The sequence below is a fragment of the Rhipicephalus microplus genome, chromosome 3 (genome assembly GCF_043290135.1).
Source record: "Rhipicephalus microplus isolate Deutch F79 chromosome 3, USDA_Rmic, whole genome shotgun sequence".
NCBI classification, from domain to species: domain Eukaryota; kingdom Metazoa; phylum Arthropoda; class Arachnida; order Ixodida; family Ixodidae; genus Rhipicephalus; species Rhipicephalus microplus.
In genome coordinates, this window is record NC_134702.1 from 168,677,665 (window position 1) to 168,749,753 (window position 72,089).

A 72,089-nucleotide genomic window follows, 5' to 3' on the forward strand; every position below is an offset into this window, starting at 1 on the left:
GCCCCGACGTTGCAATTGAGAGCACTAGGGCATGCAGAATATTCGGCCACTGTGTAGTTCAATCGGCTGACGTTCTTCACGTGATGCCATTTCTTTCTAAGCAGCGATTCCTGCAATGGCCGCATCTTAGCCTAAAGTTCGCCACAAACTTTCTCCTCTGGCATAAGGCAGCCGTCGAATTTTTCACTCGGGTGTGCCAGTTTCAATATTGTGGCTAATCAATAATGAACATATGAAATTACGTGCAATTGCATAAGACCAATGATTAATTCCAGCGTGCTTACTTGAGGTTAAAAAACACTGCACGTGCATCAATTGTGTGTCATATAAATCATGCCGTACATGACAGGCACAATTTTAATCTCACTGCCATTCATAGTCGCTATGCAGTCATGCCATATACCGTAACAATTCTGATATATGAATTTAACGAAACAGCCACCAATGTACTGTGACCATAGTATGTATAATGTCATGTATAATGCCATACATGACACTCAAGTGATGACTTTTATGCTAGAACTTGTCATGTATGTTCAGCCATAAGCCGATGTCATACCATGGCAATATGAAGCGAGCGATAGATAGATAGATAACCTCTATATCGCTGAAGTTTGCATACAAATGCTTCACGATAGCGAACACGACCTGTTAATAGACTAGCTCATAGCGCCAGCTCGCAATGTAAACCGCTCAATAATTTTTACTGGTAGATAATTTGCATAATGATATTTACTACACGTACCTTATGTAGCCCAATTCTCAAAACTAGTTTTTGCACGCGAGTTCTAATGTCAAGAAGTTACCCAGCTTTGATGAAATTGCGAACACAAGCGATATTCAATTGCGGAATGAATGCATTCCGATGTGTAATTTCACCGCCGTGAAACAGCCTCGCACCAAAGTGATCGTAGAGGCAGCCGCAACTAATCGTGTAAAACTTGTTGTTTATTGTTGCAACGTTTTTCTGGAAAACTGGAGGTATCGTGCAACGCCAAGGGGAAAACATTGAAGAATGCAGGCATCGGACCACGAAGCACATAATGTAGCGCCTTCTATGACGTTCAACGGTACGTCTAGCTGAAAAGCTCCTTCAACATGCCATAGATGGCGCCACCATTCTGCGCATAGGAAAATCATCGCAAATTGTTGAGGCTACACTCTAACAGCACAGTTTAAACTACGAAGTACATCTTGCTTTTTTCATGAGTGGTTAATCGCATGAACACACACACAGCACCAAGCAAACCCTGTCCAAGCGAGGACAGGTACCATATCCTAGTCTAACGGTGCTCACTCGAACACGCTGTGCACATTAGGAAACAAGATGCACTATGAACTACACATTTCAGTGTTTTCGTATAAGACAGATCTTGCACGGCACTTACGTCGCCACCCAACGAAGAAGCTGACGCCGTGGACGAGCGGCAGGCGGTGTCTACAAGTTGGGAGAACTGTTCGGCGCTTAATGCATTGACAGCCTGTATGTCTGCAAGCACTGCGCTGCTGGGCTTGCCACCCAAAAGCTTTTCGTCTTCGGCTTTCATGGCTAAACACGGCACACAATTTTGTGATCTTGACACTCGTTTTAACACAGCCGGCTGACGCACACTCCCCCACTTAATTATATTCACCCACTTAGAAGAAGAAGACCTGTCCTTTACCGCTCTGCGGGCCACCGCGCTGGCCGACCGAGCACCAGGTGGCGCGTCATTCACAATAAGCACATGAACTTCAGTAGGCAAGACATTTTAGACGAATTCGAAAGTGAGCTTGCTAGCGCGTAACGCATCGTCTTTGCAAACAGCATACATTTATCTACGGACAGTCCTCTCAATGCTCGTTTTCACATTCCATATTTAAACAGGACGCTTTCACTTCAGAAAAGCTTGCCATTCGAGATTTGCAACTGAGGCATTTCGGCATCAACCTCTGATTATTACGAATTAAAAAAAATTCTGTAGTTTTGTACGCATGTCATAGTACCCGACATCCCCTATACGCTTTGAAGTAAATATAATGACTTTTCGGTAGCTGTTTTTTTTTTCACAAAGTTTGTTGCCATACTTTCACCACCCAATAGAATATACTTTTCTGTAGGTAGCATTGCCACTGGTCGAGTAGTATCATACGAACCAAGTTTTTCTTCTAGTGTAATGATACCAAAAGGTGTCGTGTATGTACATGAAAGAAGTTTAAGACTAGGGAAAGGGTATGTGCTTTGAAGTAAAAACGTATGAATAGCATAAGCCCGGAAACTCATAAAAAAGAAATTAGCTTACAGTGTTTACACCTTAAGATACAACACAAATCAAGAGTACGTGCAGAGTGTTGCACAGCAGTGTAATTAGTTGCAGTACGAAGGCAATGAAAATTGTCCTGGGTTGGGGGAATACGCGCGGCTGCTCAAGGAGGAAAAAACATAAAAATGCGCACAGAAGTTCGAATATATATATATATATATATATATATATATATATATATATATATATATATATATATATATATATATATATATATATATATATATATATATATATATATATATATATATATATATATATATATATAGCTGGACTCACAAAGGAAAAAAAAGCGCACTGCGATCATCTAAACCAAGACATCAACGGTAATGAAAAACACGAAAAGGGAAGCACCACTTTGGGTGTCCAATGACACCACATGCATAAGCCAAAACTTCACTTTACGGTTTGAAATACAGCTTTTGTGCTCGTTAAAGAAAACTTAGCAGCCCTTATGAAACATTTCATAACAAATCAAACTTCTTAGCACGTGTGGCTATTCAAGTTTGTAAGTTACTTGCACCATGTGAGGGACACATCGCAGAAACAACTGAGGATGAACTAATCGCATCAGGCTATATATATATCGTCACCTGATAACCACACCTGTCTCTTTCTATGGGCTCACAAGTCCTTTGTGGGCTGACAAAGCATGAGTGGTGTTTCCTCCTTTGTCCCAATTCATGACGCGGCACGCTCGTGAGCACGACAAATACGCGTAACCAGTGACACTATGGTTTCGCTCTGACATGAAGAAATAAAGCATTCTCCCAGCATGAAACTCGGACTCGGAGATTTCAGAAGACCCTGCTTTGCTTTTTTTTGTACTACGAAGCAGCATCAATACTAAAATTCTAACGTTCTTCGGTTTGGCTTGTAAGTGCCTTCCTAGGATCATCGATGGCATGACGCAGACGCGTAAGGTATAAATGCGTGTAGAATGAAGCCATTACATCTGGCGACTGCAACTTCTTCCTTTTTTGCTTGGTCTCGTTTTGGTGTCCTTATCTCGAGGTGCTTATCCACGACTCCTGAAAGTTTGAACGAAAGAAAATTCCCCCCTTGTTCTTCATAATCTCTGTCTTCCACTTCAAGGGCGGCATATCCAATTGATCGCATCTTCGGTTTCGCTTAACTAGCGCTTATGCAAAACCAGGCCAGCGGTATTATTTACACTCCTCAGATGATTGTCAGGCACACAAAAGTGTTCCTAAAAAGCAACTTTGTCCATACCTATCCCATGATCTCGCTTGAACGCTGTTCACGGAGTTGAAGTGCAGTAATGACCCTACTGTGTCTCATACAACTGCTTGACTGGAACGTAGAAATGTTACCGCCTTCGGCACTTTCACGTCAGCCTCGTCTTGTGCAGCATTGAGGCGCGACACCAGTAATGACAGTGGCGGCTCCCTTTATCACACCAGAGCTGTGAGGCTCCCAGTAGAAGTCAGGGTGCTATTCTAAAACGTGGTGACTGATGTTACGCATCCGGGCGTGCTTTTTGCGGATAACAAGAAAAGCTTATTTTTCCACGTCAGCAATAGCCTTTTTTTTAAATTATTTCGTACTGGGTCCTCTGCTGCAACATGCGGCTGCGGTGTTGTACTCGGAAACCATGCAGGGACCCCGTGCAGCAGTAAGCATTGGTGTCTTTAACGGCAAAGAGCGGTTTAAGTCAACTACAACAGTTGGCGAAAACCTAAAGAAATACAATAGGCGATATTGAAATGTAGGAGTAACCCGGATATTATCTGCCACAAAATATGGTTGAATCCTTCTAAGCATAACTTCTACTACGAAGGAAGAAGGCGACAGTTAGACTGACTGCCGACTGCGAATCGACGGCAGGGAGCCGAGGGCCCTGAGATTGTAGAACGAGGGAACACTAGGGAATGGGAAAGGCAACTGCGACTGTTATTAGAAGCCCCCGAAGCGATGGAAGGGTTAAGCCAACGATAACTTGCGCATGGCGTGTTTGTGGCTACCTGTGGTTGTACTCAAACCTCCTTCTCTGAGAATTAACTTAGAAACAACCTATCATCACCTATATAAATCGAAGCAACTAAATAGAAGTGACCTTGAAGTAACCTACATCATCTAGCTAAGGTAGAGAAACAATGTGGAAGCAACCAGATTAGTCTTCAGAATCGTCCAGTTTCACAGTTTCAAGGCTTGCGCACCTTACAGCAAGCTTCGGCAATTTTATTACTTTTCTTTTCTGTGTTAGGACGTCTCTATCACTCGCTTTACCCTCAGCATCGCGCTTGACGCGCAAGAAAACGAAACATTTAACTATGGTAATATTGATGCCTCTCAGCTAGCGTGGTCGTTTCAAAGAAGGCATTTACATGTATCAAATGTGTGTCATTCACGAAGGAACATTGAAATGATGATGCGAGAAACGTATTGATACAGATCTCCAGGATGACTTCAATCTGGACAGCCACTGGGAAATGCGGTTTTTGTACCACGCTTATGCTTCAGCGCAAGTAGACCGCCTGGGTCGTCGTAGAAGAAGATGACTGGCTGATACGCCTATATATATAAATCCGTATAACACGTAAGTGAAAGGTGTCTTTACAGTAGTAGTGAAGCATTTATTGTGCATTGTTTCAGGAACAGCAACACATTGCGAAGACACGTTAAGAATGGCGAGCCGCTCGGAAGTTGCACCGCAAACATCAATCAGAATGCATGTACGAAATTAGACATACACAGGACGAGCGCAGACTAACAACTGCCACAGCGTGACTCTTGAAGCACGCTGTTCAAACAGAAAGAAAGACGCGTGGAACGAGTGCCCAAGTATACGCAAGACAAGCGCGAACAACCCTCACAATTATTCCTAGGCCATGTGTCAGCAGCGCGCTTCCTTTGTAAACACGACCGTGGCAGCGTGTGAAGTGACCTTCGCCCCCTTCCGAAGACCACGCTCTGTGGAGGCGGTGCTTCGTGGAGGGGACGAACTCAAGAGCGCGCCCAACGCTAAAGTAACTTTATATGCTTCCTACGAGAGCTGAATAGCGCATAGGTCTGCCATATTGCCTGGCTAGCAACCACAGTTACGCGGCAAAGCCCTGTTCTGTTTTTGCAGGTGACTTGCTTAAGCCGATCGACGAAGCGTGTCGCCGATCGCCAGTTGACGTGCTGGGCTTGTCAACGATTGGCGAAGAAAGAAGAAACACGGGCTTTCGGGACAGTGCTACACAAATTTAAAATCAATTTTTTTTCAGTGTGTCCGGCAACGCAAAGCGCCAAGGCGTAGCGTAGTACCGAATAACATGCGTCCCGCTGCCGCATGCATGAGTGGCATAAGCTATGAAAGATAAGGAACAACTCACAATTGATGATTGATTTGTGGGGTTTAACGTCCCAAAAACCACGATATGATTATGAGAGATGCCGTAGTGGAGGGCTCCGGGAATTTCAACCATATTGATATGTGGGGTTTAACGTCCCAAAACCACCATATGATTATGAGAGACGCCGTAGTGGAGGGCTCCAGAAATTTCGACCACCTGGGGTTCTTTAACGTGCGCCCAAATCTGAGCACACGGGCCTACAACATTTCCGCCTCCATCGGAAATGCAGCCGCCGCAGCCGGGATTCGAACCCGCGACCTGCAGGTCAGCAGCTGAGTACCTTAGCCACTAGACCATCGCGGCGAGGGAATTTCGACCGCCTGGGTTTCTTTAACGTGCACCCAAATCTGAGCACACGGGCCTACAACATATCCACCTCCATCGGAAATGTAGCCGAGATTCGATCCCGTAACCTACTGGGCAACAGCCGAGTACTTTAGCCACTAGACTACCGCGGCGGGGCAAGGAACAACTCACAAACACAAAATAAATGTCCTCCGAGATTCAAAGTGTGCCAAACTAAGCGTACAGCAAAGAATATTTCAGTATATATATATTTTTCGAAAATGGTGCCGAATTCACGCAAATACTTTGCTGTCGAAGCTTAAGGACATTCAAACCACCAGTTCGTAGCTAACGGGCTACAGAGCGCAGGACACTGCAGTCACTTGATAGATTCCAGGTGGACGGCAACTGCTTTCAGCGGTGTGGCCTCTGCACCGGCTTTTCAGCAGTGTGTAGTTGTTAGCGGCGTTTGAAAACAAATGCGCTTTTTTTCTACCTGACTATACCCTACACTGAATACCTGGATATTTTTAGGAAAGTACAGCCATTCTTTTAACCGAGCCGCTGCGCCGCGAATACTCCTATCTCGCCTCTCGGGCCACGACGAGCACCGCGCGTTTGATCAGCGTGACATAGCATTATTGATAGGAAAGTGGCACGAGCCGGGTTAAAAGGGCCGGCGCCCATACGGTGGCTGTTCGGAAGATGATATAGATTAGGTCTGGACACTTGGAAGAGAGGGTTGGACACTTTGGAGAGGATATGGAGGATAGTTTCGCTGCTTTCTCTACATTAAGGGGTTTTACCGAACGCGAGCCCGTCACGCTATCTCGTGATTGATAACAAAAACGCACTGAGGTTTCGAAGCTATCAGGACTGCCAAATAGTGTATGGTGTATATTAATGACTTGCCTTTAGCATTCCAGACAACGTACTCTCCGTGACATCATTTGGGCACTGTGGCAGTAAAAGCATTTTTGGAGAGAAAGAGATTTTTTTTTCGCCATGGAGAACACTTTGTTTAATTTGCAAGTTATCGGAAACTATTGATCATGTATTTTGCATTGTTGGGAGGCGGTTTATTATTGGGACGTGCTGCAGCAAGTCATAAAGAAAGAGTTCCCGCTAGACCCATACGGAATTCTGTTCCTAAATGTTGTCAATGAAGATGAGGTACCTTTTGACGCCATTATGCTGCTAGGCCTCCACTCTCTGTGAATATCAAGAACGGAAGGCTACCATTTTGACAAGGATGCGTGGCATGCAAAAGCGTATTTTTGCAAAAAGTTAATTGGTTTGTAGATATTCACCAAGCTCAACCATAACCACCAGACTGGCTGTCAAGGGTAAAGCCGCTTGCGACTTCACCCTAATTTTAACACGACAATACCAGCACAGCTCTGGTTGACTTACCAGTACAAAATGTGTACATTGTACTTTGTGGATCTTATTGTGTCGGTGGCGTTGATTTGATTCATAAAGTTGTTGATTCATAAAGCCAGGTAATGAAGAGAAAAAAACTCTTCGTAACATAGTGGTTAGAGTCACGCGCTGAGAATCGTGAGGTTCTCGGTTCGATTGCGTGCGACGAATGCTTGTCTTCTGGTGATTTCTTTGCAATCTTTTAGTATAGTTTTCAACGTCACTTCTGGGACTAAAGTACGTTAGCGGAGTCGTGGTGTATCCCGGTATAAAACACTTTCGTGTTAAAAGAATGCTTGATAGCATCCACGTCTGGGTAGCTCCTGAACATGCTTTCTAAAGGGCGCCTAAAGAACTCCCAATGATACGAATATCGGCGGGTGCGCTATTCTTTCCCGATTTTTTCTGTCTTTGCGGCAACATTCGCGACGCCAGCCGTTTGCTCACGTGTCGTCAGAATGTAATAAGCTCTCGATTGGTCGATGTACAAAAGATACCTCTTGTGAATTACCTCCTACCCTGCTTTGTCAATGCCACTCAGCTGATTTGTGGCCTGCTCACTGTTTTTTGCTTTGACCGTTGAGTTTTGCTGCACTGACGCGCGTTCTTTTACCATTGACACTGCTGAACTGAAAGCAATATTATACAACATATACTGTGTGGCATAACCATAATTACTAGAATAATAAACGACAATATCCTGGAAGTTCACCGAATGCGCATTTTGTGACGTAGCCAAATGTTCTGGAGGCTTTTTTAGTTCATCCACTTTAATGCAGCATATCCACGGAGTGAATGATGGAGAGTGGGGCGAAGCATTCGTTCGTCCATTCGTTCTTGCTTCCATCCGTCCATGCGTCCGTCTGTGTGACCGTCCATGCGTCCATCCGCCCGTCCATGCGTGCGTCTGTTCGTGGGTCTGTTCGTGCGTCCGCTCTGGGTTCTTTCATGCATCCACCCCTGTGTCCGTTCATGCGTCCATCCATGCATCTGTCTGTTTGTCCGTTCGTCCATCTATTGAACCCTCCAAGTACCACCATCTCAGATCTTTTCATCATATATTCCCCAGATAGAAGCACCGCCATCCAGCGGAGATTTTAAGGACTAAACGAGAGGTGGCACACGCACACTTTCTTACGGCTTGCGCTTCGGGTCTGTTTCCCACCTTTAACCACCTCGAGTTCATGGTATATGTGTTTAGAAAAAGTTTATTCTACTCTCGGCATCCTTATCCATACGAGCACACACCGAAGACAACGAGCATCGTCAACTGCAGACCTGTATCGCGATATGGTTTTGATTATAAAACCATTGCTTTAGAAAACACCTGGCGTCTTTCGTAAAGCAGCTGGCGTCTATTCGTTTTCTTTAGAAACATCTGGCGTCTTTTCGTTTTGCTTTTAGAAAACATCTGGCGTCTTTCGTTGGTTTTTTTTCATCAATGAACGGTGTTTTGAACATTAATCACGAAGGTAAACAATGGCTGCTACTGGGAATGGCAGACAGCAGAAGTCGGCTCTTAGCTAACACTTACACTTCTACTTCTACTAACGTTTCCTCCTGGAACATGCCAATGGCTGCTGATGGGGAATGAGAGACAGAAGAATTTGACTTTTAGTTAACGCAAATTCTGCGATTTTTTTATTGTTCAACAATGCACAGGAGAAATCTCCCACCGGCAACCCCTTGGAGGGCAAAGCGTAAGAGATGTTACGTACTACGAGGGACGAACGGGTGCCGCTTTAAGGAGCTTCGCCCCTAAAACTTGTAACAAGCTCGGGAGCCTTCAAGCGGCTACATGCGACAGCAACGCTATGTGAAGCTGACGTGGTGGAGGCACCGCAAAAAATAAGGGTAAGGAAAGAATGTTGGACTCTTGCTCTGTACAGAACCACACAATTAATCAAGGCGACACGTGCTCTACAGCCACTTTAAGGAGCTTCGCCCCTAATACTTGTAACAAGCTCGGGAGCCTTCAAGCGGCTACATGCGACAGCAACGCTATGTGAAGCTGACGTGGTGGAGGTACTGCGAAAAATAAGGGTAAGGAAAGAATGTTGGACTCTTGTTCCGTACAGAACCACACAACTAATCAAGGCGACACGTGTTCTACAGCCACGTCAAAATTTAATTCTTTCTTATGTTGAAAGTGCTGACTGTTGGTACCGCTGTTCTCAAGACTGTATTATATGATGTACTTATTCACAAGTTAACTTTTAGTGAATACCTCCTTGTTCCAAAAGTGAGTGCCTTGCGTGAAAGTTCTATTTGTATAGTGACTTTGAGGGGAAACCACGTGAATGCGCTTTTGGATGAGTTTGAATTAAGATGGTGTAATTAAGAGATAGAAAATATTGGCGTGAGAAGGAATGTCACCACTCTGCTGCCTTTGTTTTAGCAGAGAGCCTAGGTACATGGTAAATGCCATTCAAGGCTACGTCCTTGGCAGCTCATGCAGTATTCTGGGCACCCTTCCCTTGGGCGGCGCCCGAGACGCTGGACAGAAGTAGCGAGCCGCCATCAATAGGCATCGTGATGCCCGTGACAAATGCCGCATCGTCGGACGCCAGGAAGGCGATGCAGCGAGCTACTTCTTCTGGCGTGCCCAGTCGGCCAAGCGCATGCAGCGAACTGGCGGTTTTCTCCCGGTTCTGCAAGGGGTCAAAATTCGGAGGAGAAAGAGTCGCGAAATCCGGAAAGATTAGCGCAGCTCGCACTAAGTAGAGCGAGGCTTCGTCACAGTACAGCTTGCTAAGTTTGATGCTTGGGAGAGTTGGTACACACATACAGTAAAAAAAAAACAGCGTGAGAATGACAAAGAAGAAGCATGAGAAATAGGGTAGTGCACCCTTAATTTAGTATTTGCTATGAGAGTCCAGGTACTGCGCTTCTATAGCTTCACCTGGTTTGGTTCTGCTTTTACCCCCAGACATGTGTATATCCCAACCCTTGGTACACGGCACTGTTCTTGCCCTGTATTCTTTATCTTTTTTTCGACTGTGTCAGTCTGTATCTTTCTTAAAATGCCTATATGTTGCTCTTGCTATCTTCTCGTGTCGTTCTGCCCTTTCTTCCTCTCTTTTTTCTCCTCTTTCCATGTCTTTCTCTCTCTCTCTTTCTCTGCACTCATTTACCCATCTGTCCTCACCCTCACATCTGATCTACTCCCCTTTACTGCCCTTTCTACCCTTACTGTAATATACAAGGCTATGAATTTCTCTTTTCCCGACCTTTCTTTCTTTCTCGGTACTCGTTATCTTGCCTATCAGAGTTACTGCACGTCACACGGTGGACAAATTGGTGCACGTGTTCGGGGAGTGAAGAAGAAGAGCAAGAGAAAAGCGATGAAGTAGACGAAAAAATATCGCACGAAACATCGCGATGATGATAATTTTCTTTCTACGACCAATGAAAGGCCGGGGCGATAGCAGTTCTGCTGTAGTATATCTTCGGGTAATTTTGTTTAACGCATTATTAAACACAATAACGACACACAGTTAACGACATAATATATGCACGCAAAGCGATCGCGTGACTTCAAAGTAGGGGTGTACGAATATTCGAAAATTTCGATTATATACACACCCCTACTTTGAAGCGAATAGCGAATCGAAGAACGCAGCGAATAGCTCGTATTCGAATTGCAAAATATTTTCGACTACATTTTTTGAACTTCAGCAGATCCCAAATACCTTGGGAATCGATTGATTGATTGATATGTGGGGTTTAACGCCCCAAAACCACTATATGATTATGAGAGACACCGTAGTGGAGGACTCCGGAAATTTAGACCACCTGGGGTTCTTTAACGTGCACCCAAATCTGAGCACACCGGACTACAACATTTCCGTCTCCATCGGAAATGCAGCCGCCGCAGCCGGGATTCGAACCCGCGCCCTGCGGGTCAGCAGCCGAGTACCTTAGCTACTAGACCACCGCGGCGGGGCTACCTTGGGAATCGACGTTGTACGAGGCACGCGGAGGGAAGGTGACCGTGGTGTAAATTTTTTGTTGGGCGATACGTCGTGGAATAACGCTAAACATATGTACAAATGTTACATGCACATGCGTAAGTTCGAGAGTTGCAGGTGTTTATATCAGCAGTGGTTTATATGAGCACTTGTGCAACGATGACAACAAGAACATGGGTATTATCAACACCGGAAGAGATAGACTGATATGAAGTGCTAGTTCTTGCGAGCATGGTAGCCGTAGACACTGCTACAATAATCGACTTCAACTCATGGCACCTAAATACAATACACCTTGACCCGCCGTCACGGCTGTATAACAGGAGTACATGTGTAATGTTTATAAAATTGGATAGTGAGCACAGCAACCACAAATGAGGCTTCAGTGAACGTTAGGGTCAATTTGAAAAGTGGTTCCGAGACCTGGCGTGTCTCTGTCGTTGAGTTCTTGATTGCCACAAAAAATGCTTCGGTTCGATTCCAGCCGAGACCCTGACATTTAATCTTTGCATTCGTCGGGTCAACGTTACCGATGTCCGGTATTTCTTAACGCTCGCGCGTTAAAATTATCCATGCATGTTCTCGTCGTTCTTAAGTAGATACTAAGTGTCAATCACCTGCGGCACACACCGGCGTACCAGCGGCACGTAGCCGCCCGCGTGTATGTGCCACTCTGGCGGGAAGTCTGTGACGACGTACGCGACGGAAATGAGACATTTTTCATTTCTTGACCAGCCCACAATATTTGTCGAACCATCTCACCCTCCCATACTAATTTTGGTTCACGTCAAGTTAAACAGCTGATCATGAGAGCATGCACCCAGACGTAAGCGGCTAGATAGATAGACATGGAGATTGACGCCAAACATGCTTGTACGCAAAGAAATGCTTTACATTTAACAAGTAGCAACGGTGGGAAAACCACAGAAGAACAGGGTGGAAGAGTGAAGCATACCCTTTTGCTTTTTTAGTTAGTGGAGCATGCCATGGCGCAAGTATTTCAAGCTTTTAAGGGTATATCGATGATTTACTTATCATGTGATGAAGGAATTTCAGTTTAAACTCCACGCAGTGTCACCAAGCTGAACACGTCGCCAACCCACAATCATTATTTGGAGATTCATGTGTTCTTTTATGATACAATATCGAATTTCCAGGCCTTAGTTTATTGGAAAAGCTGGCGCCAAAAAAGTGCCACCTCAGATACCGAAGCCACGGCTGTATTATTCATCCTACAGTTTGAAAATACAGCGAATGATCTAGCCGCTATATATACTATAGTAATTAAAACTACTTCAGCTTAAATGCTTTTAGTGTCTTTTATCCGTTAAATATAGCAGCAATGTCACTTAGTGAAAGTTTGTGAATAATTGTTTTAAATAAAACACAGTTGTTGCATTCTAGAACTCTCTTGAAAACGGTTACTTTGCCAATCGAAAACTGTTCAGATAGTATTGTATTCGTACTCGATTTTGTATGATCACCATTTGGTTCATGTACGACTTGGTCCTAAATTTCACTATGTGCACTACCCTGCTTCAAAGTGTTAGCAAGGAGAAGTCACCGGCTGGAAAGTCAATAATCATGTTCACTTCTATTGAATTGGCGTTGAATATTAGGTGTGTGTTGTGAATCGCATAATCCAAAGCGTCAGTCATTTTGTCACTTGCATGTAATTTGCAGCGAAATTCAGGATCAGTGAATGGGGAAGTTGCAGCTGAGAACACTTGTTGTATAATAATAATAATAATAATAATAATAATAATAATAATAATAATAATAATAATAATAATAATAATAATAATAATAATAATAATAATAATAATAATAATAATAATAATAATAATAATAATAATAATAATAATAATAATAATAATAATAATAATAATAATAATAATATAATAATAATAATAATAATGATAATAATAATAATAACAATAATAATAATATAATGGTGCGTACAGTCATGAATGCCTCCTCGCTAACGCCAGGCGGTCGGCCCAGAAACGTTCTGATCACACCTGGGCTGCAGAAAAAAAAACGTAGGGAATTCACTTGTGTCAGTGTTGCCGATATCACAAGTACCGTAGATATTTCGCTATATGCTAGGAATGTGCGACTTCTCTAAATCGGGTAGCACACTCCCGGCTCACTGGGCACACGCCTGATGCTCGCCACCTATGCATCGGTGTAATGTATTGTCCCGTAGTTACAACTGTGAAGACAGCAGCAATAAAACCGGCAAAGGATGACTTCTTAAAATACGCAAACCTGTGCGGAGAGAAACGGTGTTTCAGTTTCAGTTTATTGAGCGTGATTGGGTGGGGAGTTACATATAGGGAGAGATATACAGAAAGAGGTCTCTTAGTGTAAACACTGCAATGGTACCTCTTGCTATAAAATACACAAAAATAAAATAAAAACAGCAGCAGGATCGCGTAAAAGAAGCGTTATTATGCGTACAAAATAATAAAAGAGGCATTATGGTATGCAATAACATAAAGAATATTTGGCATTGAACTACACAGAAAAGGGAATCAAAAAGTGAAGCTAAAACAGTGCAAACGAAGCAGTCGCTAGGAATAAACACTAACAAATATTTAAGAAGAAAAATAAATTAATAGAAATGAATGAAAGCATGAAAATTTATGACAAAAAAAGGCAACGACAGTAACTACCCATAAGCCGGAATGTTAAAGAAGGATTCAGATAAAGGCGAACTGAATGTTTAGAGGCATTTAATGAGGGAGAGGTTTTAGTCTCTAAAGGCAGAGTGTTCCCTACCTTGATGGCGGGGAAGCTCACTGTTTTTAGTCCGTAATTAGTGCGCGGCTTGGGCAATCAGATACTGTTTTGAAAGGAGAAACGTGTATTACTTGAGGAAGTGGCAGTTTTATTGCCTACAATACATAAAAGATCCGGATTATGTATCGGGTGGTAGGCAATTACACCTAAGTTAAAGGCGATCATATTTGCAATAGGAAGAATATTTAGTGAAGAAAATAATGGAGCTTAATGGGCGTAATAATTTCTCTGCGTTATTATGCGGAGAGCTTGTTCTTGAATATGCGCTAAGGCTTACAAAAGTTTTATACGTGTGTCCCCAAGATTCAATACAGTAGTTAAAATAACTATGAAGGAAAGCAAAATAGAGAGCAGATAGTGTAGGAAGTGCCACAAAAACTGGCGAACCCTGAGCAGAACACGAATACCATAGGCGATGTTTCTTTTAATTAACTCAATATGGTGGTTGAAGTTCAAAAAACAATCAAGTTCTACACCGAGAAATGTGCATTTTTCAGAAGGAAATATTTCATGGTTATTAACATACATCGGGAGGGCGTTATCTCGCTTTTTTGACCTAGAACTGAAAATAACAAATTTTGTCCTATAAGAATTAATAACCAGCTTGTTGTTAATTTGATTGATATTAGGTGTTTAACGTCCCAAAACCACCATATGATTATGAGAGACGCCGTAGTGGAGGGCTCCGGAAATTTCGAACACCTGGGGGAGCTTGTTGTTAAGGCACCAATTAACGATGCTCTAAAGATCGCTGTTTAGCTGGGAGGTTAGGGCAGGAATGGAGTCGTGAGCACTAAATATGGTGTTGTCGTCTGCGTAAAGGAAGGGTCTGTGTGAGGGGATAAACAGCCTGTCAGGTCATTTATGTAAACGAGAAACAGAAAAGGACCTAATATTGATCCTTGGGGACCCCTATATTGGTAGTTTTGGAGCCTGAGTACGCCTGAAATGAATACAACTTGTGTACGATCCACTAAGTAACTAAAAATTAAATCTCGTGGTGGACCAGTTACACCTTCGCCACCTTCGTCGTACTGTGCTCACAGTACGACGAAGGTGGCGAGCACAATCGTCCATCGCCGAGAATGTGAACATTCATAATAATGTCGGGAGTTGTAGGTCCCGAACTCCGGCCCACTTGGTGCCAGCCCAGTATTCTACCACTGCATGTATTCTACCCCACAGCATAGAGAGATGTATGTTCGTATTGTGGGGCCACACCAACTTTCTTTCACATCAAATGAGAGTGTACACATCGCAATGAAAAACACCACAACATGAACAACACAGAGGAACAATTGGAGGCACTTCTGTCGAGCTCGTCTATTGGTGATCAGCGTTGGCTGGTCCAACGGGTAGAGATGATGGCTAGAGCCAGCGCAGCCCTAGAATAGGGGCCCGACCAATTGGAGTGCTCCGCGTTATGCGCGGATGAAGTTTCTCTCTCTCTCTCTCTGTAAGTCCCAAAATCATCACATGATTATGAGAGACGCCGTAATGGAGGGCTCCGAAATTTTCGACCATCTGGTGTTTTTTCAACTTTCACTGACATCGCACAGGACACGGGCCGCGTATTTGGAATTGCTGGCCCCGCGTCGCACGAAAGAGGGAAAATAAAGAGTGCGAGGAGGACGCCAGCGCGAGCACCAGGACTGCTCGCGCGCTATTGGTTCCTTTTTGTAGGGGACGTGCATGCCTATAGGTAACGTGCCGGTGACGCACGCACGCGCCCGCGATGGAATGTGCGGAGTTTTTCCGGCTGTTTTATCGTAGGGAAGCATCCACAACCTGCCGCCACACTCTTTCTCTACCTTTTCCTTCTGCGGCAGCTTGGGCTAGTTGGTATGACATGACGATAGTTATAGCGCGAGAACAAAACGACGACATAGAGACAAGAAGGAGACGTCTCCTTCTTGTGCCTGTGTCGTCATTTTGTTCTCGCGCTATAACTATCGTCTTCCCTTCTGCCTTTCTGCATCCCTCTTTCTCTCTCTCTGTAAGAGCTGAGCCAAACCATGCTACCCGCAAGGGTTGTAGAAGAGTGACTTTTTTGTTTTGTTTTATTCAATCAACCACTACATCATACGTGCCACTGCTGGCGTGGTCGACGCTCATGTGCGAATTAAAGTTCAAAATTACCATCTAATGTTCAATCACATGCATCGCACTTTTGTCACACAACATACCAGTTCCAACTGCCCTTGCATAAACGCGATTCCGACTGTTATGGCAGACGCCCAGACGCTCACATCTGAATTAGACGCCAACACATCAAACGTGAAGCGTGTTCCAGTCAACGACGCAGTTCCGAATGATATGGAAGCTTCGCGCACATTCACGTGCGAAATAGACGCCAGTTCGGCTGGCCTATCTGACGTGAAGTGCCTCCTCGTCGACTTCTGCATGAAGGGATGCGCACGATTGCCTCGCCAGCTACAGCAAGGCAGCTGATACGACGATCCAGGTCGTATTAATGGCATTGCTGCTGTCTGTGCTGAAGGCGTCGCGGAGGCACTTCCCGTTGACAGTCGGAACCTCTTCGCTCATTGAAAGCATCACCATGCTATCGTCATCTTATAGAAATTCACTCGCTGGCGCCCTCGCCGAACGGTGGCGATCCATCCAAGACACTGAAGGGGCGAGAGTGCTTCGGCACGATGGAACAGCCGTAAACACTTCTCTGTGTTTCCGTGACTCCACGACGATGGCAGTGACTGCCAGCGTGTCTTCGGGAGATCAGCGGCTGAGCGAAAATTCGCCCCATGTCTTTGCTTCAAATGACCCTGAAGCGGGCTATCTTGGGGGAGTTAACAATGCCCTCTCCGAGGCTTCCGCGGCGTCTGAATAGGCAGCTTGAGCACCCAACTGAAGTCTTTTCTTCGCTAACTTATTGTGTAACCCAGACCCCATCCCTCGTTACCCTGGATTATGGCGGAGGCTGCGCCGCTTAGCTGGAGAGGGTCTATGGCAGAGCGGGGAGCATGGCTGAAAGTGAGGTTGCAGAGAAGTTGATTCTTAAAAGAAAAACAAAGAGAAAAGTGAGCCCCGTAACTGTCTGCTTCAGTGAGCGACACCTCAACAGTAGCTCACAAGGGACGGGCGTGAGGAGGGATCAAAAGTGCAGGAGTAAAAGTGTACAAAAGAGAAAGAGACGTGACGTGGCAAGCCAGAGAAAGCGACAACAAACCGAGGGGATAGGAGAGATACGAAAGATGGAAACACGGTAACAGGAGTCCGAGCACGGGGCACCACTTGCGAGAGCTCTTGTCGGCGTCAGTAGATGGCGTAGAGCAAGTCCAGTCGGTCAGAGCTACACTGTCGTCGAAGGTCGTCGGCGTCAGGAGGTGACGTAGGGCGAGCCCAGTCGGCCGGAGCTACGCTGGCGCCGGAATCGCGAGGGCACAACCGGTCGGCACGGAATCCAGCAAGCGAGTCCAATGAGGTTGCAGGTGCGCAAGTTTAGTAGGTGTCGCTGTGTTACTAGCGCGCGCGTCACCAGCACGTCACCTCCAGAGGCGAACCAATAGCGCGCGAGCCATCCTGAGGCCGGCACTGGCGTCCTCCTTGCACTCTTTCTTTTCCCTCTTTCGTGCGATGCGGGGCCAGCAATTCCAAATACGCACACGGGCCTCTGCCAGTTCGCCTCCATCTAAATTCGACCGCCGTGGCCGCGATCGAACCCGCTACCATTGGGTCAGCAGCGAGATAGTGAACTTTGGTGAAACGCATCATCTGATATAAATGCAAGGCATCGGAAGTTGCAGGGATATGATAAGTGTTAGCGTAAGCTCCAGAGTCCACTCAACTTGACAAGTAATGCACGCACTCTGAGCCAATCGAAGCCGATATGCAGAATATGAGTGCTTTCTGGAAGAAAGCATTTCGCTATATAGCACCCAGGATGGCGTCCATACTAGAGTTTTTTTCTACCCAGACTATCTGCCTGCCAAAATATTTGTATGACCTTAAACTCGATGTGAAATTGCGAAAAAACCATGCGTGGTTGAGATGACCCAACATCGTTGAAGTCACTGTACAGTAGAACTCAGGAGACACCGAAGCGATGTCAAGCGTTGCAATTCTAGGGAAAAAATGCCATAGTTTAGCACTGTAGGAACCTTCTCTGCGTTTGAACTCTTTTATGTCTCCAACCTCTAACTTGCGTCCCTTCTCCACGCCCCTCAGCGATACTATGCTCTATACTCCCTACTCTTTCTCTCCTCCTCACCCTAAATATTCAATCCCCTCACTATATTACACTAAACGATGTTGTACATGCTATACTTTACATCTCCTACGCTTCTTTCTATCTTCACTATCACGTGACTGTGCACCCTCAACTTTTCCTACCCCCTGCTATATTAGGTGTGCATGTGTACAATGCGCCTCAAACTTTTCTCTCCTACATTACGTTCTTCTCACTTGACATCCTTCACAAATGTTTTTTCCTTCTTTTACACTTGTTTTGTACCAAAGTTACACAGAGTTCGTTTGCCCTACATATATTCACTGTAGGCAGTTTTTAGCCCGTCCAACTACGTTCGACCAAATTTTCGAATGTGTTTCAGAAGTAAAAAAAAAAAGATGGCCCCGTATCTGCATGTTAATCTACAAATGTCGTCGAAAGACGATAGTCTTGCGTCTGGAGAGATTGAACAAAAAGTTTATTTGATGTTCTGCACAAGAACATCGGTGAATGGTATTCTGGAGGCGCTGCGCTAGAGTGCCTCGAGTGTGCAGCGGAGGCGAACGAGTGCACCAAGTAATGTCACACGTGAGACATGAGCGCTATCCGGCAGTTATCTTGGTAAACAAAATGGGCGGCTCTGAGACGGGCGTGCGCGCCTGTCTCAAAGGTGATAAGGGTTAGAACGTAAGGTGACGGGTAAGCGCCACCGTGTCGTCTCAGCAAAGCGTTGGAGACACTTCCCTTTTCGTGCAAGCGTTGCATGGTCAGCGCCACATGATAAACGCTACGGTCCTTAGAATAACTTATGTATGCCTTTTCTAGTAAAAGATGCACATACAGAATATATACGTGTTATGGTGTCTCAGATATGCGCGACAATTGCTTTTTAACTGACAATTGCACAAGTATAAACGCTGAATCTTGAGCAACATTGGTGGGCACTGCGGATGGGGTTGGCCGTTTGGTATCTCCGCTGGTGCCGTTTAATGTGCCCGGTACCATTAAGGATGGACAAGCCGACAAATGTACAGACAGGTAGACAAACAGACAGACACACAGACAGACAGACAGATCAAAATTTTTGCGTTGAAGGTCCCCAAGAAAGACTATCGTCTTTAAAAGTTTGATGCAAAGAATCTTTTGAGCGAGCTTGATGCAATGCCACCCACACTCCATTGCGTATGCACTTACTCTCTATCCCACTCTCATCTTTTACGCAGGTGTTCGGTCGCCTTCTCTCCTCCGCCCACGCTGCCGCTTGCCAACCAGCTCTTTTCTCTCCTTCCCTCACTTCCAGTAAGCGCGTGTGCTCGGCTGGCTTCCGTCACTCTCACTCAGTGATACCAATCCTGGGAATTTATCCCTAGAACTAGGATTTTTTTACTTTTTTTTGCAAGAATTGGACGCGTTTTTGATGAATCTAGGGATTTTCGCAAGGCTCTAGAAATGTGATAATACGTGGCCTGATTAATGGCATTGCCATTTAATGGGTAATAACGCCCTTTCAACTAGAAAGGTAGCAAGGTATGATACTTTTGTCAATTTCGTGTTTTTTTTCCTATTTAGGGCTGTTTTGGTGTGAAGGGGATAGTAGTTGTGTAATGCGAGGTTATTATATGGTGAATACTCGGGCAAATTAAACTATGTAGTAGAAAGGGTTAAGCACGCACTTACCATGAACTCCCTGAGTGATTGCTGCACCGTGAAACAAAGATACATTTTGTCTTCGAGTGCACATAAACACGAGTCAAGTTTACGCTCACTGCGTGCTCTCGCCGAGCTATGTCTTCATGTGAAATAACCAGGAAGATTACAGAGGAACAAAATGAAAGCAGGACTGAATATTTCATAAGGTGGTACGCAATAAATATTGGTGGAATGGTGTGATGAAAAAATACAAAAAGACTCTTCGGATGTTGCAGTCTATGCATTGTGCCCTGTACATGAGAGCGAAAAAGTGACGAATAGATTTGGCCAAACGGGGAGCTGAGAGAAAGTGCAGAAAAACGGCTCAGCTATCAGCGAGTAATAAAGCACCCACGTATTTTCATGAACGGAAACTTATGCAACAGTGAATGCAAATGTGGAAGATTAGGAACAGACCACTAGCTCACTAGCTTCACGTAAAAGCCAGACGCTACAGACTTGCAGTTCAACCGAATGATCGCACCTATCTCTTCCATGCGCGATTCAAAGTGAGCTTGTCATGCAAATCTGTCTCTGCGGTAACTGGCGCCATTTGCAAGCACGTTAGAACGTTTAGGGACGAGACCTTAAAAGATGTTTAATGGTGCTTTTTACTTGAAACATGATTCGGAAGAGTTTGACCACAGAGCGCAGTATCTTAACACTCATTTATGAGTCAGACTGAATAATGACATTATAATATAATATTTCGCTTTTCCTAGCAATTAGGGGGTTTCAATTGGTCAATGCTGGGATGATGCGTTGTCTTTGAGATGACATCACGGTTCTCGCTTCGCTCCCGCTTAGATAAGTCGTTCAGATGAGCAGTCCAACTTCTACCAAGGTGGAAATCGCCACGGAGAAGTATCAGCGCAGGGCTGGCGATGCCGAATGCAAACGCTTGCACAGGCAAGGTGATCCCGAAATTTGGGCTATAGGGAAGCGCAAGCCAAGCGCCGGCGTCTAGCTGCAAACCCGAAGGTCCGGAATGGCCACGTCGAAGCCAAGCACTGGCGTCGAGCTACCGCCTCCGCTAGAGAGAGCCAAGGCGAGTCTGCGGCGAGGGTAGCGAGGCTTTCGAGACAACTTCACCAAGCGGGAACCGACGGAGCACCCGCACGAACAGAGCGAGACTTCCTCGACAACGTACAAACACAACGTAATGATAACACAACACTAAATAGAAAGCACACACAAACGGGAAAGGCGAGCGAACGTAAGCGAAAATTTGGTGTGCATCCCCAAAGCTGCTTCGCATCCCCTCGTAGTACCGTTCAGGGGGGGGGGGGGGGGGACATGGTGTAATGTTTTGGCATCGCGTACCTAGCACTAGACAATAATTTGCCACTACCCTCTCACCAAAAGAAGATGAGAGCAGTGAATACGAAAAGCCTGGGCACTTACAAAGAAATTTTAAAAATGCTAACCTAAACACGATAAAAGCAGCGAATACGACAAGCCTGCGTATTTATGGAAAAATTTTAAAAATTATGCTAGTCACTCATTCACTGACAGTGTGTGGGATAGCTGCTGTCGTTATGTACTGAAATAGAATTCTGTGTTCTTTGGTGTTCATCGTAAATGCAAAAAAATACCATTCATAAGAGAAAGCAACGCACTCGCCTTGTGATTGAGCTGTATGTTCAATAGGGAGCACCACGGACGATGTTCAAATATTTCTGTAGACTTGTTTATGGTGATTGGTCTTACATGACTGACAACCATAATTTTTGATGACTGACTTGGCATAGACAAGCTTATGCACTCTAAAATTATTTATTCTATTTTTTCAAATTGCCTGTCAACTTCGCACAGAAAATCAGTGAAGGCCTTATTGAAGTTTTTGCGTGGTAGTGGCCTATTGTATAGAATATAGCACCCTAGCTCACATTTTTTTATTTTCTCTTTCGTGCATATATTTCGCTCTTCACTTTCTTTCCCGTCTTTATTCCTCATTTTCCCTTCCCCCAGTGCAGAGTAGCAAACCGGATGCTCCAATTGCTGGTTGCCCACCTGCCTTTCCCTCATTTTATTTTCTCTATCTTGTGCCGAAGCTTTGGACCACGTACCCTTGGCGTTTCGAATGAAGTGACGAACAGAAGAATGTTCTTACCTTACTGCGTTCACACGTACACCATACGGAGCATTCTCTGTAACCGTGGGAAAGGAAAAAAAGAAATATTCTACTCAGCAGCAGTAGTAGTAGTAGTAACAGTAGTATCAGCCATACGTAACACTGATAATAATTTGCTGAGGTGACTGATGAAGTGTGGTCCCTCCACCGGTTTGTATACGGAGCTCCTAGACAATGGTGATTATCGGAAGATTGCAACAGCGAATTCTTTCCGTCATAATGCTTCAAGAACCGAATCTATGTTAAGTAAGGTTTATCCCGTTTTCCCGCAAAACATAGCTGTGTACTCTCTTGTTCGTAAAACTGTAACCCAAAAACTCGGACCTCATGTCAATGTAGATGCTTCAAATGAAAAAAAAAAACAGTGAGAACGTCTAACAAAGGTCTTCCATTCACTGTGTTCAAATGCTCTATAGCTAACATTTGGCGTAAGGTCAGTGGTGCTCACTGCCTCACTTTAAGATGTCTATAGAGCAAAAGAGAGTCATAGTCGAAATGACATCTGGGGTCCTGAATTATCTTTTTAAGACTTCTGTTGGACACATGATAATAAGGATTGCAGCGCGAGAACGAATGTGCTAGAAGAAACAGACGAAAGTCGAAATACGGAAGGCAAAGAGGACAACACGAGCGCTGTGTTGTCCCAAATCGCCATCCTTCTTCTGTTGCACAATTTGTAGCTGCTTCGGCATTTCGCAGTTATACAAAGCACTCACCTAGGGCAGCACATCGCGACAGATGTTCGAGGGCGGCCTTCGTGACAGCGTAAGGCACAGCACAAGGGATCTGTTGAGAAAAGTAACGGAGATAAATTGTTAGGGTCAATATGGTCGAAGGCTAAAATCGCGGGGAATGCTAAAAAAATGTAGAGTAGTTGTGAGCCTTCAAAGTTATGAACAACACTATGTCTGGATGAATTATTTAGCTACGAAGTTCTTCGCCATGTACATGGTGGTCCTTTATGAAATCGAACTTTCCGAGGCCTAGAGTGGCTCTTAGGGTGTAGCCTAAAGTATTTCATAGGGTGTAGCCTAAAGTATTTCAACGTCTTTTTCTCTGCGCCCGCGGAACGGCGCAGAGAAAAAGACGTTGGTTTGGCTTTAGAACCAACGCTTATTATATGCGAAGCATTGCTTGGCGAACTTCGGCGACTTTGCGCGTATCTATCTATCTATCTATCTATCTATCTATCTATCTATCTATCTATCTATCTATCTATCTATCTATCTATCTATCTATCTATCTATCTATCTATCTATCTATCTATCTATCTATCTATCTATCTATCTATCTATCTATCTATCTATCTATCTATCTATCTATCTATCTATCTATCTATCTATCTATCTATCTATCTATCTATCTATCTATCTATCTATCTATCTATCTATCTATCTATCAATCAATCAATCAATCAATCAGTTTATTATCATGTCATAAAGTATGTTACAGGGAGTAAAATATACAAAAGAGGGTCCCAAAGTACAAGACTGCAACGGGACCCTCGGTGATCATTACAAATAATAAAAGCACAAGCAGCTGTTAGAATCGTAGAAGCAAAAATATATAAAGCACAATGAAAACAAAAAGGCATGGAATCAAAAAACAAATAATACAGCACAAAACAACACAAACAAAATGATAGATCAACTATTTAACAGATACTCTTTTAATGAGTTTTTAAATGAAAACAAAGAAACTTTGCATTTTAGCGAAGTTGGCAAATTATTCCATAAGGTAATGGTACAGAAGAGAGAAGATGATTTACCATAGTTAGTACGAACCTTAGGAAGTAAAAAGTTATTATTAGCCGCGAACCTGGTTGTGTTAGTATTAACTAACATTTTAGGATCAATTAAATTAGTAGAAAGTTGATTTCTTATTTGTTTATGCAAAACCATAATTAGATTAAACCTGAATAGATAGTTAACAGTTAAGATTTTATTGCATTGGAGAAGGGGAGCGGCGCTACTGTCGCGAGAGCAGTTAAAAATAGCGCGAATAGCTCGATTTTGTAGATGTTGTACGGATGAAAGATGACACTGGTAAGTATTCCCCCATGATGCGATGCCATAAGTGATATGAGAATGAATGAATGCGAAGTAAAGTGAAAGGAGTGCTTTATGAGAAAAATATGAGCGAGCTTTGAGTAATGCGCGAATGCCGAATGCTGCCGTTTTTCAAATGTGAGCAATATGGAGAGCGAAGTTAAGGTTAGAGTCGAGGTGAACGCCAAGAAAAGATACACTGTTGCTGATATTGATCAAATGAGAGTCAACTGTGAGCTGTGGTGACGAAGTTAACTTGCGTTGAGCTGATCTAAAAACCATAAACTTAGATTTCTTTGGATTAATGATTAAGAAATTTTCCTGGCACCATTTTGACACACTACAAAGTACAGCATTTAATTTATTAGTGACATTGTCAATACATCTATCAGCAATGGAAATGGTAGTATCATCGGCATATAAAACGCAGTGAGCCATGTGTATAATGTCAGGAAGGTCATTAATGTAAAGTAAAAAAAGTAAAGGACCCAGTAATGACCCTTGAGGAACCCCTTGATTTATTGTTTTAGTAGAAGAAAATGAGCCCGATATGTAAACAGTATGCTTTCGATTAAGGAGGTAACTGTTTAAAAATTTGAGGGATGGACCTGTAATACCGTATGATTCGAGTTTCTTGGATAAAATGAGATGATTGATGGTATCGAATGCCTTTGTGAAGTCTAAAAAACTGACCCTACTACAAATCCTGCGTCTATGGAGTGTTTGATGAAGTCTGATAGGGAAAGAATAGCAAGGTTAGTAGAACTTCCAGCGCGAAAGCCAAATTGACAGGGCTTCAGTATATTAAATTTATTAAGGTACTTGTTTAGCCGAGTTATTAACAGTTTTTCGATGACTTTGCTCAGGGAAGAAAGAATACAGATGGGGCGATAGTTAGAAATAGATTGCTTGTCACCCTTTTTAAAGATCGGAAGCACTTTAGCTGTTTTTAGAGAAGTAGGGAAACTGCCATGCTTGAACGCAAGGTTTATAATTATGGAAAGTGGTTCAGAAATAATGTCTACTGCGAGTTTTAAGTGTCGTGCTGAGATTTTATCTATACCAGGCCCGGTTTCTTTGAGACTTTTGATTGCTGTAGATACATCATCAGGGCTCACGGGGAAAAGAAAAAAAGAATAATTACAACGCCGCAGATTACAGCAAGAACTGCTATGTTTTTCACTAAAAATTTCGAAAAAATAATTACTAAAAGCATCAGCAACACTTTCAGGGTTATCATGTGTAACGCCTTTATATATTACTGTCTGCAAAGGTGAACTATGCATTGATCGATTTAGAAAGTCGTTTAATAGTTGCTAATAGTTGTAATCTATCTATCTATCTATCTATCTATCTATCTATCTATCTATCTATCTATCTATCTATCTATCTATCTATCTATCTATCTATCTATCTATCTATCTATCTATCTATCTATCTATCTATCTATCTATCTATCTATCTATCTATCTATCTATCTATCTATCTAGGACATTTAGCTCTTCTGGCCGTTTGAATAATGGTATCGATACCAAACTTCGTATGATATAACATGACTGTATGAGGAACATAACTGACTAATCGTAACCGGAAATGACGTGTCTGTCATAAATGTCATGGTTTACATGTCGTGGTCTTGCTGCTCTTGCGGTGCTTTCATTCACATGATATATTGCAAAACTGGTATGGTACGACATGACTGCATGGCGAGCACAAGCGACAGACCCTAACATCAAAATCATGACATGCGTGTCATGTAACAACATGACTACATGCCACACTCATGATGTGCGTGCGGCCGTTTCGCTAGCTTTGCATATACCCAATTCGGTATTACGCGACGTGAATGGATGACGAAGGTTTGTGACTTTTGCAAGCATGATAATCATGAGACGCGTGTAATGTAACAACATGAATACATGCCAAGCTCATGATGCGCTTGCGGCTGTTTCACTAGCTTCTCATGAACCAAATTCGGTGATACGCGACGCCAGTTGATGACGAACGTATATGACTGGTGCAAACATGATAATCATGAGATCCGTGTCACGTGAAAACATTACTACATGCTACGCTCATGATGCACTCCCGGCCGTTTCACTAGCTTCACATGTACACAGTACCAAATTCAGTATTACGTGACCCGAACGGACTACATAAGTAAATGAGATGTCCAAACATGATGATCACGACATGCGTGTCATGTGACAACATGGCTACGTGCCACACTCATGACGCGCTCACGGCCATGTCGATGCCTTCACATATGGCAAAATTTCGTATTACGTCACGTGAATGGATGACGAAGGTATGTGAATGGTGCAAACAATATAATCATGAGATGCGTGTCATGTGAGAACATTAATACACGCCACACTGAAGGCATCAATACACTTCGACGTGAGCCGGCGCGAGTGCGCGCCGGCGTTTGTTTTATCGCATCGCACCGGCGATGCCCCGCCAGGCGCAGATATCTCTCTAGTAGAGATCAGTGGACCTGGCCACTGAACTTCATTGTGGATCTGCATACCATATATTCGCAGGTGCGCACCGCGCTGTGTTGCTTTGACGCATGCGCGTTTGAGCGCACACGGCGTCTCTCCGTCACGAAGAGAGGCAGACGCGGTGCTGTCTAAGTAACATCGTCGGTGCGAAATGCGGCCACTGGGCCGTGCCGATGGACGCTGGTTGCGCTGGTCGTGCCTGGCGTCTCACTATAGAGTGCTCGCGTTTTGCAAGCGCGGCCTCACTGCGCCTAGCTTTCACATGCCTCAACGTTGCGTCGGAGTATATTGGGCCTCTCATGTCGCGCTTGCCACCGTTGCGATAGCTCCACATGTACCAAATTTGGTATCACGGAAAGTGAATAGACGACGAAGGTAAATGACACGTCCAAACCTGAAAATCATAATTTGCGTTGCATGTAAAACATGGCTATACGGTACGCTCATAGCACGCTCGCGGCCGTTTCGTAAGCTCCATATATACCAAAGTTGGTATCAGGTGACGGTAACAGATGACGAAGGTAAATGAAATGTCCAAACATGATAATCATGACATGGAAGTCTATGTACGGCATAATTTTTCTCCGCCTCTTAATGTTGTGCTGATTTTAAAGTCACCTATCACCCTTCCTCATTTCTGCTTCGCATATCATCGATTCCCATTGTACGGGGGATCTGCCGATTTTTTCAAAAATCGAAACGGGGTGGAATCCTTCAGGGCCCCAATAAAGTTTTAAAGATGGAGCTCCTTATGGCCTTGCCTGTGCGTCCTCCGTTGACGTAGTGGCACAAACCCACATACCAGTGGCACATACCAACCCTCGCGCACATATGCGCCTGTCCACATGTTACGAAAAACGTATCACTGCGTCATTATCATGCTCTCGGTGTTAAAAAAGCGCCGACAGCAGAAATGCGGTACATACTGTCGTTCAGTCCTTGTATTGTCTATAACGTCCGAGTATCGCCTCTGTGCCGTTAGTCTGCGCTGAGCTTTACATTACCTTTGATGAAATGGGCCGAACAAACCTACGCGCTCTTGGTGGGAATCACGTTTTCTCGCGTGATCACTGCAATGCAGGTACTCTCTCTATCGTCGTCATTCAGAAAACAGAACGTTTTGACTGCTGTATAAAGTTAATTAAGGCATGCAGACTGCATCTTGGCTTGACGCAGCTGTGCTCGAGTTGTCAGCGCTTCATCAAAATAATTTTATCAGCATAAACATCGCAACACAAGCAGCCGCGTCCAGAAAAAAACGCTAAAACTATGCAAAAACAAGCTAAACCAGAAGTTTCTAGTGGCGCTTTCCCGGTGAACACACAATGTTGCCAGAGACCAGCAGGCTCTGGTGAAACCGTCTATACTGGTTCTACCGCCGCGGAGTATGAAAACTGTCAAAGCTAGAGTAGGGAAGCGCCGGCCAAACACCACAGAGGAAGAAAGAAAGCTTTCCCGGGCTATACTCGTGCCCAACACCACCATTGTCGACTTGTGGCTTGCACAATAAACGCTGTAGCGGCCAAAGTAGCGATGCTATTGGCTGCGTCACTTCCGTTTACATGGCAAACATGACGTCACACAGACAGTGTAGCTAATAATTTTGGCAAGCGAGGGGAGCTTTTCGAGGCAATCTTTAAAATTCATTTGCAAACAATCAGCGCATATCTCAAGCGTGCAATTCGGCACAAATAACGGGAATGTGCAAAGTAACGTACCCAGTGATTTTCGCTGAGATCCGTTGACCTCGAAAAAGTCGCCGGAGTTGGCCTTTATTGACAAGCGATTATTCTGCCTACGTGCTACGTGCCCAGCCCATGTCCATTTCTTCTTGATTTGAACTACGATATCTTTAGCCCCAGTTTGTTCCCTAATGCACTCTGCTCTGTTTTTGTCTCTTAAGGTTACACCTATTATTTTCCTTTCCATCGCTCGTTTCGCCGTGGTCAATTTAAGCTGAACTCTCTTTGTAAGCCTCCAGATTTCTGGTCCGAAGGTAAGTACCAATAAGATGCAGCTGCTAAATACCTGCCTCTTGAGGGATAGTGGCACATTACCATGCATGATTTGAGAATGATTTCCGATTGTGATTCACCCCATCTTTATTCTTCTACTTAATTCACTCTCATGACTTGGCTCCGCGTTTACTACCTGTCCTGAGTAGAGATATTCCTCACATCACACACATTGTGTATCACGAATCATTTGTTATTCACGTGAAGCAATTCCTAAAGCTCTAAGCTAATCATTATCAAGACTTGAGTCCTCCTCTGACGCAACTATTATTTATTGACAAGCGTTTAAATTGTGCTTGCTTTTTTTTTGCTATGATTGCTTTTATTTAGCCATTGTTTAACATTCAAATGTTTTTGTTTTTATTACTCTTGTTCATGCATTTATGTTATATTGTTTTGTTTTCTGTATAATATTTGATCCAATCAATGTTACCCCCCTCCCCCTTAGTGATTTCTTCTTGGCCTCTAGGCTATCTGAATATAAAAAAACTTCCAGCGTCTCTTCAATTATCGCAAAGTGCTATTCCTGCCGAGACTATTGCGCATTACTTTACTTCAATGCATAATAATTCCTAATCTACTTTTCTGCTTTTCCTGTCCAGTTCAATAATCATGAGCTGTAATTCGTCACCTGAGCTACTCATCAAGGCAATGTCATCAGCGAATCGCAGGTTACTAAGACCCTCTCCATTAACTCGTATCCCGAGCTCTTCCCAATCTTGGGCTCTGAAAACCTCTCGTAAACGCGCGGTGAATAGCGTTGAAGAGATTGTGTCTCCCTGCCTCCGCGTTTTGACGCGAGACTCGTGAGGAGCGCATGATATAACTCTCAGTAGCTTGCTTGGAGCAAAGTACTTCGTTGAAACTGTACCGCGATGCCTATTTGAATTTCAGAGCAGCCCTTACGTACTTCGAAGAAGAGAACTGTTTAAGGAATGTTGAAATAGCTGAAGGCAAAGAGCAACAGAAGGCAAGGTAAGCATCGGAAAGCAGAGAGGAACGACAATACAAAAAATGAGCTCTCGTATCGTCTCTCTTTGCTTCCATTTCCTCGCCTTGCCTTCCGTTACGCTTTGCCTTCAGCACTTTCGTGCTTGCATTGCAACTCTTTTAAAAATGCACTCAAACCCAGACTTTAACCAACTAGCCCAATAGCCGTTCTTCTTCAATGCATCTAATGAACTCAAGTCTCTACAAAGGTTAGAAATCATGGCCACGAAGTAGCCTGTTGAGATTTCTGCAACGCTTGTAGAAAGCAAGCAGCTCTGATACTTTTCGATAATTCACTCACCGGTGTTACTGCTGCAACGCTGGAAACGTTCACGACGTTACCTGAAATGCAACATAACAATTTAAGTGAAAACACCTATCCTAGACAACTTCTATGTCAGCTCATAATTGCTATCAATGTTTGTTGTGGCTGGCTCACAGCCAGGAGGACGTATTCTCCTCTCATCATTGATGACAAATAGGTTCTTATAGACAGACGTAGTGTATGTTTGTAAACAGTGGTAGGCGTCGTCGACATGCTGATGTGCTTGTAGCGACGTCGCGGTGTGTACACTCAGCCCAGTTCCGAGCTACCTACTGCCTTTATGATCACGTGGCAACTGGCACGTGATCATGCCTAAATCATAGAGCTTTTTCGAACACGGTGCGTCGGGGAGCCTCCTGCTCGATCACGTGGAATGCTCTCCGACGTGCTGTGCTCGAAGGCTGCTTTGGGGCTGCTGTGCCAGTTGTCACGTGATTATAGAGAGAAGAGATGAGCTCTAGAATGGGTGGACCCTACGTGTCGTGACGTCACTACGAGCGCCTCAGTATGTCGATCGATGCACCTTGCCCCTGCAGCTTACACATATGGAATTCGCGGCTCCAACTGATCGCCAGCACCTAGCGGCTGCGCCTGGAAACTGCGCCAATACGGTAAACGTTGAAAAGAGTTGTGTTACTACGTTGCGCGCGTTGAGAAGCGGCTTAGTTCCTTTATCATTGCCGTGCCGTATGTGCGAGCCTGAAAAAAATTCACAGCATCTTTGCATGCGGAATTCATTCATTCCGCATGCGGAATGAATGATGATGAGGTGAAGTGTCCGCCAGTTCATCTGTCTGTCTGTCTGTCTGTCTGTCTGTCTGTCTGTCTGTCTGTCTGTCTGTCTGTCTGTCTGTCTGTCTGTCTGTCTGTCTGTCTGTCTGTCTGTCTGTCTGTCTGTCTGTCTGTCTGTGAACTATACAAAATCGTTAGAGAGAGAATGAAACAATTATTCGCGACCAAGGAAGGAATGTCGGTGAGTGTAATTCCGGGATCCCATTGGCACTGGCCGCTGTCCTCGCTCGTCTCACGAGGGCTTCTTGGGTCTTCGGATTCGATCTGGACATAGCGGCCTCCCATTCCACGATGTTGTGTTGTTCACTGTCTAAAAACCACTAACGCCATCTGGTGATATTATTTCCAAGGACACATACTCACAACGCCATCTATTGAGTAAACTACAGGTGGCAATATCGAGTAAAGTACATGTGACTACTACTACTACTACTACTACCACTACACAGGAGGGAACGACCCAACCCCAAGGTCACCCCTAAAGAAATGATGTGCAATTACCATTGCTGTGGGACGCAATGCGTGGTATCGCGATGGAAAGAAGGCAATGTATCGTTCTATCACTTCCTGAGGATTCAAACAACGCGTAGAGGAGAACGGCGCAGATCAGAAACTTTCTCACTGGAAAGACGATGACCGACACTGTAACAGTTTGTTCGAATCAATTCAATCACGACGACTTGACTCTTCTCGGTGAGTACACCACTATTTAGCATGGGTGCATTCTTGTAAATATTAAGACTTCGCTAACCATGGAACAGAGTTTCGTTTCTATAAGCAAGCACATTAGAAAATTTTGTTTGTTACGTGTTGGAGTGTATATTACAGCGAAAGCTGCTCACTTTTCGGGTCACGCGCAGTTGTTGTCCGCTGTCGCCACTGGTGTCCGTAACCACATCGCGCGAAATTAGATAGAAAATCTTTTACCAATGACATACTGGGGCTTGAACCCGGGTCCACTCCCTGCCAGCAGCCTATATTCTAACACTGAATTGCGCTGGTGCTTATAAATGTTGTCAAACTTGCCTTAGGCAGGCATGACCTAGCATTATTGACACAGTGGGACTTGAACCGGGGTCCGCTAGGTGCCAGCCCAGTATTGTACCACTGAGCTACACCAGTGTTTGTGACATGTCAAACTTGCCTTAGGCATGGTTGATGTCGGGAAAGCAATCGCGTGAATACGACTTAAGAGCGTTTTACAACAGCTAAAGAACAACCAGTCATCGCACAATGTGAATAGGGCAAAGATTGGCCATTCCAATGCTCCAAACCATCACGAAAACTTGTTCTTGTTCCCCTATTAACCATGGCGCATACCCACTTCAGCCATAATTTCTCATCGTCGTCAGTCACTGCATGAACAATTCACACAAAATTCCTTGCAATGTTTAGCGGATACCACGCTTCTCAGAAGAATTATGAAAAATAACATATCGAATGCTGGCCTACTACCCAAAAGTTTATTAAAAATGCAGCCAATAGGGAAGGCTTCACTGACACAAGCCATTTATAACTTTATCGACTATACTAAAGCAATCGACAATTTAAGCTTCTCGAGCGAAATTATGTTGAAGTACACACTATAGGGACAGCATATCGCTATCGCGTTGAACTCTTAAAGGAGAAAAAACTTGAGGGTGCCACCTTTTATTAGGTATGCATTCAAAAATAGCCGGCGGTCTAATATGGAAAACAACATTTTCGTTTTTCTGTTTGAAGCAGACCATAGCGGTTTTCTTCCTTAAAGTAGCGAAAGTTAATGCAACTAAATTTAAAATTGTATAGTTGCTCAAAAACGAAACGTAATGCTTACCTTTAGTCTGACGCAGGTACGGCATCGCGTTCTTCATCATACACAGTGCTCCGCAGAAGTTTACCTCCCATACTCCCTTGAAATCTTCCAGTGAGGCACTTTCAATAGATCCCATCTGGGATTTACCAGCATTGTTTACCTACAAAAAATTAAAATGTCCTCTGATGCATGAGCATACATATATAATGATGGTTGTACTTAACAATTAGGATTGTTTGTGAAACACGACCGGTTAATTTAGTAACGTAATGCCTTGTTTTGATTTTCGTAATAGTCATGTATGCCAAATTCAATAAAACAAAATATGACTGCTTATGTTTCATTTCACACACTCTTACTTGCACGCGCCAATGCAAGGGTGTTTGCCCGAAAGGCTGTGTTCTTTGAGCCCTATTTAACTTCTTTACAAAACAATTTCGATCAAGGAAGTCATCAAGGATCAAGGAAGTAGATCAGGGATCGGCAGCCCGCGCGCCGCGCTGCCGCTGATCTGATGGACCCCGCGCCGTTGACGTGCCACCACCGAAGGGGCACAAACCAGCGCGGCGCCGCAGGCAATTTTAGTATCGGCGCTTAAATCTATAAGTTGTACAGCAAGAGTAAGGGTACTAGTAATTTTAATTTTATGAGATATTGCTATATTGGTAAAACAGCTTCTATATTGCGTGTTTGAGGCACAAACTTCTAAAATAATGTGAGCGTACCTGGCATTGCTTTTCTTCGGAATTGAACTCAAGGTTTGCGCTCGGTGAGCTTCTTACGCTACCTACAGTGTAATGAAATCGTGCACCTACCTCTAAACTTTTTTTTATAGTCTCCTACGTCTTTCCGATGTGATATGTTTGTAATAAAGAGGCTCAGAAATTGTCGAATAAAGCGGTTTGCATACGGCTATAAAACCCCCGACGACCAGTGGAGCTAGTACATATTGGTTAGCGAAGCTGACTGTTTCGTGTTTACGCCTTCTTTTATTACTATTCTATAATAAATGCCTGATAGAATTACCGGATTACTCGTGCGAAAAAGTTTCTTTCCATTGTCCCTGCTCATCTTGCGTGTTTTTACGCACGCACCAACGTTCTCAGGCTGATTCACCGGAGCTAAGGCGTGCCGGTATCGCTTGAAACAAAACTTTTTTTCATTTTTTTCCTACCACCACACTAACACAACGCTTAAAAATGGGTTGGGTCGATTCCGCGCCGCAATAATAAAGTTAAGTAGACTTCAAGTGCCGTGTGTGAAAACGCACCTCGAAAAACTACAGCGCCTAGCAGACGCTCCTCGCTTTCCGCACCCTCCCAAGCGCAGAAAGCCCACGGTTCCGGCGCAGCCGCGGTGCGGTGTGGCAGTTCACCTCAAAAGGCCAACGTGGGCATACAGTTTCCTATAAATGCACTAGAGGAAAGTCTCGCACTAGCGTCTAAGGGAGCCGCAAGGAATAGCACTGCAGCGAGCATGGGAATGATGGGTAGTACGTGTATTTGCCTAATCTTCGTACTTTCAGCTCCGTTTCGCTTCGCGTGGCTTGGAGCTGCTTTGCCACGAAACTAATATCAGCAAATGTTCAGCAGTTGCATTTCACCACCTTAACCTTTTAGGCTCGCCAATTCAAAGCGCACCACAAATTTCAACACGGTTTGTTCTTTTATTCGAAATGAAACCAGAAACAACAAAAAAATGAAGCCACAAGTGTGTTCGAAATCAGCAAGCACGAAGACTAGGAAAATCCATAGACTACCCATCATTCCCATGGTCACTGAACGATCACAGCGCCAGACTTCGCACTAGCGAATTTAAGAAAAATCTGTCTACGCGGGAGCCAGTTTTTTGGACACTTTGATTATCCTAGAATCTTTTACCTTTTAAGATTAAATGTAAGCTCCACCGATTTACGGGAACTTACCCTCTCAGAAAAAAGTACATAGGAGGCTGATCTGTTTAAAAAACGTTTATTTAGACTTTCTACAAAAAAAAAACAAAGGTTTAATAACATTCCAGTAAAAGGGCACATACACTTCGGCACATCCATGTACCACTACAAACATCACTACGTTGAAAAGAAGACATCATTGCTCTAATATACATGACAATGTGTGTTTAGAAAAAAATGTTTAACGATTTCGAGTACTTCGTGGGAGAGCACGAAGCTGTCCCGTTAACAGATATAAAAAGCGATTTATATCGATCATCCAGCAGCGATGCCGCTGGGTGATCGATATAAATAGGCGGTTGGCCGTCGTTGAGTGCCATGTGTTTATAAAAAAAATTCCGCAGATCCCACGTACCTGGATATTGACTTTATGCGAAACATTCGGAGGGCAGGTGACCGTGTTGCAATTTTTTATAAAGTGAAACGTCATGAAGTGGCAATAAATATATTGTTACGCACAAGGAGGACCAGGACGTATACGGCTGAAGGGAGCCGTTTATTGTGGTCGCGAAGAGAAGCGCCGGAGCGGCCAACAGGTTGACCATTGCAATGTCGTCGTCTTCTTTCTTCCTCCCGCTTGGGGCAGCCAGCATGTTCAGCCATCTTTGTTTTCTTCCCAGGCATGCGTAGCATTCCTCCCCTAGCAGACGAAGCCCGCCGGGCGAGGTAACTGATTCACCTTGGTGTGTACAACTTAAATCGAGCGACATGGACTGCTTGGGTTTTGGCGGCTCTTCTACCACTTCTCGTGAGGCGAGCTATTGTGTATGTGACTTTCGAGATTTTGTCGAGAACGACAAACGGTACGTCGTATGTGGCCAAGAACTTTTGGCATAACCAGCGTCTTCGTACCGGAGTCCACAGCCACACTAAGTCGCCTGGATGGTAAGTTACAGGCCGGTGGCGGACGTCACGGCGTACTTTCGATTTTTGCTGTAATGCCAAAGTGTGTAGACGAGCAATACGACGTGCCTCTTCTGCAAGGCAGAGGATTTTGGTGACTGAGAGGTTTTCGTGTGCCGAGAATGGCGAAACTGTGTCGAGTGTGTGCCGTGGCGGTCGTGCGTACATCAAGAAAAAGGGGCTATAGCCTGTTGTCTCGTGCTTAGCGGTGTTCAACGCGTACGTTATAAATGGTAGCACGTCATCCCAGTTCTTGTGGTCAGATGCCACATACATAGAGAGCATGTTTACAATTGTTCGGTTGGTGCGCTCCCTGAGCCCATTTGTTTGCGGATGGTATGGCGACGAGTGACGAAGGCGGGACTCACTCAATCGAAGCAGCTCTTCTACTATATCTGCCGTAAATTGTCGTCTACGATCACTGATGATAACGTGAGGTGGGCCATGTCGGAGGATAACGTGCTGCCGCAGGAACACAGAGACGTCGCTGGCAGTTGCGGTTGGTATGGCCGCCGTCTCGCAGTAGCGCGTGAGGTAATCGACACATACAATTATCTAGCGATTGCCCTTAGCCGACTTTGGAAAAGGGCCCACGAGGTCAATGCCCACCTGTTGGAAAGGTGCGCTTGCAGTTGGCAAGGGCTGTAAAAGACCAGCCGGAGCAGTAGATGGGCGTTTGTGGCATTGACACTGTGTGCAGCTGGCCACATACGCCTCGACTGACTGTCGCATTCCTGGCCAATAAAAGCGTTCCTTAGCACGGTAAAGCGTCCGCGCAGAACCTAAATGTCCGGACGTAGGATCGTCGTGCATAGCACCTAAAATCGCTGTCCGAAGGCTTTCTGGCACTACCAGGAGGAAACGTGCGCCAGTGCTGGAAAATTTCTTTTTATATAGGAGTCCGTTGCGTACACAGAAATTGCATGCCGTAGGAGCTCTGCAAAGTGATGATAGCCTGGTGTCCTTTCGCTGTTCATCTTTGAAAGTACTGAGGTCGGAAAACATTGGCGACACAGAAGCTACGAGGTGATCGAGGTCATCGGCGTCACACTCTGTAGGGCTCAGTGGCATGCGCGAAAGGCAATCTGCGTCGGCGTGTCGTCGACCACTTTTGTACGAGACTATGAAGTTATACTCTTGGAGCCGAAGTGCCCAGCGCACTAGACGGCCGCAAGGATCCCGAAGGTTGACGAGCCAACACAATGAGTGGTGGTCGGTGACGACTGTAAAAGGGCGTCCATATAGGTAAGACCGAAACCGCTAAATCGCAAATACTACCGCGAGGCATTCTTGTTTTGTGATAGTGTAATTCTGCTCGGGCCTACTCAAGGAGCGACTTGCGTATGCAATCACGTGCTCGCGCTTACCTTAGCGTTGAACTAGGATGGCACCAATTCCTATGCTGCTGGCATCTGTGTGCAGTTCGGTTGGAGCTGATAAGTTGAAGTGTTGAAGAACAGGGCGCGACGTCAGGAGGAACTTCAGTGGATGAAAAGAGGAGTCGCACTCCGGAGTCCACTCGAAGGGAGTATTCTTCTGTAGCAAACATGTCAGCGGATACGCGACATCGGCAAATTTAGGTATAAAGCTGCGAAAATAGGAGCAAAGCTCCAAAAAACTGCGGAGCTCCTTCACAGAGCGCGGCACATTGATCGTTTCAACGGCTGCTGTCTGCTGGGGATCTGGACGAATGCTCTCCTGATTGACTAGGTGTCCGAGAACAAGGGTTTGTCCGTCCCCGAAGTGGCATTTATTTGAGTTAAGAACAAGGCCAGCGTTTCTTATGCAAGTCAGTACAGCATCCAGAAGTGAATTGTGTTCGCTGAAGGTGCGGCCAAGGATGACGACGTCGTCGATATAGCACATGCAAATGCTCCACTTCAAGCCACGAAGAACAGTGTCTATACATCGCTAGAACGTCGCCGGCGCGTTGCACAGTCCAAATGGCATCACGTTGAATTCAAAAAGGCCGTCAGGGGTTACAAAGACTGTCTTTTCTTTATCTTCAGGATACATGGGAATTTGCCAGTAGCCCGATTTTAAGTCTACAGAGGAAAAGTAGGAGGCCGAATGCAGACAGTCTATGACATCATCAATACGTGGAAGTTGGTACACCTCTTTTTTTTGTTACAGCATTCAATCAGCGATAATCGACGCAAAATCTCCAGGATCCGTCTTTCTTTTTAACGAGAATTACTGGAGCTGCCCATGGGCTTACCGACTCTTGAATGATACCGTTTTCGATCATTTCGTTAACCTGCTCATTAATAATCCGCCGCTCGGCTGGCGAAACACGGTATGGCTTTTGTCTAATCGGATTGGCCAAACCCGTGTTGATAGTGTGACATGTCCGAGAAGCAAGGATTAGGGGCGCTTTGTCTTTTTGCGCAAAGTCGAATGCAGAGACGTGCTTCGAAAGTACATTGGCCAATGTTCGGCGTTCACTTGTGCTCAGTGACTTATTCACCATTGACAGAAGAGCTGTTTCAAAACTGTGACTACGATGCTCTTCTGGCGCATCTCTAAGCTCGGTCACCAGTAAGGCCTCGTGTTGTCCACTGACGACGGCTAACTTCAGACCATCTGGTAACATCGCGGGTTCTGTAGAGCAATTGACAGTCCATAAACCAGCCCGTCCACGTCTGATCGGCACCACGCAATGTGAGATCAACACATTATTTTTCATACAGTTGGTGTACACTGGTTCTACGTTGGCATCAAAGTTGGCGGAATAGCTGTCGCTGCAACCAACAGGTACACGAACGCTTGATAACGGTGGTATGATAGTGTCACCACAGACACACATAGCCGTCTCACCATCCAGAGGGTTTTCCAAGAGTGCTGGCGGAACGTGATCACTCAAGACTATTGTCCCGGTGCGGCAGTCGACAGTCGCACCACACTCCCTCAAAAAGTCCATACGCAAAATAACATCATGTGTCGCCTGCGGAATAATCACGAACTCCGTTGGGATAATGCGGCCTCCGAGAAACACGTCAGCTTGACACACACCAACAGAATGCAGTGCCTCACCACTCACTCCGCAAAACTTCGAAGCTTGATTCCACCTAAATAAAATCTTCCGCCCCAAGGTATCTTTAAAACACGCACTCTTGACCAAAATGGTTGCCCCCGTATCCACCAAAGCCATCACAGGGACGTAGTCAACAAAAACACGTACTTTGTTTTTGAGCATCAACACAGGAGGTATTTCTGATATTAGGACGTCTCCGGCGACCTCACCTCCATCGGCCGCGCTTGCTAGTTTTCCTGTGGCAAAGGAGACGTGTTGCGACGCCGTGGTGAAGGAGAACGGGGAACACGAGGCGGTGGAGGCGTCAAGCTCCTGTCAGATGTAGGGGAGTGGTTCCGGAAGCAGCGTGTCCAGTAGTCGTCGCGAGGCAGCAGGTGTGTTGTCTTAGGGTCGTCGTACGGTTGATCAGACGATCGTGTGAAGTGTTGTGGTGGGCCATAGTATGTTGCTCGCGGGTCATCGCGAAGTCGTTCGGCAGGTCGTGCAAAGTGTGGTGGGCAGCCATACCGTGGGGCTACACGTCGACGGTTGCAAAATCGCGAAATATGTCCTGGTACACCACAGGAGTAGCAAACTGTGAGAGGTCAAAAATTTCTTTGTTCGCCGATGAATCGAACATCGTCTTCCCTGGCGTAGTGGGTCGGTTCGTTCCGTATATCATAGAAATATACCGGGCGTCGCGAAGAAGGCGGGCGCTGGGGGCGTCGGTCATGGCGAGGAGCTGGCAAGCGTGGTGCTCTTGTTGGCTGTGGAGGTGCGCTGTACTCAACAGCTGCGGCACTAACCATCGATTGCCAAGGGGTCGTAGAAGGCGGCGGCGCAGTCACAGCCTTTCGTGACACATATACCGAATGTTGGTCGTTTACAGAATGGTGAATAACTGCTGAATGCGTCTGTCTCTATAGCGAAAAAGTTCTTCGCGAACAATCTCTCGAATCGTCGAGGACAGGTCTGGGCAGGTGCTCGTGTCGATGCTGGCAACCGTTGTAACATTTGTGAGCCGGCCGAACTTTGGAGAAATCCTGCGCATTTTCAGCTGTTCGAAAGTTCGGCAATGCCGAATCACGTCGGACACCAAGCTCAGGTGCTCTTTTCCGATGAGAAAATTATAGAAATCTTCGGCTATGCCTTTCAGCAAATGCCCTACTTTGTCGTCTTCTGACATCTGATCATTGACCACCTTGCAGAGCTTCAGCACATCCTCTATATACGTGGTACATGTCTCACCTAGAAGCTGCGCGCGTTGACACAATGTCTGCTCTGCCCGCTTCCTTTTGACGCTCGAGTCGCCGAAACACGCTTTCAGCTCTGCAATAAAAACGTCCCACGTCGTCAGTGTGTCCTCGTGGTTTTCGTACCACTTGAGCGCAGTATCCGTAAGGCAAAAAAAAAACGCATTGCTGAGCTGAGCTGAGTGGCGGCATTCCAGCCGTTGGACTTGCTCACTCGCTTGTACTGGACGAGCCACGCGTCGACATCCTCTCCCGATTTTCCTCCAAAGGTTGGTGGGACTCGGTAGTAGGGTACGGAACCCATTGGAGTTGGCCTTTAAGCGTTAAATGGCTGATCTTGGGCCATTAAGATCGGCGCAGGTGGGAGTCCGGCAAGGCGGCGGCTGCGGCGTAGTCCAGGTAGTGAAGCTCCCGTCGTTGGGCTTGTCTTACCCAGCACGCTTCCACCAATCTGTTGCGCACAAGGAGGACCAGGACGTATGCGGCTGAAGGGGGCCGTTTATTTTGGTCACGAAGAGAAGCGCTGGAGCGGCCAACAGGTTGACGATTGCAGTGTCCTCGTCTTCTTTCTTTCTCCCGCTTGGGGCAGCCTGCATGTTCAGCCATCTTCGTTTTCTTCCCAGGCATGAGTAACAATATGTACAAATGTAGCACGCACAGATATGTGTTGAAGGGATGTATATGTTTATGTAACCAGTTGTTCACACATGCGTAACGATGCCAACTGGAACATGCGCATTAGAAACACCAGAAGCTGATATGAAGCGCTGGTGCTCGCGAAGATGCTGGCTGTGGACACGGCTACATAAATCAACTTCAGCGCACGGCAACTAATCACAACTGACGTTAACCCGACGTGTCGGCTGCATCAAAGGAACACATACGTAATGCTTACAAAATCGGGTTGGAAGCACTGCAACCACTATTTGGGTTTCACGAAGATTAGCGTCTATTTGAAAAGGAGTTCCGAGGCGTCGTGGAGCTCTGTGGCAAAATGTTTCAATTCTACGTGGAATGCTCAGGTTTGATTCCTGCTGGAACCCTGACATTTACTTTTTGCATTCGTCACGTAGACGCTAGCAATGTCGGGTATTTCTTAACGCTTACGTTTTAAATACTGAATGTTTGTTGTAGACATTCCTGGGTAGATACTAAATGTCAATCACCTGCGGCACATACCCGCACACCATCGGCACACAACCGCCAATGGGTATGCTCCACTCTCTGGCATGAAGTGTTTGACGACGTACGCGACGAGATTGTGACATTATTCATGTCTTGACCAGCGCGTCATATTCTCAAACCATCTTACCCTCCCATTCTAATTTTAGTTCACGCCAACTTAAGGGGGTGACCACGAGAGCACCTATGCGTATGCGGATAGATAGATAGACAGACAGATAGATAGATAGATAGATAGATAGATAGATAGATAGATAGACAGATAGATAGATAGATACATAAATACGCTCAAAGTCGCCGAAGTTCGCCAAGAAACACTTCGCATTTAATGAGCGTTGTTTCTAAAGCGAAACCAACGTCTTTCTCGCTGCGCAGTTCCATGGATGCTTTTCAAATACTCGAGGCTACTTCCTAAGAGCCACTCTATGCCTGAGAAAGTTCGATTTCAAAAACGACCACCATATAAATGACGAAGAACTTTGTAGCTAAATTATCCATCCAGGCATAGTGTTGTTAACAGCTTTGGTTCACTAAGAAATGCTTCGCATTTAAAAGGGTAAACGATTTAGAGTACTTGGTGCCCTACTATGGGCGAGCCTAAAGCCGTCCCGTGAGCCCCGGTTACCCCGGCTCCAGGTAAGTGTTTAGAAAAGTTTATTCCATCATGGGACGCAACAATCCTAAGGAACGAGCGTCTGTACAACAGGCACAATAACAGACATAAGACAAAACACAACATACATTAAACATTTGAACAAAGGTAGTGTCCAAGTCCGAAGGAGTCCATAGTCTATGGTAATAACAACTACGCACACTACATTAATACATTAACCACAATATGGACAATGTACATAATGATATATGTACAGAATTTACAAGACTTGGTGAAGGTGTTGGAAAATATGTACAACAGTTATCAATATTCACAAAAGTTACATAACATACAGCGTTAGAATGAAGTGCATATATAGCAGAGCTCACACCCATATGGGATATACACAAACACATAATAAACGCATGCTGATTACATGCACTAATCAGACATTGACAGGTGGCCGGGCTATAGGAACCAGGCTAGGTGGAATGCTAATCGAACGCGTCTGTCAACTACGGACAGAAAGCGGCATGACCATTGTCGCAGAGTTCAGAGTAGAGGCGTACCAGAATTGGAAAAAGAGCACGACGACAAAGACCTACCGCAACAGCTTCGCACTCATTACGCCACAAACAAAAAGCTCCCGCAGCTATTAGAAGGCGTGCAAAGCGACTACACGAGCAGCGACCAGATGTTACAAAGCGATTAACACCTACGCCACGAAAACTAGTGTTAACCGACTTCCAAAACATATTTGCAATGACACATTGCTGCAGCATATACTGGTTAGACTCCTGCAACGGGCAGTTAGGACAAGTGGAAGATGGGACCATGCCCCACTTCTCCAGTCTGTGCCGTGTTGGGAGTACTCTCCATCCAAGACGCCACATAAGGTCACGTAGGTGACCAGACAAAAACGATGCCGATATCGCGCTCGGCGAGATATTCCTCGATCGTGCTAGACGGGCTGGAGGAGTCAGCGGAAGCAGAAGAGCCGCCGTTGTATATACAATGCGGCTTTCGAGAATGTCCACATCGGGACAAACCTGCTGCGGGTGTCGATAAAATGCTGCTGCCGTTGAGTAAAATGCAGGTATGTTAAGTGTTTGCGGTGCTGAATTAAGCCGTGCATCTGGTAGTAAATAGCATAACTTGGTGCCTAAGAAATAGCAGGCAAGATCACGTGCGGGGCACTGATCACCATGCAATAACCGAAGTAAGAATCGTAGGGCAAGCAGTCGGCAGTGAACAGAGACAGATGGGAATGCGAATCCACCGCAGTTTGGCCAATAGCTGCTCGGCAAACCAGCTTTCCTCCACCCGACCAGAAAAAAGAGCGAATGAGGGATTGCAACGACCTAGTGATTCGTAACGGGGGCTGTAAGACATGAGATATGTACCATGCACGGCCGCAAAACACCATCTGTGCTAAATATCATCTTTTGAGCATTGGTAAATCATACTCTTGTGCTTCCCGGACGTGTCGTTTTACATCTTCGACTACTGAATTCCACACTGAGGCTGATATGCCGTAGCGAGTCTAATCAAGCCCCAGAATGCAAATGGAGTCACTTTTTTTGGAGACCAAAAAAGGGACTTAGGCAGGCGTCTAGGGAACCGATGAATAAATATCGACATTTTGAAAAATTTAACGCAGCACCTGAAATCGTGCCATACGTACCAAAAAGTCGTAGGCTACGGGATAAACTGTCCTCATTCTTCAAATACAACGTGATGTCATCAGCAAATGCTGTCACCGTCACGGTACCACTACCTGGAAGAGGAAGGCCTCTAACGCGAGGATCAGCGATTAGCGAGTGAAGGAATGGTTCGAGGTTGAGTACAAAAAGTGCAGGAAATAAAGGACACCCCTGGCGAACACCACGGGTAACAGGAAATGGCGCACTCTCTAAACCATCAAAAAGCAACGTGTTGCGTATATTTCGGTATGCGTTTCTGAGAAGCTCAACGAAGCTTTGTGAGAAGCCAAACGCTGCCATTACGCTAAATATAAAGCTATGTTCGAGGCGATCGAATGCCTTTTCCTGGTCAAGTGAAACCAAGAGTCCCCGAGCTGATCTTGCTAACGTGTACGCAACTATATCACGCGTAACAAAGAAGAGACTGTGGATTTCTCTTCCAGGAATAGGGCACGCCTGATGATGACATATTAGGGAGGGCATCAGGTTTCTCAAACGCCGAGTGATAACTGCCGCGAAAGTTTTGTAATCAACGTTGAGGAGCGTTATTGGTCTTTACTCCTCTGGGTGAACTGACGATGGGTCGTGTTTAGGTATTAAAACAATTCGACCATTGCGAAAACTATCAGGGAAATCAAAGTTCTCAAAACAGTGGCAAATAACAGAGGTGAAAAGAGCCCCAATGTCGTCCCAAAACGTTAAATAAAACTCAACAGGCAACCCGTCCGGCCTGGGGGCTGAGCCACGCTTCATGGAAGACAGTGCCTCTTTCACTTCGTCAGCTGATGGTCTTGTGCTAAGTTGTTCAGCTATTTCAGGTAAAATTCGAGGGAGCCTACTTAACAATGTGGCTGTCTCAGTGGTACCGCGATGTGATGGCATTGTCGTACGAGCCATGTTGGCAAAGTGATCTAGGAAAACTGATTGATCACGTGTCGGTGGCAACGCAGTGTGTAAGGATCTGGAAGGCGGAGTTCCTAGTCGAGTCGACGGGTTGAGAAGCGAGCTTTTCGCAAAGCGTAGAACCTCAGGGTGAGCACTTGGATTACGCCTGCAACGCCAAGCAGCTGCCGTCAACAAAGAAGCTGCAATAAGGCGTGGAAAACGACCCCTTAACTCTCGCTGCTATGCGTGCATCAAGGGAGTTGGCTGATCAACTCGAAGAGCAATACGCAGCTTTGCGACAGTGCAGTGTCCGCTAGTTCTTCGGATGTACGGCGTCTAAGGGCCCGCCCTGCTACTGAGCAGTGTAAACGCCACTGTGTCTTGAGCGCGTCCCACACCTCCGGACCGCATCCCAAAAGAGAGGCGCGCAAGAATCTAGATAAACTGGAGCGTGAACGCGCGTCCTGCAGAATGCGGAAGTCAAGACGCCAAGATCTCACTGATGATGAAAAGGGAAAGTGAGCCTCGAGCGTCACTGGTGGGTGGTCTGATATATAAACAGGAGATGATGGTAATGTTACTACATCAGAGTGCGATACGCACGAAGCTAGCGCACTCGGCACATAGAAACGATCCAACCGACCAGACGACGTGCTACGCCACGAAGTCCAGGGATACTGTGGTCCATGCGCTGGTGTGTACGTATCTATTAAAGAGAAATGTTGCACCAGGCGACGCAGCTCTCGCACGTTCCATTCAGAGCGACCCCATCCTGGATCTTGAACGTCAGCTCGCGTGTCTAATACACAATTAAAATCTCCAGTGAGTATGACATGACGACCGTCTAGAAAATACACGCCCAGGTCACGGAAAAATTGTTACACATCGTTGCTTGAGCTGGCCCATAAATACACAAAACACGCAGCTTGAAGGATGATAGGACGCAGTCAAAACCAATACCCATCCAAACCCGTCATAGAAAACATGTTGATTACGTAGAAGAGCGCGGCTAAAAATAATAATTCCAACTCCAGAGAAGCGATATGTCGCGAAAGAAAAACAACAGTGTAAATAAATGCGCGTTTGAATGCACGAACGTGGCCAATGGTGAAAAAATTTGTTTCTTGTAAACACAAAATATCACAATGTCCTGCGCGGGCTATGCTGATAACCTCGGCTTGCTTTACTGGGTTACGGAACCCTTGAACATTTGAAGAAATTATTTTCAGGGTGTCAGCCATATTCAAATGAGGGTTGGTAACTGACCTGGTCGTGTTTTTCGATTTGGTACCCCGGGGATCTGTCCGGGGGAACTGGAGTACGTACACTACACAGCACAATTCGATCCTCTAGAAGAGGGTCGAGGATTCTTCGGTTGGTGGGACTCGGAGCGGCTATCTTGTGTGCCGTCCGAGCTGGTGCTAGACTTGTGAGCATGCTTGACCTCTCGCGGGGCTTGCATTTCCACGTCACATCCATCTAGGCTAGAAGAGAGTCCGATGCTGCTGTCGACTTCGAGGCTGAAGCTGCTGTCTGACGAATCAGATGGTGGTAAGGCTGCAGCGTTAACGTTGTCGCCGCCTCCAATGACCTTGATCACGGATTGCTTGTCAAGACGCGTCAGTAAAGAACTCCCATGGCGTCTTGCTACTTGTTCAAGGAAGTCGCGAGCCTAGCTTCAGGAATGAGTGAATGGGCTTTGCTCATTCGGTTTCAATTCTGCTTCTGGCGAGACACCAGCGCCCGTAGATCTCGCAACATCGGCGTCTACTGAGAACTCAGCTGCTAAGTTTAATGATGAGTCTGGTGCTTCGGTGCTTACCAGCATTTCTTTCTCGGCTTGCTCCAACATCGAACATGGCATGACATGCACGGCATGTTTGCCTGGGACAAACGCGAGGTCAACCGCAGTGGCTGTTCTTATCGCTGTGATTAGCAAACGTGGCACGCTCGGGTTGGCCAAGCTGCACACTTCTTCGTCGTTTAACGTTGCTCTCAGAATCGGATTCTGGCGTTCTTCTAGTACAGCTCCGGGTTCTCGTTCATCCGTTGCCGCTGGTGACACGGACGCACGGTAGGGCAGGAAAGGTCCAAGCAGTAGCATCAGAATATGAACGACGCACAGGGCAGACGGTGGTAGGGTGGTTATCTTTACAACGTCGGCAGGGGCGGTCGCAACCTTCGCTTTCGTGTCCGTGCACACCACAGTGACCACACAATGCTGCTGTGCAGTGTGCTCGATAATGACCACTAGAGCCACACCGACAACAAACACGTTGCACACCGCGGTAGTCGAAGGTGACTCGATGACCAGAAACGCGAAGATAGTTGGGGACGCGATTTGTGGGACTCATTTCCATCCGGACATAGCGTGTCCCTGTGAGAACTCCGCGTCTTGCGCTGATGAAGCCAGCGGTCACAGACAATACCTTGCCGTATGGGGACAAAGCCTGGACGAGTACCTCGTTGGAGATGAAGGCTGGTAAAAACAGGCAGGCGACGTTAGTATGGGGACAAAGCCTGGACGAGTACCTCGTTGGAGATGAAGGCTGGTAAAAACAGGCAGGCGACGTTAGTTACCTGCGGGCCAATGGGGACGACAGGAATACGCTCGCCACCGATGGTCAGGAAGCCAGCGTCGACGATGAGAGTCATGGAAGCCATGCTCTTGACAGTTACTTGGAAGTTCATGCCTCCCATGTGCTGACCGCAGTGTACCTCTGAGAGACCAACTATTGAGGCCGTCGCGTCGATGACGGTCTCCGGACGAGTCCCCGCAGGGACGACAACGTCGAAGGCCTGCGCCTTCGAAGGCGTCCACGACGTCGATGACGCCACGGCTAGATGAGGAGGACATCCCTGACGTGGAACACGCAGGGACGTCAACAGGATCACTTTTTTTTCTTCGTTCTCTTCTCTCTCTTCTCAGAGGAAGCATTCACGGCTAAATGTCTTAGAATTCTACCACAATCACCAGGTAAGCTTCGGATTAAGTGGAGAACGATTTAGAGTACTTGGTACTGTATTATGGGAGAGCCCTGAGCCATCCCGTGGGCCCCACAGAGCACTTCACGTGCACAGGCGAGTAATATGTGTGGCCAGGTAAGTATGGCATACCTGTACACAAGAACTCATAATCGCGTTTATCACAATGACATTTAGATCGGTTGTTTCTTTATACAGAAACATGTTGGTGCCACTGCTTTTGGTAAAATTAAAGTTGTATTCATGCGCAATTTCCGCACTGATGGTGACATCGCTCTCCGTCAAACGTAATGTTTTATGTAGAGATGACAAACTTTTAATTACTACTGCGCGTAGTATTTGTGTTAACAGCGAAGGTGTACCTAAAGTTGCAACGGAAACTACGTTACACGACTCTCTCGCTCAGATGAATGGGACGTGAGCCACAGTTTTTGGGTCGGCGGTTGTATTTATTCTTAGGTTGTAACCGACTATAGATCCCTCTATAGCCACGACTCATCGTAGAGCAGAGCTTGCTGTAATTATTAAGTCAATTATGCAGTCATTTTAACCCCTTTTAAGTATTTAAACCTCCATATGAAAGCCGTGGGCAACAGTGAAAACGCTTTTGCAGTGGCTAGGCACGTGTAAAATAGGTGTTAGTTGGCCACTACATGCTGAAATCAATAGACGTGACCATGGAAGTTTGGTAGGGTTTGTACAGTGAGATGTACAACACCTCGTGCAGTGTCCGCTCAGTGGTGGCAACACGGGTGACAACAAAGGTTGGGACGCTGTTGTAATGTAATATGAGGCACACGGGACGGCTTTTTGCTCTCCCATAGTAGAGTACCAAGTACTCTAAATCGTTAGACACTATTTCTAAACACACGTACAGCAGCATAGTGGGACGTCTTTCTGCTCTCCCATAGTAGAGCACCAAGTACTCAAAATCGTTAAACAGTTTTTTGTAAACACAGTATGCAAAGCGAACGGGACGGCTTTATGCTCTCCCATAGTAGAATACCCCGTACTTTCAATCGTTAACAACTATTACTAAACAGATCTAGTCCTTAGGGGAAGAGGGAAATATCGTCAACATCCAGGGACATTTTTCGCTTCCAAGCAAGCAGGTCGACGAAAAGACCTCCCGCCAACATCCTTTTTTTGTTCCTTCTTGCACTTTATCACTTTTACGCCCCTTCTACACCCATCCCAAAGCACTGTGTCATGCCCAGTAGCGGTTCCGAGGAGGCATAGGGGCGACAGGGCCGTTCTCCGTCTCCAACGCTGTATCAGTGCTCTCCTCTCCCCCGAATCGTTTGGGTTAATTCTCTGCCGTCCGTGTTCGATGTCGATTGCCTGAATCCCGGTTCAAACCAAAGAAAGAAAATTGGCAGATCACACGTACAATAAGAATCGATGATATGCGAAGCACAGATGAGAAATGTTGATATGTCACTTTAAAATCAGCACAGCGTTACGAGGTGGAGGTAAACGATGCCGTACATGACTTCCCTGTCATGATTATCATGTTGGATGTGTAGTTTACCTCCATCATCTGAGCACGTCACGTGATACCATATTTAGTATACGTAGAGCTAGCGAAACAGCAGCGAGCACACTATGAGCATGGCATGTTGCCATGTTGTTACATGGCACGCGTGCCATGATTATCATGCTTGCACATGTCATATACCTTTGTCCTCCATAGACGCCACGTAACACCAAATATGGTATATGTGGAGCTTGCGAAACGGCCATGAGCAAATCAAAAGGGCCCAATATACCCCGACGTAACGTCGCGCATGCTGGGCGCAGCGACGCTACGGTAGCAAAATGCGAGAACCCTCTAATCTGACGCCATGCGCCACTGGCACTACCAGCGTCAGTCGGCGCTTCCTGATGGAGGGACGCCGGGTGCGCTCAAGCGCGCATGCGTCGAAGCAAAGCAGCGCTGTGCGCGCCTGCCAAGATATGGTAGGCAGATCGGCACCTGGCGTGGCATCGCCGGTGTGACACGACCAAACGAACGCCGGCGCGCGTGGGCGCCCGGTTACGTCGAAATGCATTGGCCCCTTGAGTGTGGCATGTAGTCATGTTCTTACAGGACACGCATTTCATGGTTATCATGTTTGCTTCAGTCGCATACCTTCGTCATCCGTTCACGTCCCGTAATACCAAATTTAGTACATGTGAAGCAAGCGAAACGGCTGCGAGCGCATCATGAGTGCAGCATGTTGTCACGTTTTTACATGACACAAATCCCAGGATTACTGTGTTTACATCAGTCACATACCTTCGTCATCCATTCACGTTTCGTAATACCAAGTTTGGTATATGTGAAGCCAGCGGAACGGCCGTGAGCACGTCATAAGTGTGGCATGTAGTCACGTTGTTACACGGCACGCATGTCATGATTTTCACGTTAGGGTCTGATTGATTGATTTGTGGGGTTTAACGTCCCAAAACCACCTTATGATAATGAGAGACGCCGTAGTGGAGGGCTCCGGAAATTTTCACCACCTGGGGTTCTTTAACGTGCACCCAAATCTGAGCACACGGGCCTCGACATTTCCGCCTCCATCGGAAATGCAGCCGCCACAGCCGGGATTTGAACCCGCGACCTGCGGGTCAGCAGCCGAGTACCTTAGCCACTAGACCACCGCGGCGGGGCTTCACGTTAGGGTCTGTCGCTTGTGTTTGCCATGCAGTCGTGTCATATCATACCAGTTTTCAAATATGTCATGTGATCGAAACTACCGCAACAGCAGCAGGACCATGAAATGTAAATCATGACATACATGGCATACATGTAATGATTTTCATGTTCTGACTAGTCCTAGTCATCCTAGTCTCTTATGCTCGTACAGTGGTATCGATACCAATATCGAAACGGTCAGGAGTGCTAAAAGCCGTAAGCGGCTAGATAGATAGATAGATAGATAGATAGATAGATAGATAGATAGATAGATAGATAGATAGATAGATAGATAGATAGATAGATAGATAGATAAATAGATAGATATAGATAGATAGATAGATAGATAGATAGATAGATAGATAGATAGCCCCAAAGTCCCCGAATTTCACTTAAAAAAGCTTCGCGTTTATTACTGTCTATGCTTAGTGGTTTGCCTCGTAGCTGCTTATTCCCTGCACGTTCCTCAATCACCGGAAGAGGTAAAGGCAACACTACAATCTAGAAACCTGGGCGGCTCCTGGGCCAAACGGTTTTACAGTTGTATTTTACTTGTCTTTCAGAAGGAGCTTGGTACTGCCTTAACCGTGGTTGTCCGGCGATGTTTCGAAGATAGTGTCTTTCCATCAAGTTTTCAAGATGGTCGTCTTGTACCCATCTCAAAAGATGATGCTTCCTCTGTTAGTCCTGAAGATTGGAGATCTGTCAAGCTTCCTAACGTTGACTATGAGATGTTTGCGACGGTGATCGTTCAACGTTTCAGGGCTCTGTTGAACAGCCTGCTGTGTCATCACCAGGCTTCATCAGTGCCTGGACGAGAAATACACAGCTTGTCTTTTACCACCAAGAATATCTTAGCCTATACTCTGTCGCGATCTGCGCGTGGTCTCCTTGTGTCTTTGGACAAAGAGAAAGCATTTGACCGACTAGAGCACATGTATATCTTTAAAATGCTCACAGCCTTTGGTTTTCCTGGTTATTTTTGGAATTACTTAGAAGTACCTACTCTTGTATAAAACGCAATCTAGTTCTAGATGGTTGAGAGCTGCCTTTTCAATTGCACGCGGGGTCCGTCAGGGATGTCTATTGTTTCCTGTTCTATTTGCCCTCAACCTTGGGCCATTTTTGTATGCTCTAGAAGTGGATTAGCGTGTCCGGGGTCTTGCACATTCGCGCAACAGTGCCGTAAAAGTCGCAGTTATTACTGACGACATAACCCTGTACCATTCAGATGAAAGTAGTCTTTCACATATCCTGCATTTATTCTTTCAGTATGGTGACATTTCAAGTGCCACCCTACACTTTTTTAAACACCGGCATTTGTTCATCGGCTGTGCAAACTCCAGACTTAGCTGCGCATCTCTTTTTCAGCCGGCTGCGTCTCTTTGGATTTTAGGAATTCTATACAACCACTACGGCATTTGTACCTCTGTTTATCAAACGCCCTCGACGAAGTAAAACAAAAAAATGGCAACATATTGACGGAGTGAATGATGGAGAGTGGGGCGAAGCACCCGTCCGTCCATTCGTTCTTGCTTCCGTCCATATATGCGTGCGTCTGTTCGTGCGTCCGCACGTCCATCTGTGCATTCGTCCTTGCGATCTGTCCATGCATCTGCTTCTGCGTCCGTCCATGCGTCCACCCGTCCGTGCTGCCATCCGTGCGTCCATCCATGCATCTGTCTGTGTCTCCGTTCGTCCACCTATTCAACACTCCAAGTACCACCATCTCGCATCTTTTCATCATATACTCCGAATATAGAGGCACTGCCATCCAGCAGGCACTCCAATGACTGAACGAGAGGAGGCACACGCACACTTTCTTACGGCTTGCGCTTCGTGTCTACTTCCCACCCTTAACCACCTCGAGTTCATGGTATATACTAGTTCACTGTATTCATGGCACTGCGGCCCAACGCTCGCTAAACCTTTCTAAAACCAAGGAGGTTACACACCAGCGAGTATAACGTAGCAACCCTTTCTTGTCAGATAGGGCTCAATGTACATGCCAATGGCTGCTAAGGGGGAATGAGAGGCAGGAGAATTCGTCTTTTACTTAACGCGCAACTGCGATTTTTTTATTGTTCAAGAACGCACAGAAGAAATCTCCCACCGGCACCACCTTGGAGGTCAAAATGTAAGACTGCGCACACACTACTACTACGACTACGAGGGTCGAACGGGTGCCGCTATAAGGAGCTTCGCCCTTAAGTATTGAGAACGCACGGGATTTTGACTTCCACTTTTTGAGCGGAGGCACCTTGCGCAGACTGTGTTGTGCGGTCGCATTAGGTACCTTTCTCGCGCGCAGCAGTCACCTTTACGCGTCGTAAGGTCATTGCAGTGTGCTTTGTGCTCCTTCTTTGGGTACGGTGGCACTGAGTTGGTTTCTCGTGTGGCGTTAGGACAGCAGCGCTCCCAAGGAGGCTTTGCTTTCCCTTTGGTGTCAATACGTTGCCGGCTACTGCCCCTGCGCTTCCGGTTGCGCCTCGTACAAGAAGAGGAATCCCCCACGCGAATTCTGGCATATTATTTTCTATGTACTCATTTGGTATTTAATGCCTAATGTGCACTTTAATCAGGGCCCACAATCAGTAACAATTCCTTCGTTTTATTCAAGAGCTGTCGCGCTTTTTCGTCATATCCAATCGACTTGTCTGTCCTTGGGTAGATGTGTTGGACAATCCGGTTGACACAACAGCCGATTTGTTGCTCCTATTAGTTCCTCAGGCACGCCACAACCGCTCTAGTCGTGTGTCCTGGAGCCCGCTGACGGCATCATTTCTGCCTGGCCAACTCCGGGTCTTCATGCAGCGGCTGGATGGGGGGAGGGGATCTTCCTCCCACCCTTGACCACCTCGAAAGGTGGATAATGGTGCAATCAACAACATGCCCGAACTGCTCCGTACGGGAAACAAATCAGCATGTCTTGAGGCAATGCGTCGTCGCTCGTGTTTTCTGGAGGGCCGTGCACGCTGGATTTCATGGCCTCGGAGGAAATCGCTTTGTTTCTTCAGGGCGTTGTTCTCGACGCCGCTTTGCCTGCCTTTTTATTGTTACTGGTGCCTACTCTCTTTGGCACAATCGCTGTGAGGCGGTTGCAGCAGGTTGTCGCCGTCATGCTCTCTCCCTGATTTTGGAGCAGCTGTACAAAGAAATATATCTGTTTTATCGGAAGAACTCTTCTTTCTCAGTGAGGAGGAATTCCTTCAACAATGGTACTGCCATTTTGTGTTCGTCTGCGAGAGACGGGTAAAGCTTGTTTTCAGGCCTGCCTGGTTTTGGTAGGTGAATGTTTCTTTAGTACTCACACAAATACTTTGTAGATAATATGTAAATACCTAACATATAAATCTTTACGTTTCATTTGTGTGTTCTTCGTTTACCATGTAAAGCACGTATGTAAACATATCTTTTTGTAACAATTTTTGGTTTGTCTGTGTATGTTGTATTCCGTGTACATATGTAAACAAATCTTTTTGTCACAATTTTTGGTGCGTCTGTGGATGCTGTGTTCCATCGCGATGTTCTGTTGAATTGTAATTGATGTTCACTGTTCATGAAAATAAATTTCTCTAAACACAACAGCCTTGGCGAAATGGAACGGACGGCTTTATGCCCTCCCGTAGTAGATAACCTGATACTCTTAATAGTCAGCAACTTTTTCTAAACACAAGTGCGGTGATTCGATCAGAGTACTCAATGTCGGGACGGCTTTATGCTCTCTCATAGAAGAATACAGTGTACTCTAAATCGTTAAACAGTTTTTCTAAACACATTTCAGTCGACATGGGATGGCTTAGTGCTCTCCCGTAGTAGAGTAACTAAGACACTCTAAATCGCCAATCTTTTTCAAACAAATAGGGCAGTAGCCGTTCACATCGTATGAGTGCAATTAAACTCCCGAATTTAGGACGGCTTTCTGCCATTCTGCCAGCTGAGCACATCGTGTGCTAAACCGTCATTTGTATTGAAGTGTAAATGTATTGCCGTGGGAGACGCGGGAAGATATGGTACTTAAAATGTTGCGGCACTACTGTTCGTTATAAGAGCCGAAGCTGACATCCTTATGGGTTTCTTTTTCGCTGAAGACGTCAACTAGAGTCGTCAACTAGACGTCAAGTAAGCCTTATGTGCAGTGTGTTGTGTTTTTTGCTGTGGGTCCTCATACTCCCTTCCTTTGCCAGCCGTAGCATCGGTGACAATGGACAATGGACATAGTATACCGTGCCAATAGGTTGATATTTAAGTTAGTACCGAGAATCACTCTCTATGAAGCCTTGCTATCAGTGTTGGTCTACACACGGAGTATTTTTACAGAGGGTAATTACGCTCGTTGAGGAACTAGCCATCGCGGCAAACCTGGTGCGTTTAGCCTAACCAATATTGTTTTTACATTTGGGGGGAGCTCACACGCTCACTAAATTCACAAGAACACCATGTAACATCTAAGTGACGCCATTCTGAACTCATTAAACTTTACAATGACCTATAATTCATTCATTCTAGACAAAAGAGATGCAAATACTTTACGCCCTGATAAGGATGTTTGCGTTTCCATTTGTTTATCGCTTGTTTGTGTGAGCAAGATTTCACTTGTTTAAAAGTTAGACTACTGATACTTGACAATGTCAAAATAGAACATGCGAAGATGTCTTTTTTTTTGCAGCCACTCCGCTATTATTGCTGCTTAGCGGGACCCCAGAAGAGCCTAGCGCACGTACGCGCATGTACACTATTGGCAAACACTGGCGCAAAGCTCTGCCTACGCTATATTTAAACTGTGTAAAGTTGCGCTGTACATAAAATATTCATTGACTACGAATTATTACAAAACATCGTTTATCGAACTTATTTTGGACATCAGCCTGAGTGCTCACCTTTGCACGTTATAATAAGTTTGGAAAGAAAGCATTGTTTGTGTGGCACTTAGACTTACGAGGATATCGAGTCTTCCAAAGTGCTTCACTGTTTTTTGCACAACTTCTGCGACGTCTGTTGCCACTGACGCATCACCCGGTATGACGAGCACCTGGAAAGGATTAATAAGCCAGTTATTGTTACCACGAAGATTACTTCCTCAACTTCTAAACAATTTTGAATTTCGCCAAGTAAATTTTCGCCAAGTAAATCTGACTATTTAAATGCAGTTCAAAGTAAGCAAAAAAAACCAATTGCAGCTTAAGCCAAACAGGCGTTTCTTACAATCAGCCTAAAACATGATTTTAAGCAAGGGTATGTACTTCTGTGAAATTATAAATTTCACTTCAGTAAGGAGCGAAATTTGCCAAGACGGGAACGATGGCCATCATCGCAACATTCAAGTTTCAAATACGCATGGGTGGCGTGCTTTAGAAATATATCAAGCAGGCCTGAACTACACATAAGCGAAACAGCTCAGATGTCCGAAACATCAGGTTATATTCTTTCTTTTTTTTGCCTGCTGCCTTAAACAGAAAAAAAGAGCACTTGGTGTTGTTAAAGCTGACATTTACGCCAAGTCTGGTTGGTACGTTTTTTAGACCGTCGCACAATTCTCGTGAGTAATCTAGATTTCAAAAGAAATAGGTGGCCCTTGGCTAGCAAGTGCGCGTTCACCATTGCCCGAAGATGCAAGGCCTAAGACTTATGGTTATAGTTCGAATAAAAGATATGCCAGCTCAAGTCAAGCGTTCGTATTATTGCTGAAGCAAGGTGAGGGACCAGACTATAGGTGGCATTCCGTCATTGCATAATTAGTGCAGAAGGAACACGAAAATGAAGAAACTTACGAGAACTGCCGCTGATTTCCAGCAAGATTTTGTTACAAAGAGCATGAAAAAGAATGTTGCATATGACAAATTCTTTTTCGTGTGCACAGGCTTCTACTGCCACTACGTCTGTGGCTTGTTCTCGTTTTGTTTTAAATTTTATGTTGATTGTTGTAGATGGTAGTTGGAAGTCAGGGATATTTTTAGTCAGTGCCATGCTTTTTGTGTTTCTTCCTCCCCATTTATGCACTCTTACTTGTTGAAACGCTGTCTCCATGCAGATTTGTTTCTCGAAAACTGTAGCAATGCCGTCTGCTACAGAGCACTTGAGAATAAATTGAAGCATTAGGACGTATGATTCCAGTTGTGTGCACCTGCAGAGAATTCTGAACGTTTCTCGCCTACCAGCAGGCTCACAAAAAAGAAATGCCGCTGCGATTACGCAGCATTGCAAAATCTGAAGAGTGTCGAATTATAATTTTTTGCATGGTCACATGTTCCAACTTCTCAGGCATCTAATGGTCCGGATAAATATTGCCAAAACACACGCCCCTGGCGGCAGTTCCTCGCACTCCCCAGAAAGAAATATCAACGAATGTGGCATGCTGCAAGCGCCAGGCTGAATTTAGAGAAACAAAATAAAGACAGACATACTGCCATATTTTAGACTCCACTCAATATTTCCAATATCTTTTTTCCGTCATGTAAGGGTAGAAAAAAAGAAATACGCAAGTGGTGTAGTCCATGAAACTGCTAGCACTGTGAAGCTGTTATGGTAGAACCAGAAAAGAAGAGGAGTTTTGAGGCTAGTTTTTTTTGTTAGACACAATAATAAAGAAAACAAAGAGAGTATAATGCCAAGAAAAGTACAGGAGATGCTAATAATATTATGGTATAATTGCGAAGAATGTTACGTGGACGACACGATAGCTTACCTCTGGCAGGAACTGAACCTGGCATTATTTTCGGTTTGTTCTCACATGAAAAACAAAGGGCGAAAGGAACGGAGGACATTCTTGGGTTGCATTCAACTTGAGCTGAAAGCAACGGCGATATTTATTTGGCAGAGTCTTTTGGAGCTTCTCATCAGTCCACAAGGTTGCAGCCCATGTCGGCTGCATACGGGTTGGAGCGGTGTACCAAGAGGCGGAGGAAGCGGAAGTTTTTCGCGAAATGGCAAGCTGTCAAAGAACGCTTATTTCACAGTAACCGCACGTACTTAGGTTCTCATTACAGGAACAGTTCTTGGCACTTGAACTACTCGACCGCAGCGGGGGAGCAGTAGTTGTCATAGCCGTGAACACTATAGATGTGTATTCTGTAAACGCTGCTATAACAGTACGCAATTTTCCTGAGATAAGCATATAGTCGTTTTCATATCTCCGTTGCCTTGTATTATCGATGCCTCCTCCATTTGTGTCTCGCGCACTTTCATAAGTCGGCGTTTATTTACTGATAGTTGGAGGAAGTGATGGTTAAGAATGGCGCAAGAACACGAGACACCCAATGAAGAAAACACAAGGACTTCATGGCTTACACTTGCCTTATCTCGCGGAAGTCCTAGTGCACAGCAGGCCTCGGCCACCTTGTCCAGATTAGTGGTGTTACGCCCAGTTAGCGATAGCCAGCAGCGAAGCGAGGCGAAATGCTTAGCCGTGCTTTCGCCGATTCCACCCGAGGCACCTGTACGTCGGGGGAGAAAAGCACACCATTATATATGTAGCCACACCTTCTAATTAAAGTCGGGTCCGTACGACAGCCAATCGTGATCTCAAACACATACACATAAAGTTACTCGCGTGTCATTCTTGGAATGCTGTGTTGCGTTTTCGTTTAACAGCGGAGCTCTTAACGCTCGGAAAACTCCAGCATGTCATAAATATGCCGGCGCGCACTTTTTAAATGCGAAGCATTTCTTAGCGAACTTCTCTGACTTTAAGCGTATCTATCTATCTATCTATCTATCTATCTATCTATCTATCTATCTATCTATCTATCTATCTATCTATCTATCTATCTATCTATCTATCTATCTATCTATCTATCTATCTATCTATCCACCTAAGACATTTAGCTCTCCTGGACGCTTGGATAATGGTATCGATACCAAACTTGGTATGATATAACAAGACTGTATGACGAACATAACTTACTAGTCGTAACCTAAAATGACATGTACGTCGTAAACGTCGAGATTTATATGTCGTGGCCTTGCTGCTCTTGCGGAGGTTTTATTCACATTATATGTTGCAAAACTGGTACGGTATGACATGACAGCATGGCGAACACAAGCGACAGACCCTAATATAAAGATTATGAAAAGGGTGTCATGTAACAACATGCCTAAATGCCACGCTCATGATGCGCTCGTGGCCATTTCGATAGCGTCACACATACAAAGTTAGGTATTACGGTACGTGAATAAATGAAGAACGTATGTGACTGCTGCAAACGTGATAAACATGAGATGCCTTCTCATGCAACAAAATCACTACATGCCACGCTCTTGACGCGCTGGTGGCCGTTTCGCTAGCTTCACTTATACCGAATTTGGTATTACGGGACGTGAATGGATCACGAAGGTATGATACTGGTGCAAACATGATAACCATGAGATGCGTGTCCCGTAAAAACATGACTACATGCCACACTCAAGGGGCCAATACACTTCGTCGTGATACGGCGCGCGTGCGCGCCGGCGTTCGTTTAGTCCCGTCACTCCGGCGTGGCCACGCCAGGCGCCTGTCCTGCCATATACTCGCAGGCGAGCGCCGCGCTGCATTGCTTTGACGCCTGCGTGTTTCGGCGCGTCCGGCGTCCCTTCGTACCGAAGAGAGGCGGACGCAGTGCTGTCTGGATAAAACGCATCGGCGCGAAATGCAGCATGTCACATTTCGTGCCGGTTGCCATCGGGCCGCAGCAATGGACGCTGGTCGCGCCGGTCGCGCCGGGCGTGAGACTATAGAGGTCTCGCTTTTAGATGCGGAGCATCTAATACTCGAGGCTTGTAGTGCGGCGCCGTCCGCAAGCTTCCTCCTCCTTCTTCCACCATCTGTGCATCCCTTCCTCCTCTACACCGTCCGCAAGCTTCCTCCTCCTTCTTCCACCATCTGTGCATCCCTTCCTCCTCTACACACCGCGCGCGTTTCACTCCTCCACCATGGTCGCGCCGGGCATGAGACTATAGAGGTCTCGCTTTTAGATGCGGAGCATCTAATACTCGAGGCTTGTAGTGCGGCGCCGTCCGCAAGCTTCCTCCTCCTTCTTCCACCATCTGTGCATCCCTTCCTCCTCTACACACCGCGCGCGTTTCACTCCTCCACCATCTGTGCACCCTTCCTCCTCTACACACCGCGTGCGCTTCTCCTCTTCACGAACATTTGCTAGCTGTATAATGTAGCGCGCATGCGCCGTCACGCTTCGAGAACATCGGCAGCTGACGCGCGCGCATGTGCCGTCGCGCTTCGAGAACATCGGCAGCTGACGCGCGCGCATGCGCCGCTGCGCTTCTCCCCCTTCTCGAACATTCGACAGCTGACAGTGCATGCGCCGTCGCGCTGTATATATACTCCAGGTCGGTGCTCGCTCGCTCAGTTGCCGCTCGTCGGTTGGTTTGTACGGCGCGTCGACGTCCGAGGTCGCAATGATCGACGTCCCTTCGACCAGCGCCGGCCAAAGTGTTGGCGGAACCGCAACCAAGTCGTCGTCCGAAGAGAAGGCAGCACGGAGAAGAGCTCGCGAGTCATCAAGGACGATTGGATAGTCGAATACATGGCGTCGCGACACTCGCTGAAACGCGCAACGCACGACGACTGCAAACACCACCAGCCGACCACCATTCGCGGAACCTGCATCGACCACGTCTTTGCAAATTTCGACCTACGACCGCTGCAACCCGATCCACTCACTCTTCACTTTACCGACCAAAAAGCCATCGTGCTCAAAGTTCGTCGCAATAAATAAACACCGCCCTTTCGCATACGTGTCGTACGTGTTCACTCATTTACCACCCCTCCTACAACCACGTTAACCAATTTAGCCAGCGACCCAAGTAAGTCGCAATTTAACACCCCATTTCACAACCACGTTAACCAATTTAGCCATCGACCCAACCAATTATATGCTCCGCATCCTCCTCAGTGTTCCCCCGAGGGAAGCTACGGGCAATTTTTTGCTAACGTATAGCGTCGCTGTGCCCAGCATTGGCGCGCGTCAACGTCACGTTGGGGTATATTGGGCTCTTAATTATGCACTCGCAGCCGCTTCGCTAGCTCCACATTTATACCAGATTTAGTGTAACGTGACGTAAATGGATAACAAAGGTATATGACTGGTGCAAACATGATATTCTTGACGCGCGTGTCATGTAAGAACATGAGAACATATATACACGCTCATAGCATCCTCGTGGTCATTTCGCTAGCCTCACATATACTAAGTTTGGCATCTCATGACATGAATAAAGGACGAAGGTAAACGACACATCTAAACATGATAATTATGACAGGGAAGTCATAATTAGAGGGCCCCTTTAGAGGGCCACTTTAAAATCACTGAGCGTAACCTGTTTGGTTTTAACAAGGCTTAGCGAGGGTTGGGTCAGAGTGCCATAAATATAGTGAACCAGTATATAGCCTTGAACTAGAGGATGTGTAAGGTGGGAAGTAGACACGAAGCGCAAAGTAAGAAAGTGCACGAGTGCCACTTCTCGTTTAGTCCTTGGAATGTCCGCTGGAAAGCGGTACTTCTATATGCTGATTATATCATAAAAAGATGCGAAAAAACGGCACTAGGGGTGTTCACTAGATGGACGGATAGACGGATGGACAGCCAGACGCACGGGCGCACGCACAAATAGACATACGGACGAATGAACGCATGGGTGGACGGACGCAGGGACGGATGAACGCAAAGGTGAACGGACGCACGTACGGATGCACGGACGGACGAACGAATGAACGCATTGACGTTCACACAGACGGACGCACGGACGAACGGAAGCAAAAACGAACTGATGAACAGACGCCTCGCCCCTCTCATCATCATGCACTGCGTGGATATGCTTTGATTTTTTTGGAGAGCATGGGAGTGCCTTAACTTGAGCACCGCAATCTACTGTGCGGCGAGGGGACATGTCGAGTCAGAAGCCTACTGCACTGCAACAGGCGTGGGGGGTCCCTGGAACGCAGAGGACGGTCAGAGGATCAAGTTGTTCATCGTGGCCATCTGATGCATAGTGGTGTGACGAGCACGCCCACCAGTACCGTCGTATCTTCTGGCAGCGACCCTTCGATAGAGGCACCAGCGATTACACTATCCGTGGTTGACCAGTTACGCAGCAGCCTGGACCGGGACTTGAGCGGAAGTGGAACGAGGTGTTCGCAGGCACACACCCGCCCTTGTCTTTTTCGATGACACTGTTTCCCGGTAGCTTTGGAGACGCTGCCGCTGAAGCGAACAGCTGCTGAAGCGATCGACCCCACTGTTCTCTTCGGCACGCCTTCGTCGGAGATTGACTGCTTTGTTGTTCTGGAGAGCACACCGAAATCTGCTAGCGCATTGAGGACTCTTTCCGTGATGACGTATTCGTCCTTCGTGAGGTTGCAGGATCCTTTTCCGCCTCTATCAACGATGTAGACCAGCCAAGACCAATCCACCGAAACACGGCCACCGCCATAAGAACCAACGCAGGCGCCTATATGCGTTAGCAGCGGCAAATCGCCGAGTTTGTTTTTTTTGGCTACAGTACTGACCTCATCAGCGAATAAAAAGTATTAGCGCACATTTCTTAAAGATGCATAAAAATCAAAGTTATGATAGAAGACACTTCGATAGATCACATCCAGTCATAAACATCGGGGCTGCATGTTCTAGTTGAGCTGCACGAAATTGTCGAGCGGTGAGAGTATTAAGGTGCTCTCTCATTTACATTCTTTGAGCATCCACGTGAGGGCACAGTGGTGTGGACGGCAACTTGACGTCTCCCTTGTGGCGCCGCCTCAACCCGTCTACTCATGCAAGAATGGAGACGCATGCATCGCGTTCCATTCTTACCGATACCGTCTCAATGGGCACAGGTTTTCGCCGAACCTGCTTTGGAATTTACAGTGCCCTTCAATTTTCCTCTATGCGCCCACATCAACATGCTAGTGACGTCATGTTGAATTCCAGCAGGGTCGTTTGCACTGAAAATAGTGTTGTGCATTATATCCTGTACAATGCATGAGTGTTCTTAAAATGTTGCATGTCCTTAATTTAACGAGCAATGCCATTTTTTTAGCGCTCGCATGAGAAACCGCCGCTAATCGCCGATGCACTTACCACCTAAGGAACGTAGTGCGCTGCCGGGTGTCGTCGGCACACCTCTCTGCGGGTGAGTGAGCAAATTTTATTTAACCAGCGGATTGAGGCGTGGGCCTAAGCCGTGCCAGGGGCGGTGGAGAGATCCTGTCTCTCAGCCGCCTTCCATGCTCGCTGGATGGCCCATATTCGATCTGTCCAATCTGAGCTTATCAGCGCGGCTCTCCACCGCGCCCCAAGCTGTTCTGGGGAGACTGCATTGGCATCCTGTATCTGTGTGCATTCCCATAACATAGGCTCTAGGGTGGCGCGTCTCATGCTACATAGCTTACACGAGTCATCTGGGTATAGTTCGGGGTAGATGTGATTTAGGTGCTTCGGGTTGGGAAATGTTCTAGTTTGAAGTCGCCTCCAGTCAACCCCCTGAGATCTGTCTAATGTAGAGCTAGGGGGTGGAAATCTGTGCATCGACTTTTGGTGGAATTGGATAATGTCGCAGAACCTAAACATTCTGTCTCCCACCACTCCTCTCCTCCCAGTACTTCATGTGAAGCTCCATCGCGAGTGCGGTAAGTGAGACCTCGCGCTACGCGCTTAGCCTCCTCGTTGAGGTTGGGAATGAGGGACGCACACGGGGTGTGGGCTGGGAACCATATAATATACCTTTCTTCGAATTCCTCGGTTGATATGAGATTTGCCTTGCGGAAGAGTATGTTGGCTGCCTTGGGAGATATTCTTCCTCGTGCATAGTTACGGATTGCCGACTGCGAGTCGCTGATGACATACCTACACTTTGGGGAAATTATGGCCTGTGCAATAGCCACCTCTTCCGCGATTTCTGAATTATCCGAGCGTATGGAGCACGCGTTTGCGCATTTGCGGTCGTTGTTTATTACTGCCGCAACGTAGAATTTGTGACTAGGATACTCCGCTGCGTCTACGGGCAACGCCTCCTTGTTTCTGCCGTAGGCCTTAAGAACTTTTCTGCGATCGGTCTTTAATTTCAGGCCAGTCAACAACAGCCACTTAAGCGCGGTAGCACTGCTCATCGTTGGAGAAGAGAAACCATTGTTCAGCGTTCCTGTGCGTCGCGAAAATGGCAATCCATGGAGCTACGCCTAAGTTTACAGGGTATCACTGAACGTCATGCTCTGGGCACTCAGTAACAAGGTCACTGTGGTCGCATCGAAGACAATTATGCCGAACCAGCAATCTCTGAAAATGACTCCTGGGAAAAAAGCAGGATGACTTCCAGTGCAGGTGGCTGTTTTTGTCTGCGGTATACATTTAGTGTATGCACTTCGTACGGGCACGTACGTCGGGTGGATCGAATGCGACTCTATTTTTTTGTTTCTCTTTTTTCTTACCTGTCCCTTTTTGTTCCTACTACCCCATCCTTGTGCCGACCTGTTGAGATGTCATCGAAATAACAGACAGTTACGAGCGCCACTTTTCTTTTCTTTTCCTTTTCTAACTACATAGCAACATGTTGTAGGTTGGACGCTGTAACTCCCTCAGTTCCCTCTCCTCCCCATTTCCGTACACGCCCTATTCTGGCTACGCCAGTGACAGGCACTATATTCAGATACAACTTTACAAGTTCGCGGTATTTTCTCCTCAAAGGCGGGCGCACACAAGCCTTTGCGAAATGGTGTGCTCTACAGACTAACGTCATGAGCAGAACAACTGGGGACTTCCCCTCCGGAAAACGATGCCAAGTGCTGAGTGGAGCTATCTCCTTAGTCGTGGAGAGAGAGAGAGAACACAACTTTATTGTCGTCAGACTTAAGGAGGTAGGTGACCCGCCAGGCTGAACCTGATGGCCACCTCCTCTGCCCTTTGTACGGCCTGGAGCTGAACGGCCAGGCTGGTGGAGGTCAGAACTGCCTCCCACCCCTCTGGCGAGGGAGCGGCTAGGAGATCGAGAGAGGGGGGATCTTCCCTGCAGGCCCAGAGAATGTGATTAAGTGTGGCTATTGAGCCACAATGCGAGCAATGCGGATCAATCGAGTCGGGGTATATACGTGCATAAATGTATGGGCACGGAAATGAATGTGTTTGCAAGCGGCGCCAGATAACCTCCTGGCGCTTAGTTAGCTTATGGTGCGGGGGTGGTTTTGTCTGCCTCGAAAGACGGTAATATTGTGTGATGTCATGGTAGGATGTCAAGGCTTCACCAGGGTTTTCCAAATCAGAGGCGGGTACCACCGCTCGGCTGACGAATCCTCGAGCATATAGGTGGGCCGCCTCGTTCCCTGGGTTCCCCGCGTGAGCCGGCACCCATACCAGCGCAATGGAGGATAGTGCGTCTTCCTCAGCATCTGTAAGGAGACTGGGCAATAGTAAACGCAGAGTTGTGGGGGCCACAATGCCACGTGCGAAGTTGGATATAGCAGCCTTTGAGTCACTGAGTATAGTGGTGAATCCGGATGCTGCTGCTAGCGCTATCGCCGCTTCCTCAGCTTCTGTCGTATTAAGCACACGGACAGAAGCAGCCGCTTTAATTTGAGGTGAATTGGCGTTGTTGCCGGGGAGAGTGATTACGCTTATTGCATATGCTTTAGTAAACTCTCGGTATTGGGCGGCGTCAACGTACGCAACGGTTGGGTTGGACGCGTACGTTTTTTGCAAGAATTTGGCCCTCGCTTTCCTTCTACCGTCGTGATGGCTGGCCAACATGTTCTTTGGCAGTGGTTTTATGAGGAATTTCTTTCTGATGTTGGGGGGGATGACAGCCGGATCGTTACCCGTAGGAGATACCACATGGTCAATGTTAGCAAGGATCCAACGCCCCGTCCTGCTTCCCTGTAATCGGTGAATTTGCGCCGTAAGATGCGCTTCAAGAAGTTCTTCTAAGGTGTTATGCAGCCCAAGACTGAGGAGGTGCTCTGTCGATGTGTTTCGGGGGAGACCCAATGCCACCTTATACGCTTTGCGTAAGAGCCGATTTAGTTGGGCTCGCTCAGATTGAAGGAGGTGCAAATAAGGGAGGGCGTACGTGAAGCGCGACAAAACGAAGGCTTGAATTATCTGTAGCAGTTCTTTCTCCTTCATGCCTCGATTGCGAGCGCTCACTCGAGATATAAGATGGGCCGTCTGGTTCACGGTTACGGTGAGACGGTCTAGCGTAATGTTGTTGTGGTGGTTTGTTTGCACAATGAGTCCGAGTACTCTCATGTGGGCCACCTGCTTAATTGGCGTGTCATTGACATACACGTTAATACTAGGAAGTGGAGTCTTAATTTTGCGGCGATCTGGAGGTCGCAGTAATAGTAGCTCCGATTTGCTCTGGGAACACTCCAAACCCGCTTCTGACACGTGCTGAACGACTACGTCGGTTGCTCTTTGAAGAGTCTCCTCGATTTGACCATCGGATCCCACCGTCGTCCAGAGCGTGATGTCATCTGCGTAGAGGGTGTATCGCAGGCCGGGTATCGTGTCAAGTTTGGGAGGTAGTGACCTCATAGCGAGGTTGAAAAGGAAAGGGGACAAAACAGCTCCCTGCGGGGTGCCGCGATCACCGAGTGTGATGAGCTTAGAACGAAGGTCACCCACTGAGAGTTCAACCGTTCGATTAGATAAGAAAGCACGGACGTAGTTAAATATGCGTTCCCCGGATCGTAGTTCGGACAGACTGCCTAAAATGGCACTATGCTTCACGTTGTCAAATGCTTTGTGAAGGTCCAGACCGAGCAAAGCCTTGGTACTAGTGCCACTCTCAGGTCGTAGGAGATCGTGATGCAACTGGATGAGCGCATCCTGAGTGGATAGATGGGCCCTGAAGCCCAGCATTGTGGGGGGAAGTAGGCGGTGCTCTTCCGCGAAATTTTGCAAGCGACAGAGGACAACATGCTCCATTAGTTTGCCCAGGCAGGAGGTCAACGAGATTGGACGAAGATTCTCCAGGTCGAGTTTCTTGCCCGGTTTCGGTATAAACGCGACCCTTGCGTGTTTCCATTCTGATGGCAAATGGCCGGACCTCAGGCACTCATTCATATATTCAGTAATGGCCCCTACCGACTTTGGATCGAGGTTGCGCAGCGTCTTATTTGTCACCCCGTCAGGACCGGGTGCCGATGTTGTACGCAGTTTATGTAGCGCTATGCAAACCTCACTTTCCGAAATGTCGGCGTCCAACTGTTCGTTGGCTGTTCCAGTGTATTCAGGCAACTGCTCTGTGCTGTTCTGTTTCTGAGATGTGTTGATGTAGCGGGTGATGAGCTCCTCCAGCAGCTCTTCGTTGGTGCCCGGGTATTGATGGACAATTCGCGCGAGCTGTTTGCGTGCGGCCGACTTGGAGCTACCAGGGTCCAGCAGGTGTCGCAGAAGATGCCACGTTTTCTTGCAGCCCATCTGGCCATTGAGGCTGCCGCAAAGTTGGCCCCACTGTTGGCGTGTTAGCACAGCGGTGTGGGCTTCTAATTCACGTTCGAGCCTCGAGATGCGGCGGCGGAGCCTTGTGTTGTGACGTTGGCGCCGCCACCTACGCATGAGGCTTTCATGCGCCTCCCACATATGTAGAAGGCGTGAATCTGTTGATGGCTGTTCCGGAGTTACGTCTGCTTGGTATGTTGTAGCGTCCACATCTCGACTCAAAGAAAGTATCCATTCGTTCAAGTCCAATACCGAATCGGGTGCCGTTTCTTTGCGCAGTTGGCGGAATTTATCCCAGTCTGTAATGCGAGCTGTGGCTCGTTTTTTTACATTGCTTGTGGTTAACTCAATGGTTACCGCTAGAATGAAATGGTCACTTCCTACGGTGTGACCTGTGTTTTGCCAACGGGCACCCTCCGTGTTTTTGCAAAGGGAGAGGTCTGGGGTAGTATCTCGACATACGCTGTTCCCGATTCGCGTCGATTGCTCCGGATCATTGAGGATACTGAAACCTAGGTCGTGTATGATGCTCCATAATCGGCGACCCTTGGGGTTGGATTTCGGGTATCCCCATTCGGGATGTTTTGCGTTAAAATCGCCTAGTACGAGCAGCTTTGCATCCTTCGCCAGATTTGTTGCTTTCCGAAAGATGTAAGGTAGATCCGCAGCTGTATCTCTTGGAGGGCTGTATATATTTAAAATGAAGAGTGGCTTGTCTCCTCGTCTTTTTGGTATAATTTCCACCAGTGTGTGATGAATACTCGTACCCTCAATTTCATGTTGAATGGCTGTGACATTCTTGTGTACTAAGATGGCAGTGTGGCATTGTGCGCTCGCGGATATGTCTATTTTCTGATTATATGATGCGTATCCGGGCAGTTGAGCGGCAGTGTTCGTTTCTTGTAAAACTATGATGTCCGGCGAACATTCCCCATTTGGTGCATGGTTTTGAATATGCTGGATATGTTGCTGCAGATGGCCCTTCTTATTGCGGAAGCTCCTGCAGTTCCACTGCCAGACGGTGAGCGTGTGGAGAGCCGCCATGACTATGTTATTGGCGTAGGGGCCGGTGTTTGCCGGCTATTGGATGGTGTGCGGTGGATGGCCAACTGCACACTGAAGTCGGCCAGTGCAGCTTCGGTCGAGCTCTTTAACACGGCGAATGAGGTGGTTGTTTCCCGGATGGTTTGGTGGATCGCATTAAAGCGCGTTTCTATTTCAGCGTTCAGATCGGATTTCAGCGTTGAGATGGCTGCCGTGACTGCCGTCGTTACTTTTGTAGTGATGTCGGCGTCTGCGTGGAGTGAAGCTGTGGGTGTAGCTGCCTTGCGTTTATTAGCGTTCTGAAGTTGAGGAACTGGCGATAACGCCAGGTTTGGTGCCAGGGGGTTCGGATGTGCGTCTTGTGTTTCGGATGATGTGGGTGTAGTTTGTTTGTCGATACTGAGTGCTCTATCTATTTTGGCTTCTAGAGACTGGATGTAGCTAGTCAATTTAGCTATCTGGGACTGCTGGGCCGAGATTTGAGCCTTAAGGGCAGAATTCTCCTTTGCCAACTCCCTCACCTGTGAATCGGAAAATAGTAGTGATGCCGGGGCGCCCCGCTGCCAGGCCACCGACTTGGACGCTTCTCCGGGACCTCGACTGGATGAACGAGACACCGATGGGCTGCGCCTGGCTGATTTGGACCTTGAGTGAGATGAGGGCCTGCTGTCTCGTCGTTGGGCTGAGCGTGACCTCGGGCGCCTGCTGTGGGATCGACACCTGCTGCCACGTCGTTTAGCTGAACGAGACCCTGAGCGCCGGGTGTGGGATGGGGACCTGCTCTCTCGGCGCTGCTGCTGGTTGCTGCTGTTCCCGAGTGGTGGGAGAGATGCAGAATGGTCTCGAGATGATGGGGAGCGTCTGCTGGAGGAGCCACTGTGAGATGGGTTGCGATGGATGTTCGACGAAGGTTCTTGCGCTTCTTGCTTCGATTGCGGGGTGGGTGGCGCCTTCTTGATAAAGCGATACTTGCAGTTTGAGCTGCCGGTGTTGTGTGCACCATTGCAGACGATGCAGCGTGGCGTGCATGCGGGTGTTTCGCCCTGTCCTGGTGTGGGGTGTTCCTCTCCGCAACGGCGGCACCGCTGCTTACGTGGCATCGGGCAAACATCCGTGCGGTGACCAACCTTGCGGCAGTTAAAACACGATTCCACCCTGTTGTAGAACGGGTACAGCCTGATGTCGGTTCCGTGGTAGAATATCCACTTTGGAAGGTTTGGCGTCATTAGTGCAACCACGACGTGCCTAGTTTGGCCCAAGCGTCTTCCACTCACGATAGGAATGGTGGGGTTGCTGGCTTGTAGGTCTGCCAAAATCTCTTCGTCTGAGAAGTCATCGTATGCATGGAACATGATGCCTCGTATGGCGTCGTCTGGAGGGGGGGCGTAGACATGGAGCTCGATAGTAGCAGCGCCGATGGTAATCGACTTCACTCGAAGGTAGGCTTGGGCGCGTTGCGAGTCGATCACGCTCAAGGTAAAGGTATTATTGGTGGGGTGCGTCCGAAGGCGATCCCGACTTGCTGGTGGCTGATCTGGCAGTGAAGCTGCCTTGAGCAGGGCGTCGTGCAATTGCCACGGCGGCACTTTCGTCAAGTCGATGGGCGTTCTTGGACGTCCTACTATATGAATGGAGTCTTGCGGCAATCGGGGGAGTGGTGCCCGCCGACGTAACCGAGGCGGACGTGACTTGACCTGGGGTTGGCGTTCCGGCACAGCGGCGCGGGCATTCTCCGACGTACACGGTTGAAGAACGGGCTTGCCTTGGTTTTGAAGTTCCCGTCGGCGTCGTTCCTGGGCACGATAGCCGGGCGATTGCCAGGAATCGTCGGACCACTCCTCTTCAGAGATGGTATGACCTTCTACGACGCACTCCATTCCGGTGGGCGGCTGGGCACGACGATGTGAGTCTTAGTCGTGGAGAAAACCGGCTGCCGCGCTTCGGTTTTTCGGAGCTGAGTCTCTTCGGCTACGACTTCTTGAGTTTTATCCAATTATACGCCCCATAAGCAAAGAATAAGCCGGTCACACGTGTACTTAAGACTACATGCCGTTTTCGCTGCGACGCGCGCTGTTTTCAGCATAATTTTTCAGTGCTCCTTTTGTGAGGTTTTGGTCTGACGTAACACCATGGTGGTGTATCCTCCGTGCCCAGCCCAGCAAGTTTCGATATCGCTGTAATCAGCGCTTTTAATTTCCGCGGTAAATTTCGGAAATTACGCGTGCTGTGGGGTATAGCTAATTGATCGCCATACCCTAAGTTGCCACGTCCGCCAGCCTTTTCTATGAGGAGGATAGCCTTGAAATTTATAATAACGGAAAGTTAACAAGTTCTTTTGTTAATTACTCATGTCAAGACAGTTTGAGCTGCGGCAAAGTACTTGCACCTCAACGTAGAGGTGGTGTCTGACAGAGACAGAGGTGCCTGACGGCCATAGTATTTTTAGGTAAAATACCCATTGTCTGAAGAAACGAGATATCCTGCATACTGATGAAAAGAGTAACCGTGAGATACCAATTAATAGCATTTGTGCATATAAAGGTTCTCAATAGCGACTGAAAGACAACTTGAGGTGTGGGTGGGGCCCTATAGTTTAGAAGATACGTGAAATGTTAGGTGCCACAAGTGTTCGATCAGTCATTGTAGTCTACCGAATTAAAAATAAATCGAGCAAGCAAAAAACTGTAGCATCAAATTCACAAAATTATGTTTTCGACTTGTAGGAATACCACGTGCCGTACAACTGTTTTATACGAGAACAGCAGCAATTGATCGGTATGTTCGTTATTACCTCACACTATTTGGGATTTAACGATACGTCCTCAAAATACGTTTTCGTAAACAGCTACGAATAGAGGTCCACTTGCGGTTGTCGTTAAACTACTCCATAGTACAATGGCAACAGTGACAAAATTATCGTCTCTCCTGTATGGCGTTCGCAGTCCACGCATGTGACCCCGCACGTGAACGTTGACCGCTGCGTTGCCGATTCCGATCACACTCATTTCTAGTTTTCAGGCAGTCCCAGGCATGTTCATGCACACTGCCTTCAAGATAAGCAGCTATGCATTCGATGCTTAGGTTCGGTCTGTGGAACTCATGAAACTGTTTGAGTAACCTCACCTTTACTTCCAGAGTCAAAATGTTTCACACATTCGTTTTATATGCCATATCCCAAAATATGACTCATTTTAAAAAAGAATACATTTAAGATGAGAAAGTACAAGCTAGTCGCCGCTGAATACGAGGCCCCGAATATTTTCAAAGTTACGCAATTATAGTAGGTCACCGTAAAGCCCTAGTCGGTACACCAAGTGTGCAGCCGGTATAAAGGCGTACGTATATTAATACGTGTCCACTCAGTATCTAATTCTATATTCGGAAACCTCCCGTTGCACTGACTCGCTTTTTCCTGCCTGTAGGTAGCTAAATGCTTTACACGCTTAGAAACTTCCGTAATTAGTTACGTGTTAGGTGCAAGTGAGTGCCGCAACCTACCAGTTATGAGGGCGACTTTTCCTTCAAGGTCAGGCATTATATGTTGAAGTGAACGTGAACCGTTGGATCCTGTGGAGATGCGTGACAGGAGTGACTTGTATGACTGGAAAACCACGCACTACGTCGACTAGAGCATCCGTAGTGCAGTGCTCGCTCTATTGTGCTACGGGATCCGGCTGCATTACATCCTGTTACATCCTGTTCATCGGACTAAGTTTGAGAGTGATGAACACGTGCTGCAGGGCCTACAACAGAAAATATAAATATAAAGGTGCAGTGTATAAAATGTGGGACGCTTTTCTCCAATGAGGCATTTGAGTTAAACCCACGCAAAATATGCACCCACTAACTACCATTGCAAATATACCTTTTTTGTACTTTTCTTTGGTTAAGCTTATGCACGTTTGACTGATTGTATAACCTAACCGTAACTATATTGATGTGTTATAATGCGTCAGTGTTTGAATAGATCCTTCGCATAAATGTATTCTATATTTTCAATTATATATTTAATTTATTTTATTAATAATTTATTTATTTATCACACTTACTGCACACGGTGTAGCTTGTGCAATAGATCGTTTAGCTCCTAAAACTAGCCCTGTCCCTGATAGTATTAGCGCTAAGCTTTTAAAATTAACCAGCCATTTCTCAGCCTCTTTGCTCGCGTTAATTTTTCAACAATTTTTAGATACAGGTTGTCTGCCAGAGGACTGGAAATCTGCTTACGTAATCCCAATATTCACGTCTGGTGATAATACTCAGTCAGATAATGTCAGACAGACAAATCTCTTCGACGTCCATATGCTGCAAACTTGTCGAACATATTCTATTCACAAATATAATGGCTTATCGTAATTTAAATAACTTGCTCCTAAACAACTAACACGGTTTTCGTCAAAACTTCTCATGTCAATCGCAACTTTTCGAACTAATTACTGACCTTCATTTTGAGCTTAACTCTTCCCGTCGTGTCGATGCCATCTTTATTGATTTCGCAAAGGCATTTGATAGGGTCCCCTACAAACGTTTAGAACTAAAAAATCGCAATCTGAAGCTTGAAAACAATGCAACACAACGGATACTGGAATTTTTTACTAACCGCTTCCAATCTGTAAAATTAAAGAGCTACATCTCTAACCCTATGTTCCACAAGGCTCGGTTCTAGATCCTCTTTTGTTCTTAATATACATTTATGACATAGCATGTAACATAAGTTCGCTAATTCGGCTATTTGCAGACGACGGCGTAATTTAGAAAGAAATACCTTGCCCTGCCGAGAATACCATTTTACAATCTGACCTCAATAGGCTGGCTGAATGGTGCGACTCGTGGCAGATGGAAATTAAT

The 72,089-nt window shown here is 46.4% G+C and overlaps 2 protein-coding genes across 3 annotated transcripts in view; both read right to left on the reverse strand.

Moving 5' to 3' along the window:
* LOC119170661 (COMM domain-containing protein 7) overlaps window positions 1–1,661 on the reverse strand; it is a 4,928-nt gene extending 3,267 nt beyond the window's left edge. Inside the window, exon 1 of one of the 2 annotated variants that reach the window (XM_037421899.2) lies at window positions 1,389–1,661. In XM_037421899.2, coding sequence (XP_037277796.2) covers window positions 1,389–1,547 — 159 coding nt within the window. In that variant the 5' untranslated portion in view covers window positions 1,548–1,661. The remainder of the gene's footprint in view (window positions 1–1,388) is intronic. The other variant, XM_037421890.2, reaches the window with a different exon arrangement.
* A 7,332-nt stretch (window positions 1,662–8,993) lies between these two features.
* On the reverse strand, window positions 8,994–54,801 carry LOC119185451 (L-fucose dehydrogenase-like). Its single transcript, XM_075888555.1, has 7 exons — window positions 54,713–54,801; window positions 32,648–32,786; window positions 30,016–30,056; window positions 22,874–22,943; window positions 22,137–22,173; window positions 13,306–13,369; window positions 8,994–10,023 (listed from the first exon to the last, which is right to left on the reverse strand). The coding sequence occupies exons 2-7, from the start codon at window positions 32,760–32,762 to the stop codon at window positions 9,823–9,825; spliced, it is 528 nt and encodes a 175-aa protein (XP_075744670.1). The 5' UTR covers window positions 32,763–32,786; window positions 54,713–54,801; the 3' UTR covers window positions 8,994–9,822.
* Window positions 54,802–72,089: the final 17,288 nt, after the last annotated feature.

Coding starts and splice junctions, on each gene's coding strand:
- LOC119185451 (XM_075888555.1), bottom strand. CDS start 32,762: ATGGGATCTATTGAAAGTGCCTCACTGGAAGATTTCAAGGGAGTATGG. Junction 30,057..32,647: donor GTACCTGCGTCAGACTAAAG/GTAAGCATTACG, acceptor GTTGCATTTCAG/GTAACGTCGTGAACGTTTCC. Junction 13,370..22,136: donor GTACGTGTGAACGCAGTAAG/GTAAGAACATTC, acceptor TTTTTTCTGCAG/CCCAGGTGTGATCAGAACGT.